At 40.3% G+C, this 72089-nt stretch overlaps 1 protein-coding gene across 2 annotated transcripts; it reads left to right on the forward strand.

The window, feature by feature from the left end:
* The first annotated feature begins 4731 nt into the window (after positions 1-4731).
* BOD1L1 (biorientation of chromosomes in cell division 1 like 1) lies at positions 4732-60649 on the forward strand. 2 transcript variants are annotated; one of them, XM_067530350.1, is made up of 27 exons: positions 4732-6404; positions 7124-7248; positions 8745-8935; positions 10724-11338; positions 11793-11942; positions 14127-14296; positions 15612-15729; positions 17026-17170; positions 20172-20247; positions 21816-28029; positions 29769-29836; positions 30831-30900; positions 35704-35744; positions 36990-37077; positions 39059-39129; positions 39346-39427; positions 40995-41068; positions 43371-43455; positions 44506-44579; positions 47651-47723; positions 47801-47835; positions 49910-49958; positions 52455-52489; positions 52601-52685; positions 53133-53283; positions 56868-57011; positions 59417-60649. In XM_067530350.1, the coding sequence occupies exons 1-27, from the start codon at positions 6204-6206 to the stop codon at positions 59523-59525; spliced, it is 9339 nt and encodes a 3112-aa protein (XP_067386451.1). In that variant the 5' UTR covers positions 4732-6203; the 3' UTR covers positions 59526-60649. The 2 variants fall into 2 exon arrangements, with proteins under 2 accessions (XP_067386451.1, XP_067386452.1); XM_067530351.1 differs by having other exon boundaries at positions 39346-39418.
* Positions 60650-72089: the final 11440 nt, after the last annotated feature.

Below are 72089 nucleotides of genomic sequence, written 5' to 3' on the forward strand. Positions count from 1 at the left end.
GAGGGACTATTACCCTCCCTGAATGGCCAGCAATGGCTGCCCATTCCTGTTGCAATAGGTCACGATTTTTGTAGTCCCAACTACTGCAATCACGGGACTCTGGAAATGTCAAATCTTTGTGGTTGCAGAGAAAAGTTTGAGAGGGAAGCATGCACTGGTGAAGCACTGCAATGGGTTACCTAGAGCAGTGGTGGAATCTCCATCCTTAGAGGTTTTTAAGGCCCAGCTTGACAGAGCCTTGGCTGGGATGATTCAGTTGGGGTTGGTCCTGCTTTGAGCAGGGGGTTGGACTAGCTGATCTTCTGAGGTCCCTTCCAACCCTAATCTTCTATGATTCTAGAGTTAGTCTCCACCCCTACCAGCCAGCATCCCCGCCACTCCTCAGGCAATAGGTAACACCCTCTCCCACATTTATTAGTCTCATGCTGGGGCTAAGGGGTGTAAAGTTACTAACTGCTACCATTACAGTTTTCTACAGTAGCAGTTATTAACATTTAGGTGTTTTTTGTTGCCCTGTCACAATTTGCTGCCTCTGCCTCTCTCATCCTCTGGTCCAAGGGTAGCAAATTGTGACAGATGGGGGTACACTTGTTACAATTTACTTCCTCTCCCCATCTCCTGATCCAGGAGGTAGCGAGTTGTGATGCTTGAGGGTGCTCCATCACAATTTCCTTCCATTGTGAAATTTCTATTTTAAATCTGAACACAAATAAAAAAAAAGATATCTTTGTAATTTGGAAAAGCATTCCTATGACGTTCTGGGGTGCAAGCCAGACCAGTGAGGGACTATGTCACCCTTGTCTTCCAACCTGGGGTGCCCCACAATGCCTTGCTGCTGTAGCTCCCAACTTGGGCTCCTCACAAACAGCCAAACAGCATGTAGGTTACACCCTGAGTAGCTGTGTATAGCCACAGCCCTGGTCCAGTAACTCTGACCCCCAGCAGCCTGTTAAACACCAGCCACACTTTGGCTTCCAGTAGCCTTGGTTAATACTTGCAGTGTGACCCCAACACACTCCCAGACCCAAATTTTCCCCAAAAAAGTGTGTTCTGCACTGTTCAGCCCTCTCCTGGACAAGCTCAGCTATTTTAGGTCTATTGCCCCTGTAAGTGTGCTACTTTAAATGGAGTACCCCACAGCCCAGTTTATCTACAACTCTGGATTAGTTTTGATTAAAGAATAAAACAAGTTTATTTAACTACAAAGAGATATGGTTGTGCTCACTTAAAATCTAAGGTATTAAAGTGAGAAATGGTTACAAGAGACACAAAGGTAAAACACTTCCTAGTGCTAAAACATAAACAAACTAGAGTTCAAGGTGAAGTCACTCACCACATGTTCCTAGTAACACTGCTGACCAAATGCTCAGGCCAAAGTCCAAAAGCTCTTTATTTCATCTACTTTGGTGAAATAGAGAAATGAATCGGGAGAGAGAACTTGGGGTGTTTTTCCCCTCACTTTTGTAGTTCAGTTACCCGTTGAAACGCCTTTTCCTGAGAGTTACCTTTAGATACATTCATTCCTGCTGTGAGGACGAAGACAAGGAGTCTCATGGTGAGACTGCATGCTGTTCACACTGCACTGAGCCGCCGGGAACCGTGTTCCCGTCAACTCAGCGCTAAGCTACTTGAGGGGGTGGACTTACTCAGTCGACTTCCTGATTGATTGAGCAGGTCTCACTGACCGCTCAATCGATCCTGAAAGATCGATCTGGCGGTGGCGATTTTGCTGCCGTCAGCGTAAACATAGCCTAGGTTTACTTGGTCCTGCCTCAGTACAGTGGGCTGGATTTGATGATTTTTCAGGGTCCACTTCCAGCCCTACGTTTCTATGACTATAATGTGGCCATAATGTGTAGCACACATGCTTACCTTCTTCAGCTCTCATAATATCAGCATTCTCCTTATTTTCAAAACATTTCTCAGTGTTGTCAGCAAAACGATCTGATAGCAGGCATGTTCGTGGGCTTGCATTGATAAGCCACTGATGCCAGAGTTGTCTTCAGCAGATATAATTATAACATTCCCCCTCCGCCGTGAACTCTGATTTTCTCAGCTATAAGGTGAGTAAATAGGGACTTACCTGCTGTGACATACCCAGGGTACAATCTAGAGTAATGAGTAGTTGTGCCAACCTTGCTCTCTAATATAGAGTGCCCTGGAGTGCTCTAATCTGGCTGCTGAAGCCTCCAGTCAGGATATCTCACAAACAGCCACCAGCATGTAAGTCACTCCCAGCTTGGTCTGTATGTATTTGCAGCCTCCCAGTCACACCAAGGCTCACCAGCCTAAATTATACTGCAGGATGACTCCAGAACACTTCCAGTCCCAGATTTCCCCCCAGAAATGTATGTCATGTATGTCCCCCCAGCCTTCTCCTGGACAATTTAAGCTTATAAAAAGTTCATCTTTTAATTAAGAAACATATTGAACCTGTGTTGTTACCCCAAATGGAGCTTCCCAAACACTTCAAATCAAACACACTGCATTAGATAAAACAAGTTTATTAACTACAAAGATTGATTTTAAGTGAGTACAATAATGAGGCATAAAAATCAGAAATGGTTACAAGAAAAACAAAAATAAAACATAATTAGTGCATAACTTAACAGACTAGGTTAAATTCAAAGCAAAATTTCTCTCACCACATGCTCTCAACAGTCTTATTGGCCAAACTTCTTAGGCCAAGCAAGACCCCTTTTGTTTAATTGCCACTTCCTATGTTCCTTCAGGTGCAGTGAATCGGAAAAAGACAGCAAGGAGGGGGTACATTGGGGTATCTGTCCCTTCTTTTTTATAGTCCTGTCTTCCCTTAGAGAAGCATTTTCAGATGGGAGCTTGGCGACAGGCAGACAGTGTAGATGGGAACTCCATGCTGTTTCTTTCCTAAGTAGATTTTTTTTTATCTCTGCCCCCTTTCCTGCCAAAGAAGGTAATAGGCTATTTACCTTGTTTATACCTGGCTGAGGCATCAGCTTGCTTTTTGTCTCTGAGGAACAATCTCCTGACTTGGAACATGTATTAGTAATACCACACCATGGAATCTTATAACGGTTGTCACACATATTTTACCAGGACAATAATGACCAGCAAATTATGAGTTTTGAAATGATATCTCATACGCATACCTTGTACAAAGATTATTACAATAGTGTGCAAGAATACAGAGCTACAGTCTGTCACACCTTCTAAGTGACTTGCCTACCATGAAAACATCCTATACAGCTTCAGAAACAATAGAGAGCATGTCTAGTAACTGCCACACCCTGTTTATGGATGTTTCTGTGCCAGGTGATCAGTCCCTACATTCTGTATATGTACTGACACACAACATCACAATTTTTTTTGTTGCTGCCTATCAGACGTCCTCACACCTTTGTGGACATCACAATAATGGACTAATTAACAATACCATTGTAATGTAAGCAAGGTGTAGACACAACAAATGGCCACTTCACTTCTGAATGAAAGCATCTACACAGGGGTTTAAGACAATGTAATTTATGCACCTTAACTTCACACCTTGAGAGGTTGTCTAGATTGCGTACCACTAAGTAAGGGAAGAGAATAAGGGGGGGCGGGGGAAGTATCTTAATTCCTTGAATTTAAAATGCTTGTAACTGATTTTCCATGACACCCACATAAATGGGGTGCTGCAGACATTCAGGCACAAATCTCTCTTTTGGCAAAGGAGCAGCATTAGCTGCATAATCAGCATCAGAGCTGTCAAGCAATGAATAATAATAGTTCATTTAACATCTCAGTCAGCAGTATATCTGGGTCCTCAGTGCTATGACAATGCGAGTATTTACTATGGGGTGATTAATATGCATTAGCTATCCCACTGTAAAAACACAGTAGACACATTTTAGTTTCACCAAAAGGCAAACTAGGTGAAGTCAGCATCATGCCCCACATCCAACCAATGCAAAGGAGAAACAGAACAATTCTTTTTTTTTTTTAATTTTCATTTGGCAGCACAGAGCTGTAAGTTTGTCAAAATGAAAATCACTGAAAATATGAAGCATATATAAAAAGCTATGAAATTAAAACATGCATAAATGTTGACATTTCTCCTGAATTATTTATGCAACAAATGAAGTAATAGAAGAGTAAAGTGTGTACGTCAGTGTTTCCAGGATGGCAAACTACTTACAGAAATAAGAGTTTTTAATAAGCTTCCAGTTACAAAGGAAGGGAGGAAAAAAAAATCACATCTTACTGGAAGTTCAAAACAGCACTGAATGTTTCAAGAATGTACACCTAGTTAGATATATAGATTCTTTGGGAGAGGGGACAGAAAAAGCATGAAGCATTCTAAAAGCTCAGAAACAAAAAGACAAATGAAAGGAACCAAAATGTTTTTATTTTAATTTCATTATTTTTGAGTACATAACTCCTGATTTTTGAATACTTGTGGTTGTATACCTATATTTAGAAAAAATTACAATAGAAATTTACCTTTGAGAAGGATTTCACAGAAGATACTATTGTGCCCTCAGGGTCAGAATTTTAAAGGTATTTAGGTGACGAGGGATTTTCATAAGAATCGAGACACTTTTAACCTTTAAAAATCTGGCCTGCAGTGACTATTTGGGAACCAAATTCTACACACAAGTGATGACACGTGACAAAGGAGGAGGGTGCTGAATTAAAAAGCAAAACAACAATTGACAACATCAATCTCCATTGGTGGATTAAAGGAAACTGAAATTTGACATCAACCGAGGAAATCAGTCAGCCGTGAAGTGATGTGATCCCAAAGAATAAACCGGTGTATACAAAAAACAGAAATAAAAACTAACGGCGCAACACAAACAGGCGGTGCTACACTAGAAACACTGAGGCGCGGCTGCTGAACGTACTAGCAACTATTCGTGTGTTTAGATGATCATTGCTACTAAAATACCCACTAAATCGGACAGTGCGATTCCCCTGCGAAGGAAGCTGCTACCCGTTCGGAGCGGCGCACTGTACAGGAAGGGGAATGAGGCCGGGCAGAGAGTCACAAACGGCCCGTTTTAGAAAGCGAAGCAGGTGAAGGAGTGAAACGCGATGGGCAGGATCGCAAGCGAAGGGGGCCGGCCGGCGGGCGTGGTCGTGAGAGAACGGCAGCGCGGACGAAGACGTGAAGTGCTACGGCGCTTTGTGCGGACAGAGAAACTGAGCCGGGCGCTTTCACCCGCGGGCCGCTCGCGTTTTTAGCGGGAGGGAGGGTCGGCCGTAGACGATTCCCCCGGAGCCCCTCGCCCTCGGCAGCTCACTGCAGGACATCCCAGCAGCAAGGGCGGAGCGCACACAGCCCGGGAGCCGGGACGGCCTGTCCTGATATAGGGGGAGCCCCTCCGCCCCCGTACCCCGCTCTCAACTCCAGCACCAACCCGCCTCCCCAGCCCTGCCTCCAGCTGTCCGGCCAGCCTATGCCGCCGTCACTTCCGGGGGCCCCGCCACACCCCTGCAACTCCGCCCGCCTCTCCGGGCCCCGGCGAATGAGCGGCCGGGCGCATGCGCACTCGGCGATCCCAAATCAGGGCAGATTCAGGGAGGGCAGCGCGGCGGCTTCAGCTGCCGTTACGGAGTATGCTCACTTCCGACCAGTCTTTTACCTCACCCGCCACCCGGCCCGGCAGCCGCCGCCGCCGCCTGTCGTTCTACGCTAGGGCCTGGCGCACGCGCGCGCGCGGGGGAAAGGGGAAGAGGTGCCAGCGGGGCTCCCGGCGACGGCCTCATCGTGGCAGGCAGGGGCGGGTGCTGCGTGGAAGTCCCGTTCCGGACCGCTCGCTCCGCCGGCTGCTAGAAGCGGCTGCGCATGGCAATGGGGCTTCACGAGGGCAGCGCGGGGCGCTGGGAAGGGAAGCCGGAGCCGGAGAGCCCGGATCGAACGTTCCTTCCGCGCCCTAGGAGCAGGGGTAAGGGCCCGGGCAGGCCCGCTCCTCCCCCGTGGTCCCCCTTAAAGGGCCAGTAGCAGGCTAGCAGCGCCCATTTCACTGTGTGAATCAGCGCCGCGCCGCACCCCCTGGCGCCGCTCCTGGTAGCTGCCCCCTCCCCTCTCGTTGTCTCTCGCTTCCTTCCTCCGTTCCCTTTCACTTCCGGGGTCAGAGTTCCACCGCGACTGCCGCTGCTGCTCGGTAACCAGTGGCTGCCTGGGACGAGGTGAGCGGAGCTGGGAGCCGCTCGCGTTTCCTGAAGGCCCCGCTCCACTTATGGCCAGTAACCCGCAGCCCCAGCCCCCTCCTCCGCCACCCCCTCCTCCGCCCCCACAGCAGCAGCCGCCGCTGCCCGGGGCCGCCGGAGGCGGCGGCGCGGTGGAGCCGGAGCTGGTGTCCGTGATCGTTAATCACCTGAAGAGCCAGGGGCTGTTCGACCAGTTCCGCCGCGATTGCCTGGCCGATGTGGACACCAAGGTGGGTGAGGGGCAGGGGGTGGGCAGGTCTGAGGCGGGGGTAAGGGGCACAGACCCGGCCCCGCTCTGCGGGCACATCCCCCTCCGCTGGCTGGTGCCGCCGGGGGCGGTGGATGGAGGCGCTGACTGTCTCGCCGCGACGCGCAGCAGGGTCCTCCTTGGTGAGCCGGGTGATTCCGGGAGGCGAGGCAGGGCTGGCCGGGGCGCGAAGCTGGCGGGGGCTCGCAGCGCTGCGGAGACTTGAGGGGCTAGAGCGTCCTGGGAATATCGCTTCCCGTGTGGAGCGGGCAGCGCAGCAGCAGCAGCTCAGAGCTTTGCCTCTTGCACTAGACCCTTGACGTGCTCGTTAGTGCTGATCGGGGTCCCTGCGTAAGGAATGAGCTCTCCAGTGTGCTCCCGGTGAAATCAGTTGTCAGTGACCGACCTGTGCACAAGATAGGGCCGTTTGTTTAGAGAGGCTGGACGCTGCTTTTAGGAGAACATGCTGTTTATGTAGGTTGTATGAATATGCTTCCAACAAGGGTCATAAACCTGTTCTAGGCCAATAGGTTTGGGTATATGGTCTTTGCCCATCAGAGGATGGCAGAATATGTCTTGGTATTTTTGTTGACTCTGCAGTTAAGATCTGGGGGGGGGTTAAGTTTCTCAGTCCTTGTCACTAGGAAAATGGGTTTCAACCAACTTTTTTTTTTAAATCTGATCTCACTTTTTTCTTTCTAGCCTGCTTATCAAAACCTGAGACAACGTGTTGACAACTTTGTTTCTAACCACCTGGCAACTCACACTTGGAGTCCTCACCTCAACAAGAATCAGCTGAGAAATAATATTAGGCAGCAGGTTCTCAAGTAAGTCACAAGTTGAGTTAATATTCTGCTGTTTAAAAAGATACTTTTCCCCCCAGTGATGGGTGAATGAAAACCTAGATAGACAAAGAAGTTCCACAATTTACTTCCCTGAGGAGAATATTTTCTTTGATTGAAGTGTTGGTATTGCATGGGTTATATTGGTCAGCGTCACTCACGTGATATGTTGTAATGCTGAATGTTTCCTATTTTGCCTCCCCACTTTGAAGATTTTTCTGCAACTAGAAAAATCTGGTTTTGTTGAAATTCTGGGGCTACAATCCTCACCTATAGGGATTCTAGTACTGCTGCCACCTGATAAATGGGTGATTCAGCAAATTACTATTTATGATTAGGTTTTATGGGTTAAAAATCTTGGGTATTAATAGGATTGTGTATATGATAATCCATTTATGTTGCAAGCACAAGTCGGTTACTCAGTCGTTTTCACAAAACAAAAATCCTTGCACAGGCTTGATTTCTATAGACAGCTAAAAGTTTTGTAAGACTGCTGGTAACAGATGTATCAAAATAATAGAATTTTAAGCATTTACACTGAGCACAATTTGTGCCATAAACACATTCACCTCATTGTGCTCTGCCTGGTATTACCAGATACACTAATGTCAGAAGCAGCTTCATGTCGCTCCAAACTAACATGCATAGATTAAGGGTCTCATCCTGTCAACTTTAGTGACAGATGAGAAATTTGAGAACAAATGTACTGGCTTTGTGAATAGTGAGCCTTTTACTTTCCTCCCAATTGCACCAGTTAGTTGTAGGAGTAAACAGCTGAGGATAGGGCAAAGACAAGTGTTTTGTAGTTAAGACTTAGATAACACCATAAATGGAGAGAAGATCTCAAATGAAGTGTAGTCAGAGACATCCTGTTCTGTTTTCTAGAGTGTGGTGGACAAGAGTTAGGCCATTAGGAAGCTAACAGATTCAATACTTAACCTTTCTACTAAATACAGGTAAATTAATTATCTGAACTGCACTGTTTAGTGGCAGTCACATTATGCCATACTGAGAAATCCTGACATTTGGAGTTATGAAGACAGTTGATACAATGCTGTCACATTCCAGGCTGCCCCTTCTGCATGGAATACCCTCCTCACCCTGATTAATAAGATAGGTACCCTCTCATCTAAGTCCGTCCCCGAACCAACTCTTATTGCAGTGCCTACAAGAAGTTAGCTAGTAATGACATGATAAAAGGGCTGCTGGTATAGTTTTTATTACTATCTTTCGTATACTGCAAGCTTTTTTGGGCAGGAACTGTTTCTTATGTGTGTCGATAGGACGTTTTGAGTACTACCTAGACATAAGTTAGCTAGGGATGTTCCTGAAGAAAGAGAAAAAGTGACTTTCAGAGAACTTGTGCTTTATTGGAACTTGTGTGTGTGGAAGGAACACACTTTAGATAAACCAGATCTGTTTAAGGTAACTTGTGGAAATATATTTCCTTATATTTAAGTATTAATATGATTTTGTTTCAGGTCTGGAATGCTGGAGTCTGGAATTGACAGAATTATTTCTCAGGTTGTGGATCCAAAGATCAACCACACATTCAGACCTCAGGTGGAAAAAGCTGTTCATGAGTTTTTAGCTACATTTAATCACAAAGAGGAAGCAAGCCCCAGTTCAGCCCCTAGTGAGGAAAAAGCAGATGTTTCCGTCACAGTACAAGGTATTTTGCCATTACTCTATGTTGTCTGTTTTCTATCTGGTTTTTTCCCCTTGGCAAGTGGTATTGATTATCACTAGTTCTGTTGTTAACACCAAACATTTGAAGTGTCTGCAAGATGAGCTCTGTGAAGAGCAGTCCAAAGTAATGATTTGTTGTTGCTGTGAGGGGTGGGGAGAAGAGGTAATTACTTATCACAGTTCCACTCTACTTGAAGTTACAGGGGAATCAGTCTGTCCTAAAAGTAAAGGTCTCAAAGTTAAATTCTGACTTTCACAATAGGATCATGTGGATATAGCTAGTAAAAAATGAGTAGCCAATTATTTACAAGAGATGTAACTGTCTTAATGCAGTTCTTTTGTTTAGAAAGATTTTGGGCATTTGCGTTGTCCTTAAGATACCTTAGTTCTGCCCCTTTTGCATATGTATTATAATAGCCTAATTATTCAATCTCCTATCCCACCTACCCCTCGGTTGTGTGTGTTTGTTACATCACTATTATATAGGCTCCAGGACCTTATTCTGTAGTCTATATCCTTCAATTTTTCCACCATTTGGTCTCATATCTTTAAGATCGGGCTGTCGTGCATTACTATATAAGTTGCTTACATATTTCCAGAGTGAATCTTACTTAGCTGTTTCCTATGCATATTTCAAATTTAACTTAATATAAAAGGATAAAGTCAGGCCACCTGACTGTTGACAATTTCTCACTCTATTTCAGGCTCAGAGCCTCTAAGTTATCCTTTTTGGGATCCACTTTTACACAGCAAACTAGTCTCAAACATAGTCATTCCTCCTGATCTTGTCACCAGGATTACATCCCATAAACACAGTCTGCTGTTTTCAGGTTTTTTATTACTTACTTGGTTATCCACAGTATGTACTTGTAAACTCACTCCTGCAGGAAACCCTACAGCTAAGTCTTCTTCCCACCATTGGTTTAACTAAGGGCTGTAACAAGCCTGGCTAATTACATCAGATCTCTCTTCATGAACCAGAGTATCTGCTTATATCCCAACTCTCTTCCTGTGAAAGGCCCATTACCGAGTCCTTTAAATTAGAAGGGTTGACAAACTAGCTGCAGCAGCTAGTACTAATTCAGTTAACCCTTTCTCAACCATTTTCAAAGTCAGGGCTAACAGGAGGACATGTTACGTAACACTGCCTGCCTGTTACATTATATACTTATTCGTGTCTGCAGTTTCTCCCAATAGTGTTCCCTATAAAAATTAGTTAGTATTCAATGTAATCCCTCTTCCAGATCATTAATAAAGATACTGGAGGAAGCAGGGCCCACATTGCTTCCTGCAGTATCCCACTGACCATTTCTGCAAACTTGGGGGCATATGTTGAATTTGGGCTGGTGAAGAAAATTTAAAAGTTGAAAGACCTCTATGGAGACTATATCCTGCTGGTTGCTTCCTCTGCTTATAAAGTGAGGGACCTGTTCTGCTGATCTCTGCAGCAGCAATATGGCACAGAGAGCAAAGTGTATCTCAGGTAACCACATCTCAAACAATTTAGGATAGTGACATCTTGTTGACGTGTAAGAATCAAATGCTGTGATTCAGAATGAGTAAAAACTCTCTACTAATTTGACTTCTTTTGAAAGATCAAGGTAAAAACATTTTCCCCTCTAACAGACTTCTGAGATTCATGTTTCATTTTAAAAGCCCTTCCCGTTCAAAAATAATAACTAGCTAAGGTAGAAATATATATTTCCTTTTAGCAGCGGTTATGGAAATCTTGGTTAGCTTAAACATTTTCTCTCTCATCTTATTCTTTAAGGCGTTTCTACTACTGCTCCTAGTGCTACTGTAGCTAGTGATGCCCTGTCCATTTTGGAAACAATAACTTCTCTTAACCAGGAAGCAAGTGCTGCCAGGGCTTCAACAGAGAATACAAATTCCAAGAATAGTGAAAGAACTTCAAAAAGACTCTCATCTCAACAGAGTGTTGATGGTACCACAGAGAGAGAGAGAAACTCAGAAGACTTGTCAGACCAAGAAAAACCCATTTGTGATTCTTCAGAAGGAAGTGAAACAGTTGCCAAGTGTGAAGATTTAAATGAACTCCTTTGCCCAAGTGAAGAAATCAAAAATGTAACAAAAGATGTTAACAATTTGATTCATCCAAGCAAAGAAATTCTACAGGAAAATGATGACCTGAAAAGTAAATTGACAGATAAAGGTGACAGGAAACCAGAGAGCACTGAAAAAGGAGAAAGAAAAAAAGAGAAAAAAGATAAGAATGACAAGAAGTTTGACCATTCAAAGAAGACTGATGATGTCCAAAAAGCAAAAGAAGAGAAGCAAGTGAAAGAGAGAGAGGCAGAATCAGTAAAACAGTGGGCTCCTGAGAAAAACAACAGTAAACACAAGATAACAGAAGGTGCAAAAGAAGGTAAAGAAAAGGCAACTTAAAAAGTATTGTGGGAGGGAGGGAAATTTTGTTTTGGTGTGCGGCTTTTCAAGGGTGAATTTAGAAAGTGAAATGATATTGTGCCAACAATATTGGTAACTGTAGTCCTCTTTAACTAGTCAGTTACAGTGCTAGCTAGCTTTCTCCCATGAAGCCATCTTCTGAAAAGATGGACTTGTAAGAGAAGCCTAAATCTTGCTTGCTTTACTCAGACAACCTGAATAGCTCCATTGTAGTCAGTGGGATTATATTTACAGTTAAAGCAAACATTTGGTCTATAATTTGTAAGCCTTCCAAACTGTGTTCAGAAATAATGTATCATTCTGTGTATTGGAGTTTTTAAAATAACAGTTAATTAACTTTTCTTAGAAAAAATGAGATAAAGACATTGATTTGATAGGTTGCATGATATTTAACTTTCTTTTCTGTTTTTAAGAACATACTTTGGAGGATTCAGATGTGGATGTTCTCAGTGATATCACTGTTAGCTCTGTTCATACTAGTGACCTCTCTTCCTTTGAAGAAGAAAGTGAAGAGGAAGCTGTAGTTTCTGATAGCACTGAAGAAGGAGAGATCACATCAGACGGTAAAATAATACATTTGTTAGCAGTATTGTGGCAGGAAATACACCAGCCAGTTTGAATACATAGTATCATGCAGTCTGATTTATTCTGAAGTATATTTTATCATATATGTGTAGTGTGATGATAGAGCAAGAGAATATTTCTTTTTGGGGGATAGAAATGTTTTTGCTCTTAGTAAATAATAGTAAAATAGATCATTTGATATTTTAAAATAAGAAAAAATATACATATTTCAGTATTTTAAAATAATTGTACTTTCGTGTAGTATTTCAGGATGTGGTGATGACACTTCATACAAATGCCTTCTGCTTTGTTTGCTGATTTTTATTTTTTCCTTTTATGTGAAGTTAGGGTAAGAGTATGTCTACGCTGCATGCCTCTTGCAGCAGCATGGAGACCACATACATGGGTTGCTCCCCTTAAGTATGGATATAAATAGCAGTGTAGATGGTGAGGCACAAGTTAGGTGAGTAGAGTAAAGATATGCCTGAAGGGTGTGGGTATGAACCTGAGTACATACCCTACAAGACTGTCTACTTGCTCAAGCCCCTGTTTCCCTATCTACACTGCTATTTTTAGCAGTATAGTGTCCTGCTATCTCCTGACTGCCAGAGTCTTTCCCTGCCACAGGGAACTGCCTGAACCTTTTTTCTGCTGCAGGGGAAGACTCCACAATGGGAAAAAGTTCTGACAGGGTGGAAGAGCAGGGAAAAAAGCCTTTCCCTGCTGCTTTCCTCCAGCCAGAGCCTTTCATTGACCTGGGTAACTTCACACCACATTGTGGACTCAACCTGCTTTTCCTTGTAGGGTGTAGCTACACATGCACTATGTGGTACTGCCAGTGGTGTGTAGTGTCGACATAGCCCTAGACTGATATTCTGACTTGAGCCCAGGTGTGATGAGAACAGACCATTTGAGGTTCAGGGAGTTGTTACAGCCCTAAGGTTGCAGGAATGCCCCAAGGCTACATAATCGTGATGGAGAAGATAGGGATAGGTCCAGATTTAGGAGTAGTGGAAGTGGGGGTTCACATTTGCTGATCTCCTTTCTGTCCTCTCCTAGCCCTGAGCAGCTCTAAAACTTGTTGGTATATTGGGGCTTTAGGGAATATGGAGGCTTTTGAGTCAACAGAATTTTCTCATGGGTAGGATTGACTGCTTTGGAACTATTTCTATAGCTTCTGCATACCATGGGCTTGTCTTCACTGTCAAATTTAATTATTCCCAAAAATGAGTGGGAAGAATTAACTAACATTTTGATGTTTTTGACTGCAGTCAATGTAAACCATGACAAATTGTGTTCAGCATTGTCAGTTATGGCTAAATTTTGTAATGAACTCAAGCTCCAGTTTCGTAGATGTAGATATGCTGCATTGGTGAAACCCAAACACTGCACGTATGTTTACTGAATAAACCTGACAAATAAAATGATAGATTTGCTTGTGTTATTTCAACCAGAATAGTACTTCAGCATTAACTGATTCATAGATGAACTTAAGTTGCTTGTATAATTCCGGTACAGAAAAAAACCATGATTTGTAAATCCACAAATATTGTGCTGATTTTTTGTTATGTGAACGTTGCTTGATTTTTACAGATGAGACAGTCTCATCTGTATGTTTGGGCTTTACTAAAGGAGCATATCTGCATTCCCAAAATACACATGGGGCTTGTCTTCATCACAAAATGTATCCATAACTGACAATGCTGAACACAATTTGTCATGGTTTACGTTGACTGCACAGTCATAGACAACATCATGTTAGTTAACTCGATTCTTCCTAATCATTTTACATGATAAATCATTCTAAGTTATTATGTAATGTTGACTTTTAATCTTAAAGACATAATTGGCTAAAATTATATATAAAATGTCCTTAACGATGTTAAATGATACTTTTATAAAACCAAATGGAATGAATTTTTTAATCTAATTACTTCTCTCAGTTTGTGCAGTTTACTTAAATTTCGAATTTTTCTCTGGACAATGAGAATGGATTGATCACTTCTCATACTCTAGCAAAATTTGGTTGCAAACATTGAATTGGAAGCTTTTTTTTTTTTTTAAAAAAACTTCTTTTTTGAAAGGAAACATTTCTGTTGGTCTTAGATTTTATCATAGCTAATTTTTATAAAGTTTAAATTTTACCGTGTCGCTTTAATTTACCTCCATTTTTTTACTGATAGACGAAGAAGAGAGGAATAATCAGAGTAAAACAAAGCCACAGACTAATGATATTAGCGATGGAAAAGCCAAACCTGTCCGTCATGCATATGTTCACAAACCTTTTCTGTACTCCAAGTACTACAGTGATTCCGATGATGAACGGACTGTAGAGCAACGCCGTCAATCTATTGTAAGTTTGAATTCATTCACTATTAACATTTTAACTCCATCTGATTGTTTTCTCAGTATAAAAATTCCACCCTTTATTTAGTTGTTTTCTTCCTGGCAGCAGCTGATGCTTCCATAGACTGTTTCCAGCACCATGTAATCTGTCAGCATTTCATGGCAGTGATCCATTGACAGTAACTTGAGAACCACTGGAGAACTAGCCAGCTCCTCCTGTTGTACAACAAACTCCAGTTGATGATAGTAGCAGAGGAAGCACTGAGTGTGCAAAGTGTCTTCCCAACATCTCAGCAAAGGATGGGTTCTTCTTGGTTCATTGAGTAATTTGGTGAAGAATGAAGTGAAAGAGACTGCACAGACTGGGGGAAAGGGGGAGGGCAGCGAGTCTGGACCCAGCAAGCTGATGTACTATGGCAGTTGAGGGAAGATACCACCACCTATCAAGGCGGATTGTACATTTCTTTAATGTGACAAGAACTGGTACCTATTTGGTCTGAACCATTTTCTTTGCTCCTCCTTCCTGCAATGCATTTAGTGAGCTGCAGTAATTCCTGCTGTCTCTGATCAGCATGAGGGGGGAAGAGATGTTCAGGTGTACGTGCTGACTTAGGGCAAGTCTCATAGTCTCTGTGCCTCTTTCTCCATCTGTAGAATGAGGTAACACCTTCCCATCGACCAGCAAATCTGTTGAGTTTCTCATCCACTACCACCCTCCCCATCCCTTCCCCCATACCTATCCAGGATAGACTGGCTTGCTGAACTTTCATTTTATGCACCACAATAGTGCTGGGATAAACTGGGCTCTAGATGTGGCCATGTGATTCTTACGTACAACAGAGTTGAAGGAAGAAAGAAAACAGTTGTAAAGTTCTTTGAAAGTGAAGGTAGCCTTATCTAGTGGGCTGAAATTGGGGTTAGAAACCATGAACATCCTAGTTCCAATGCTCGTTGTGCCATGGACTCCATGTCTTGGACATATACTTTGACAAAGTCTGATAACTTCTGTGCCTGCCCATTCTCCCCTGTAGAATAGGGATAAAATCTTAAAGGGTGGAGAAGGGGTTAATACTATTTCACAGAAGTATTTTATGAAATTTACTTTAATTAAAGTTTGTATAGCACTTTGTAGACATACAGCACTATTCAAAAACTTATTGATCAATTATTTTTGCTCTTATACGGAAACTCTGAATTCTGCAGAATCATAGAAATTTACTTGTATAACATTCTGAGAGATTTTTTTGACAGAATTTTCATCACTCTTAATTTTGTTTAATGATACAGATATATCACCTTTTTCATTATTTTTCTGTCTTCAGGCCAGAGAAAAAGAAGAGAGACTCTTAAGGAGGCAGATAAATAGAGAGAGACTTGAAGAGAAGCGTAAACAGAAAGCTGCAGAGAAAACAAAGTCTCTGAAAAGTGGGAATCAGGAAGGTGATGATAAAATTACAAGTTAAACTTGGGTGTTTTAAACAAATAAGGTGAAACTCTGGCTCCACTCATAATGTTAAACTTAGTACTGCAGGAAGTAAAATATTATGCAAAATTCCATATATAACCTTTTCATGTTGTCCACAGTGACATTCCTAAAACATAACAAAAACCAGGATTAGTGATTCCCAAACTGTTTACAGTGTCACCTACAAAAATAATGTTTCTTTACACTGTAACTTAGTGGTTCTCAGACTATTTACCATTGTGGGCCACATATGCAGCTCTTGATGTGGTATGCGAGCCACATCACACAAAATATATGCTACCTGTACATCTTCAAAAAAAATAAAGTTTTCTATTTGTCATATGACAGCAACACACTTCAAATCAATATAGTACCTTTCATTTCAACACTGGCAAGTGTCTACCAAGAGCACTTTAAATTAGCAAAATAAGTCAAAACAGTAACTCTTAAAATTTAATTAATTTACTGTAATGGTGGCATGGCATGGTGTATTGCCACCCTTACTTCCGTGCTGCTGCTTGTGGCGAAGCCGGACTGAGCACCCAGAGAGCGTGGTTGTGGAGGCTGCCTGCAAAGAGGGGGATCCCTGTACAGTGTGGAGCATCCCCCCAGCTATGCACCCAGCCCCTCCACCCATGGACTGCTCTTCCCCAAGAAATGCCCCCCATCACCCAGTCCTCCTGAGACTGTCCCCCCAGCATCAAGACTGTCCAACACTGGGCTGGCAGTTGTGCCTGCCCTGCAGAGACAGAGTGCCCTGTGTAGTGCAGAATGGCCTGCCCAGAGACTGCCCCCCAGCATTCAACCTCCCCCCTCCTCCACATCCAGGGACTGTGGCCCAGTATTTAGACCCTCATCCAGGCATTGCCACCCATCCACCACCTACAGTCTGTCCCCCGCAGCCCCAGTTCCCTGCACTCCCCCCGTGGCCCTAGCTCCTTCCCCATTCAGGCATGGAGCTCAGCTGTACAGCCTGCCCTCTATCCACCTGCTGCTGTGGTCCGAGTTCCAGGGAGCCTGCTCTGCCTGGGTCACTGGACCCACGATCCTGCAGGATGGTTGCCAGTGCTGCTGGACCCAATCCTGTTTGCAGGGTGGACTGACACTGGCCCGGATCCTGTGACACCCCATTTTTGCACAGCCCCCGCCTGCCCTGCGCTAGTTAGGGTCCTGAGGATGTCACATGGGCCATGACATCAATCATATGTGCTGATTGGGTTGCAAGCAGGCCGCGGGTTGAGAACCACTGCTGTAACTGTTGTATGTTTTAGGTAAAAGTGGCCTGAACTTGGAAGAGTCTTCAACAAAAAGTTTTGAACTGAAAGTTACTGGTACCAGCATGAAGGATGTTCTTAAAGAACAGAAGTTTTTAGAAAAAAAAGTAGCCCTGAGTAGGAAAAGAAAAAGAGATTCAAGGTATTCCTTATATTTGTTGTTTTTTTTTTTTAAATTAGGTTAATACGTGCTTACTTTTGTGTATAAAAAATATTTTTCTTCACTTTTGCAGTCACTATAGACTCATAACAATTTCCCCTTAAAGCATGCAAAAATATTTGGGGGAAGTAAGCTTATAGTTTGAAACAACAAAATGTGATATTTCTAAAGGTATTTATTTATTTTAATTTATCATGAGGATTTTCCATTTAACTCCTATACTTCTAGTTTACTGTATTAATACACCCGGGGAGCCAGCTTTGCTATGTTACAATATAATTGAAGTGTGTATTCTGGATGCCTCTGATCACCTAAGTGTGTATTTTTGTGATCCTTATAATGTTGGACTTTCAGTCCCCAGCTCACCACCTGTCTTTCTCTTGGCTTCTCTCCCCAGTCCTCCAAGCCTGGTGGGCATGGGAAGAGTGAATTTATCACTGAACTATGCTGAAGTGAATTAACTGTCTTCCACTGTCAATTCAATTGATACTGCAACCAAACTAATTCCTTGTGAAAGGTTAAAGAAATGTACATAAACTTTCAGTTTAAAACATTCAATGAAAATGTGGACTTGAGGTTGAGAAATTCACCACTTGGAAATCATGAAGTGCAGAGTTAAGCCTGAGATTTGTATTTTAACTCTTTCCCCTTGGACTTATGCTTTACTAATAGTATTAATATAAATTATTTGTCAATTAATACAGTCATAGAATCATAGAAATGTAATGCTGGAAGGGATTTTAAGAGGTCATCTAATCCAGCCCTCTGTGCCGAAACAGGACCAAATATACCTAGACCAGTGTTTCTCAATTGGGGTTCCGTGGGAACACTGTTGGGGTTCCGCGGGAACACTGTTGGGGTTCCGCGAGCAGCTGTTCTCCGCGCCGCTGAGAGCAGCTGTTCTCCGCGCCGCCGAAAAAGGGAAGATGTCTCGGATTTTCCAGCGGAGGGTATCCAGTGTAAGTGTAATTTAAGTGAGAAATGCTGACCTTTGCTTATTTCGACATTTGAAGACTGTTAAGAGTTTGGGGGGTTCCGCAGTTATTTATGGAGTTCAAAAGGGTTCCGTGGTCAAATTTAATTGAGAAACACTGACCTAGACAATCCCTGACGAGTGTTTGTCTAATCTGGTTTTGAAAACCTCCAATGATGGGATTCCACAGCCTCCCTTAGAAGCCTATTCTAGAGCTTAACTACCCTTATAGTCTGAAAGTTTTTCCTAACCTAAATCTCCTTTGCTGCAGATTAAGGCCAACGCTTCTTGTCCTATCTTCAGTGGACATGGAGACTAATTGATCAGTTTTCTTTTTAACAGCCCTTAAACACATTTGAAGACTATCAGCAGTTCCCTCCTCACTCGTCTTTTCTAAGACTAAACATGCCCAGTTTTTTAACCTTTCCTCATGGGTCAGGTTTTCTAAATCTTTTATCATTTTTGTTGCTGTCCCCCCTGTGAACTCTCTAATCTGTACATATCTTTCTTAAAGTTTGGCACCCAGAACTGTACACACTACTCCAGTTGAGGCCTCACCAGTGCCAAGCAGAGTGGGATAACTACCTTCTGTGTCTTACATACAACACTTCTGTTTATAAACTGCGGTATATTAGCCTTTTCCACAACTGCATTACATTATTGGCTCATGTTCAATTTGTGATCCACTATAACCCCCAGATCCTTTGTAGCAGAGCCACTATCTAGCCAGTTATTCCCCATTTTGTAGTTGCGCATTGGTGTCATCTACAAATTTTATAAGACACTCTCCACTCCACTATCCAGATAATTAATTAAAATATTTAATGGTACTAGACTCAACACAGACCCATTCATGACCCCATTAGATATTTTCCCCTAGTTTGATAGAAAACCACTGATAACACTTTTTGAGTATGGTCTTTCAACCAGTTGTGTACCCGCCTTATAGTAAACGTATCTAGACCACATTTCCCTAGTTCATTTATGAAAATGTGATGTTGGACTGTGTCAAGAGCCTTACTAAAACCAAGATATATAATATCAGTTTCCCCCAGCCCACCCTCATCCACTAGACCAGTAACCTTGTCACAGAAAGAATTTAGGTTAATTTGGTATGGTTTGTTCTTGACTAATCTCTGCTGGCTATTCCGTATCACTCTATCCTCTAGCTGTTTACAAATTTATTGTTTTAGAATTTGTTCCAGTATCTTTCCAGGTATTGAAGTTAGGCTGACTGATACAGTTCCCCAGGTCCTCTTTGTTCCTCTTCTTTTAAAATAGGTACTTATGTTTGCCCTTCTCCTGTCCTCAGGGACCTCACCTGTCCTACATGAGTTCTCAAAGGTAATCGTTAAGAGTTCCGAGATTGCTTCAGCTAGTTCCGTAGGGTGTATTTCATTTGTCCCTGCTGACTTGAATGCATTTAACTTATGTCAATATTCTTTAACCTGTCCTTTCCCTATTTTAGCTTGCATTCCTTCCCCACAATACATGATGCAATGCAAATTGGAATGTGTTATGCATCCTTAAAAGAATATCAGAACAGTCTCCAGACTTGGCTTGATTTTTAAGTCTCAAGACATACATAAGAGACCGAGTTTGTGGAAGATCAATTCAGTATTTTCAAAGTTCTGTTCTGTAGAAAGCAATAGAGTAAGGATACAGAGAGGGAAGTTTGTTTTTGCCTGTGCAGTGCTTCTCTTTGCTCATCCAAGTTACAGAGGACATCTACTTATACTTAACAATACTAATACTTGTGCAGTACTTTATATTTCAAAGCATTGCACAGACATTAATTAATCTTCACAGCACATCTGTGAAGTTGGTAAGTATTGTCTCCATTTTGCGTTTAAAAAATAAAAGCTTACTGTGTGAAATGACTTGCCCAAGGTTATGCAGCGTTTTGTTAGATGCTTTAGTATGCAAAGTTTAAAAACTGATAGCTTGTGAGTTGATGAGTTGGACTAAATCATTACGACACTTTTCTGATGCTTTGACAATCTATTTTAGGCATGTTGAAGATAGTTGGAAAAAGAAATACGAGTATCCTGAAGAAGATTCCAAAGAAACACAAAAGACAAATGAGGTTTGTGTCATTGTTGTGGGGCTTGTGGACCCAGAAGGGGGTAAGGTGGGGAGCCTCGGGGTAGTGGGGTCTTGCAGTCTGAGTCCCTAACAGCTCCTAGGCTCCAAGTCTGTGACAGCCCTTGTAGCTGCGGGTGGCCCTTGTGGCCAGTGGAGCGGAAAGGGGGAAGGGCCACCACCAGGGGCAGGGGAAGGGTGGATGGATAGGGTGGCCTGGACCCTCCCTGCTCTACTGAGCCCCAGCCCAGGTCCCTACCATTGACTTTGGGTAGTCCAGCCAAAACATGCTGTCTCCTCAAGAGCTGTTAAGTAGCCATTTCCCCCCCCCCATCTACTTCCTGACACCTTCCTCTTGGTGTCCCCTGGGTCTCCAGCACCTGTGGTGGGCATAGCGGCCTGCAGGCTGGGCTGCCATGGGGTGGCTGCAGGGCCTTCTGGCTCCCAGGCTGGAGCCTCGAACATGGTTCCTCCGTGCTCGGTGTCCCACCCTGAGTGAGCTGGGCTGCTCCCCTTTGTACTGCTCTCCTTTATACTCCAGTTGGAGCATGCCCACCAGGGGTGGAGGGTGTAGCTTCTATTGCCAGGAATATTGGTTTAACTCCTTCATCTCCAGGGCGGGGCAAGTAAACCCCATCACAGTCATAGATCAACTATTAAACTTTATTTTAAATTTCATATCAAAACGTCTTTGTTTTACTATACAGAAATTATCAAATGCCTCTGTTCTGTTCATTTTTAATTGCAAAAATGTTTAATCTAGTAGTATAGAAATTTAGTATAAACAGATAATTTATGAATTATTTTTCCTTGTCATTCTCTCTTGGTTTAGTTTTCTAACCTTGTTATTTTAGTAATACTGCTTTGTGGCTTTTTAGAACAGCCAGTGTAGAAAACCTTTGTAGCCTTACAATAAGGAGGAGGAGTTACGGAGGTTTTATTATCTCTGTATTTGACATTGATGGAATACTGTGTCCAGCTCTGGCATCCATCCTTCAAGAAGGATGTTGAAAAATTGGAGAGGGTTCGAAGAAGTGCTACGAGAATTATTAAATGTTTAGTAAATGTGCCTTATAGTGAGAGGCTCAAAAAGTTTCATATCTTTGGCTTATCAAAGAGAGGGTTAAAGAATGATTTGGTCGATTTATACATGGGGAACAGAAATTTGATAACAGAGGGCTCTACATTGTAGTAGAAAGATATAACGAGATCTAGAGGCTGGAAATTGAAGCTTGACAAATTCAAACTTGAAATAAGGTGCAATTTTTTTAATAGTGAGAGTGATTAACCATTGGAACCACTTACCAAAGGTTGTGATAGATTCTTCATCACTAGAAACTTTTAAATCAAGATTGGATTTTTTTTTAAAGATAAGATTTAATTCATACAGGAGTTAATTCAGGGAGGCCTGCTGATTTTGATTATTATTCCATATTTGTACCTTTTGGGAGGGAAAAACTAATTTTGGATTCTTACAAGTAATATGATGTAACTTATTATGTCAAAGACCTAAATTAAGCTAAATGGATTCCTCATTGTAGTGTGAATGTATTAAATTTTGTTTTGTTCTAGACCTGTGAAAAAATGTTTTCAAAGGAGCTGAAGCATAATCATGGGAAAAGTGAAGTGACTAAGCCTGTTAGAAGAGTTTCAGAATCAGTACATTTAGTTGAGGAAAGCAAAAATGATCCTAAAGTGGAAAGAGAACATAAGAGAAAAACATCTACCTCTCTTCAAATAGAAGGAACACAGCAGGACACTGAAACAAGGGATCTCAAAAAGCAGCTGGACAGAGCAGAGATTAGTACTGATGAACTTCAGAAACAGAAATGTGTCTTTAAAAATGAAAAACATCTTAAAAAAGATGATACAGAAATTCAAAATTTGAGAAGTATTCCTAAGAAAGAAGTGAAATCATACAAAGATAAAAATGAAAAAGAAAGAACTCTTTCTGAAGATAAATTGTTAGTAAAACATAAATATAAAGGAGACAGTGTACATAAAGCCAGTGATGATACTGACCCTCATTCTTTTGAGAAAAGTTTGAAAGGAGAGGATAGTGTTCAAAAAAATAATCAACCAACAAAGGTTCCATCAGATGATAAATTTGAAAGAAAAAGTAAACACAGAAGTGAAAGGAAATTATCAACAACTAGCAAAGATGGAAAAAGTGTTTCTGAACACACTTTAAAAAATGAAGAAATCTTACGTAAAGAAAATAACAAAAAAGACAGACACATTTCAACAGAAAAATCAAAAGCAGAATACAAGTCCAAAAGATCATCAAGTGATTCTAGGCCACAGAAGGATTTTCAGGGTACTTCAAAACAACTTGTTTCTTCATCACAGAGAAAGAGTGAAAGCCATTCAGAAGATAAACATGAAGTAGAATCAGCTAATTCAGATAGTAATTTAAGGCAAGAAGATAGTATTCACAAAGATAGACGAAGATCAAAGAGCTTTTTAGAAGACAAATTTTTGTTAAAGTCTAAATCTAAGAGTCACAGTAAACAATCCAAAGCAATTGAAACAGAATTACAAGAAAGTTTTACAAAACACGAGACTGGTCAGAAATCAGACAAAGATAAGAATATGGAAGAGAATGAGACAGATAAGCAACGCAAATCCAAAAATGAAGATAAAGATTTTGAAGAAAACATTGTTGATTTTGAATTAGATAGTGGGAGGCACTCAACTTATAGTTCACAAAAAGACTCTAGTCACAGATTTAAGTTACAAGCAGGAGAAAAAGTAGCTGTAAAAGAGAAATATAAGAGTGATAAAGATTTGAGTTATTCCAAATTAGAAAGGAAGCTGTCAGTAGAAGGTCACAAAAGCAGAAACTTAAAGCATAGCAATAAGGAAATGAAGAAGAAGGAAGAGAGTAATAAACTGGAGGACAAAGATATTAAAGAAATGGATGGTAGCCATGAAAAAGTGCAAGGGGCTATGATTATTGATAAAAAGTCAAGTAAGAAATTGTCTTGTGAAAATAGAAAAGGAAGCTTGTCAGTCCATGAAATGACAATGGAAGAGGAAAAATTAGCAACTGATGTTTTTGTAACCAGCCATATTCTAGTCTCTCAAAGACCAACCAGAACTAGTGATGACTCATTACATTCTGAACAAGAAGAACCAATGGAAGTTGATACAGAACAGACATATGCAAATATGCATACATGTAAAATTGAAGAAAAAAGCAGTAGTAATTCACTACAAGACATGGACTTTGAAAATACTGCAAAAGAAAATATGTACCTTCATAGTTCAAAAAATGAATTAAGAAACAGGTTGGTGGATTTCAAAGCACATGTATCAGAGTTTACAGCTCCAGCTGACAGAAATTCTGAACAAACCATTGAACATGAAAAAATTCTTACTAAAGGAGTTAATGCCGTAGATATTATGTCCAAACAAGCTTCTGAGGAGCAAGGACCCATTAAACAGGGGGCTTTTCAAATGAATATTGTGTATGAAACAAGTGGTAGAATTTTACTTAATGCCCCTGTTGAGGAGCAGACTTCAGAAGATGCCAGAAAACCAAATAGTATAGTCAATCCTATTGAAGAAAGTGTTTCTTTAGCAAGTCATTCATCCAGACAGGATGCTTCCCATAAAAAGTCAATGGATACATATTTCTCAGACTTCACAGACACTTTACCTACTGTAGCTAAAGAGGAATCTCATACGTTAGATAAGATTTGTTTAAATAAAGACTCAGTTATTTTAGGAAATACTGCAACAGAAACTGCCTACCTGGAACAACATGGTAGCCCTGTGCTAGATTGTGTTATGAAAGAAGGTGAAATCACCACGAGAGACACTGTAGAAAAAGATGGTGAGACTCAACTAATAGGTGAACAAGCCGCAGGAGAGAACTTGGGTGACATAAGTATACAAGAAGGTTATGATCAAGTAACTGTATTAGATAGTGTGCAAGGAAGAAGTGAGTATAAAGTAACTGATGGAATAGAAGGCAAAAGTTTGATGACTGACCAAGCTGCAGATCATGGAGGTGTAAGCACAAAAAAATCTGTCTTAATGAACCTGGAAAAAAAAGAAAGAGATGATAACTTAAATACAGGTCCCACTGTTAAAGAAGAAAGGAGAATCATGGTGGATGTTGTTAAAAAGAGTGAAATACATGATATGGGTGCCACAGTAGAATCTTCATTGGCGCTAGTGCCGATGAATGTTATAGGAGTTCCAGAAGAAATAACCAAAGACTCTTTTATAGTTAGTGGAGCAGAAGACAGTGATGGCATAATAGCTGACACTGAAGATAAAAATGAAAGCAATGCAGTGGGCACCAGTGCAGGAAGTGGTGATCATATGTTGTACAACAGGCTAGAAACAATTGAGGCCAGTGCAATAGGAACTAGCACAGAGAAAATGATTGAGGGCATTGTAATGGCCACCAGTACAGGAGAAGGGAAAGGTAAGGGTACTGCAATACATTCTGAAAAGGAAAGTGATGCCACAACTACTTTTTCAGAAGAAGAAAGTGAGGTTACTTTAGTCTGCACAAGCATAGAAGCAGATGAAGGTTTCACGACAAACATATGGGCAAAGAGTAACAAAGGTGTCAGTTTCAGCACAGAAGCAGTTGGTGAGTGTACTGTTGCAGCAGCTGAAGAAAGTGGTGGTGTTGTCACAGAAGGATTTGCAGAAACTGAAAGTTTCCTTACTAGTACAAAGGAAGGAGAAAGTAGTGAGTGCACTATGATTTATACAGAAGAAAATGGTAAAGATTTAGTCAATACAGGAAGAATAGAAATTGAGGACAATGTGAATAGTGCTGGGACAGAAGAAAAAGATGATGCTGTAACTAGTGCAGGCTCAGAAGAAAAATGCAAGACTTCAACTTGTGGACATACATGCAAATTTGAAGGTTCTGTTACCTGTATAGGTGAAGTTGAAAGTGATGGTGCTGTAACCAGTGCAGGCATAGAAGCAGGTGAAGGATCCATGAGCAGCAACAATTCAGATGATTTCCAGAGCAATATAATTAGAGCTGGCCAGTTAAAAGAAAGTGAGGGTGCTGTGACTTGTACAGGTGCTGAAGAAAGAGGTCATAGCTTCATAATTTGCTCAGTGACTGGTGCAGACGTACAAGAAGAAAGTGCTGTAACTGGTGCATGTGTTGAAATGGTCATGGACAACAATGCTGTGACTGGAACAAGTGCTGACAAAGGTGAAGATACTGTAAATGGTGAAAGTGCTGTGACCAGCACAGGCATAACGGCAGAAGATGATGCTGAGAATGCAGCAGTCTGCACAGGATTGGAAGATAGCAATGAAGGATTTGCAGTTTGCTTAGATGTGGAAAAATATGAAAGTGCAATGGACAGCACAGGAGCAAAAGAAGAAGCTACTATCACTATGATCAACATAGGGCCTTGCGATGATGAAGGCTTTGTGACTAGCACAGGTGCAAAAGAAGAGGATGAAGAAGGTGAGGGTATTGTGACTAGTACAGGAAGAGGAAATGAAGAAATAGAGCATGCTTCAACCTGTACGGGAATAGATGAGAGTGCACTCGTTTGTATAGGTGCAGAAGGTGAAAATTCCATTATCTGCATAGTTGCAGAACAAGTAGAAGCTGAGTCAGATATGGCTGCCTCAAATATAGATAAAGGTGAAGTTGACAGCAATACAGGTGCAAAAAAAGAAACTAATGTTGGCATAATCTGCAAAAGTGCAAAAGGGATAGTTGAGAGCAGCGTGACAAGTGCAAGCGTAGCAGATGAAGGCACTGTGATCCCAAATACAGAAAAAGATGAGGTAGCCTTGATCTCTATAGATGTTGAAGAGTATGAGGGTCCAATGACTAGTGCAATGACAGAGAAAGGTAAGGGTCAGTTTGCTGCCGAAGAGAAGGATGACAATATTGCCTGTGGAAGTCATGGCAGAGAATGTGAGGGTCCCATAACTAGTGCAATCACAAAGGAAGATGAGAGTCCTCCTGCTTCTACTGACAAAGAAGAAAAAGCTAAAGGTGATGTGATCTCTACCAGTTCAGTAGAAGAAGGTGATGCTCCCATACCATGTTTAGCCACAGAAGTTGAAGAAGGTTCCCTTACTGCTGCAAGAACATATGAAAATGGTGTAAGCACTAAAGTCTTCATAGACAATGAAGAATTTGAGGCTCCCATGCCTAGTACTGCCACAGAATTCAAAGAGAATACACACACTGCCAGCAGTCAACAAGCAAAAGACGAGTGTACTGTGATTTCCACAAGTATTGTGGAAGAATTTGAGGCTCCCATGTCCAGTGCAGCTATGGAATATGATAGAACAGAAGAAGTGAATGAGAATGCTATGTTTTGTATAGACATGGAAATATATGAGGTTCCCATGGCCAGTGCATCCAATGCTGGAGATGATGAAAATCATCCAACTGCTAGTAGCAAAGAAGAAAAAGACGAGTGCACTATGATTTCCACAAGTATAATGGAAGAACAAGTGATTCTCATGTCCAGTGAAGCTGCAGAAGATAGGATTCAACATGTTGCTGCAGGCACAGAAGCAAAAAGTGACACTGCCATGATCTCTACAAGTATGGAATATTTTGAGACTCCTATGCCCAGTGCAACCACACAAGATGAGGGTAAACTCACTGCTTCAGGATCAGAAGGAAGACAGGAGGTTGCCATGATCACCAGACATATGAAAGAAGAATGTGAGATAGTTCTGATCAGTGCAGCCACACAAGCTGAGAGTCAACTCATTGCAGCAGAAATAGAAGAAAAAGATGAGGGTTCCATTATCTCCCCAAATGCAGCAGACGATTGTAAGGTAGTTGAGACCAGTGCAGCCAGAGATGAGCAGTGTGTGCTAACTGCTCTAAACCCAGAAGGAAAAAGTGGTGGTTCTATGATTTTTGTTAGAAAGGTGGTAGAATGTGGGACTCCAACGCTAAGAGTTGCCAGCAGCAATGAAGATCAACACATTGCTTCAAGTATGGAAGATAAAGAGGAAGGTGCTGTGATCACTGTAAGTACAATGGAAGAATGTGACAGTCTTTTTACCTTCGCAGTCATAGAGGAAAGTCAGCTCATTGCTGCAAACACAGAAGTAAAAGATGAAAATGATGTCATCTTTAATAGTACCAAAGAAATTGAATGCATCCTGTCATCTACAGGCCCAGAAAAAAGTGATAATTCTGTGCATGTGGGTGGTAGAGAAGGAGATGAAAGCAAATATAGGGGAGAAAAGGAAATTCATGAGGATGCAGTGATGGGAGAATCAATAGTAGCTAAGACCACAGTAGGCATTGAAGCTGCAGAAACAGCTGAGACTACAGTGAACCCCATGAGTGTGGGTGAAGCCCTCTGTGTGGAGATTAGTACAGACTCTACAGCCATTGTTAGCCCTTCTACAGAGATGGGTGCAGGGAATGAGAGAGCTGAAGAGTATATTCAGTATGTGGAAGTTACATCAGAACCTTTCATTCCTTCAGAAGAAGCAAAGAGGAATGATGATTGTAAAAATATAGACTATAAAGTTAATACTAGCTTATTATTAGAAAATGACTTTTCTGAAACAAGGACTTCACCTGCTGGGGCACAAACTCTTCCATTAGTTACTGAACGTGAGAGCAAGTTGACTGTAAATACCAATCAGGATGAAATAACTGTAGAAGCAAAACTGGGAGAAAAAAATGACTTCCCTGTGTCGCATATGGATAAACAATTTGAGAATGATGGAAAAAGGAACACTGTTGAAGTAGATGATGACCGTGGAATTGAAGTTTCTTTTCAACAAAAGACTGACTTCAATTCAGGTAAGGTTTTCTCTTTTTCTCTCACCCCCACACCCTCTGATTTATAAACTGCATGTACCTAAAATACTTTCCGTTCCTGAAGCTATGTACAGTAGAACCTCAGAGTTACAAACAGCAGAGTTACAAATTGACCAGTCAACCACACACCTCTTTGGAACTGGAAGTACGCAATCAGGTAGCAGCAGACCCCGCCCCCAAAAAAAGGCAAATACAGTACAATACAGTGTTAAACATAAACTACTAAAAAAAAAAGGGGGGGGGGGGGGGAGCAGCATTTTTCTTCTGTATAGTAGAGTTTCAAAGCTGTATTAAGTTAATGTTCACAATACGACTGCTCAAATATTTACCTTTCAATATGGGGTTACAGATGTTATAAATGAGATTAATGCATGTAGCAACTGACAAGCATTCAATGAAGTCTAAACACATTTTTATAATTCTAGTATCTCTTTTAACAATGCTAACACACATGTGAGCCATGTATATGTCCGTGTTCAATTGAGACATGAAGACTTTGACGTGAACTGACACCTGGTCTGCAAGCATCACAATTACTTCATTGCAAACTCAGAAGAAGTTGGGCTGTAAAAGAAAGAAAGCTCTTATTTTCGTTAATAGCAAAGGAAACAGAAAACATTGGTCAAGTACTTTTATAAATGCTTTCTTGTTCTCTCTAAGGTTTTCTCACTAATAAAGATAGAAAAAATACATTCAATGTTGTAAGACAAATTTAGTTTCCAGAAAATATGCCAAATTGACAAACCTGAAGACTGAAGTTCCATATGTATAGAATAGGGACAAGCATGGGCCATGACAATGCAAACTTCCACTCACTGCCCTGCAAATCTTCCTTAATCCTGTCTTCTCAGGGGAATACTGGGTAGTTCAGTCTTCATACTTTATTCAGTTCTTGTTCTCCCCTAAAACAGCCTTCATGGGTGCCAGTCATACTAATTTTATATTGTGGACTGCAACCACTGAGTCACTTCACATAGATCATCAAGCAGCCTTCAGATGGTAATGATGTTTGGTTAATAAGATTTTCAAATATGAGTTCCTAAAGACTTCAGAATCCATATTTATATATCTAATTAAGTGGCCTGATTTTCAGAGATGCTGAGGTGGGGTGAGGGAGGAAAAAAAACCTTCAGTATCTTGCAAAAGGACAAGCATTGCATTAATTAGAGCTACTGAATGTGCCTCAGTGAAAATCAGGTCATTTATTTGGGTGCCTAATTATAGATTTAAACTCTTAACTTTAGGCAATGTTTTGGGTTGTTTTTTTGTTTGTTTGTTTTTTTTAAATCTTGATTTATGTTCCTTAGTACAACTCATGAGCTATCCAGTGATTCATAGTTTTAATGGTCTATTTAGCTTTTAACATAATGAAGTCTGTTGATATTACTAACAGTATTTTAAAATAAAATGTTCAATATTTCCCATAATCTTCTAAATCAAACATCAGAATTAAGCTGTGAAAAACCCAAGATCCAATGTTCTCCACCACAACTCTTCCATCAAAACAGTAAAAAAAATATTTTTGTGCGGGACAGATTCATTTCAAAATGATTTACTACCAAGGATTTTAAAGAGAATGAATTAACTAAATTCATTTACTCACTAGGGTAGCTACATCAGATGCATCGATTTTTATATGACGTTCCTGGGGAACAGCAGTCATATTGGCGGTACTATACAACTGTAATAAAATAATTTTAAATCTACTTACATTTCATCAGGCAATGAAGATACTTTACCAAACTTGGCTGAAGAACTGGAACTGAAAACGAACTTGAAAACTGAAGAGGTATTTCTAGTACTCCGAAAATAAAGATAACATTCTCTCCTGTGTAATTGTGCATGATCTTAAGTTGAAAATTTCTTTATATATTTATTATTATTTAAATTGAATATGTATGCATATAGAACTAAATTTGAATCTTGCAAGCTTTTTAAGGAACATTCTCCAATTATTTTGCTGTAGCTTTTCAAAGGACTGATATTTAAATCGCACACCTGCACCTTTTAGATTATTCAGAGTAGGATCTATTGCTTGTTCCAATGGTGTACTTCCCCTTTCAAATGGCTATATAATGTCCCAATCTCTGCTTTTTTCTAGGGTTGGAGTTGTATTGTAAATATGTTTATTGTGATAAATAGTTCTTCTGAAAATACTTAAGCATGCATAAATTTTATAATCCTTAATATCCATTAGTTAGGTATTTTGAAATAATGAACAGATGCTTCTAATGTTCGCTTTCTCTGCTTCGTTTTCTTTTCTTTTTTTGTGTGCGTTGAGCTGCAAAATCACTCGTCGCAAGAGAAATCCAGGGAAGTCTGGAAAAATTGACTTAGTCTAAGGAAGATACTTTTACTGCTGCAACAGCTACATACTCTGGTGATAACTACTTTAGAAGAGTTTAGAGATAAATCTAGATTAGTGGTGTATACTCTGAAGGTACTTCAGGGAGAGTAGTCCCTAGAACCTACATCTGGAGTTCAAGTGATTTATTTCTCCTGAGATTTCCACATTACAATAATCCATTGTTTCTGTGGCAGATTTAATAGTTAAGTAGAACTAATGGTGCTGTGCTTTTGGGTGATGATACTGCTAAACCTCACTACTAAACTAATATGCTGTATCAAAATTTGATTGAAAATCTGTTTAAAATCTTGTAATTCAAAGATCCCTTGATAGTACTTCGCTAAGGATATACAGTGATACCTGTTACTATGGATGTAAGATTTTTTTTTCCCCCATAGACCTGAATTATTTTTTTCTTTTTTTATTCTGCTTTTAGCCACAGAAGTCTAGAAGCCCAACAAGGGAAGAACCACATGAGGAACCCCATATTGAAGAGTATCCAAAAGGTAGATTTATTTTGTTTTGTTTCAGTACCTCTGTTTGGCAGTGGTGCAATCACTATTGAAATACTTTGTCCAGTTTTCAGGTCCACAATTCAAGAAAGGTATTGACAAATAGGAGAGGGTCAGAGAAGAGCCACGAGAATGATTAAAGAATTGGAAAACATGCCTTGTAGTGATAGACTCAGGAAACTCCATGTGTTTAGCTTTAACAAAAAGAAGGTTAAGGGGTGATTTGATTAGTGTACCAGTACCTACATTGGGAACAAAAATTTGACAATGAGCCCTTCAGTCTAGCAGACAAAAGTATTATAAGATCCAATGGCTGGAAGTTGAAGCTAGATAAATTCAGACTGGAAATAAGGTGTAAATTTTTAATGTTTAGGATATTTGGTCTTTGGAATAATTTACTAGGGATTGCGGTGGATTCTCCATCTCTGGAAATTTAACAACAAAAAAAAAACTACTCAATCTTAATTTAAAAGATATATGCCCCACTTCAAACAGGAATTAATTCAGGGAAGTCCTATGGCCTGTGTTCTGCAGCTGGACAAAGGAGATGAGTGATCATTTCTGTCCTTAGTTATATATCTATGAATGTTTATAATGATAGTGGTTTACATTTTCATATTTTGTGAGTTTGAGTACTATCTACTAATTCCTACACAGATCAAATGTTTTAACTGAGACTATGCATCTAGGGCTTGAACCAAAGGCCACTGCAGCCCCTTTGAAGTCTTTCAGGGGCTTTGGATCAGGGTCAGAAAAACTAGTCATCCTAAAACTGCCTTATGTCATCTTGACCCCTTGCTTTAGAAATGATATCCAAGGAAAAACAGTTTAAATTAATAAATAAAATTTTAAAAGAGTAATATTAATGGGGTGGAGCGTTAAAAGGCCCCAAGCTCTGGCCTGTGCTGAAGTCAAGTGATCAAGGGTCACGTGTCACTGCAGTACCTCCTATAAGCTGGGCTGCATGGGCTGTCCACTAGCTGGAAGAGACATGTAAGGAGCAGAGAACCCTGCTGATCAGGTGAGGAATGATTTGAACCTGGAAGGGCCAAGTAAACTTCCTTTAACTCGAATGGTTCAATAGAGCAGACCTCAAGAGGAGGAGTTAATGAAAACTCCTGAGTGTGAATTAATTGGGGAGTTAGAGGGAGAAAACAGCCTGTGATGACTGTATTGCCATACTAAGTGGTGGCCAGTTCTGAGCCACACTCTTCAATGTGATACAATAAATATGTCGGGTTAGGGATTGGAAACATATTGTAACATGGCAAAAGTGGCGTGTCTTATGAATTTGTACTGAATGGAAATAACTTTTGTAAAAGATTAAATCAGAGCATCAAAGTGTATCAGAACCATCTAATACATTTGAAATTTGCTTCATAAATCCTCAGACTGTACAGATGATACTATTAATTGCTTGAGGCAGCAATCTGAAAGGTAGTTTCTCTTGATCTCATTTCCACCCCCTTATTTTCTATGTTGTCCTCTATGAAAGATTCCTAATTGCAAGCAGATTACAAACTGTTAATGTTCTCATAATGTTCTTAGTATTCAGGTAAAATACAGGAACCTTCCCATAGGGATGTAGGACTAAATTTAGAATGCCCACGTTTCTAGCTTCAAACAGGTCCTTTGCAGAGATGGCAATAGTAATTGAATTTCTATTATGGCTGAATCACAAAGTCTTGTTAGTACTGGCTTCAGAGGAAGATTTCATTTGTCTTCCCTGCTAGCCAGAAGATAGCAAGTCCATGTCTATCTACCATAGTTAGAAGAGCATTTATAAGTTGAATGATGGGAAAATTGTATTTTCTCGAGTTAAAAGTTGAGTTATTTTTAGGACTCTGTGACCTGTTAGAAATCTATTCCACTCCAAATGTTTCTGCACTCACTTAATTCTTTCTCCAAGCATTATTTTCAAATATTTATTGTAGTTCTGTTATGCCTATAAGGCTGAAAAAGAACAGTACTGCTAACAGTGTTTTTATATTTTTCCCATCTCTTTGATGGAGTTTGAGCTCCAGGTCATTTTGTAAGGACATTTGCCACATGGCTTAGAAATGGAGATCATCTTCAAATATTGCAACAGATAACAGAACTAGGCTGAATTACAAAAGATAACAGGTATAACACTGTAGGTGTGCATAGCACTGTCCAAAGAAATTAAAGACGCAGTCTCTTCTCCAAAGAAGTGTATAGTTGAAGGCCTAGATCCGTAAAGTGGCTGGGTGTACAGTTACTCACTCGCAGGTTGATTTTGAAGTCAGCTGGACTTCTGTACAAGAATAATAGTTCACCAAATATAGCTCCTAGGCAGGATTAGGACTCGGGTGAGCTAGGAGATGATGTGATATAGGGATGGATAACCTTGACCAGGAGGCCGAGGTAGGTTTACCTAGAATAGAATATGGGGGTTTTAAGTCAATTCTAAATGTAGATATTAAATTTTATATCTATCTATATCTGTTTTTGTGGTCTTCCACTGCTTTTTTTTAAAAAAAAAGCCCTTCCTCAAAAACAGAATAAAAGTAGCCATAATAAATGTGTATGAGGCCTAAGGGGTCCCAATCCTGCCACACACTTTGCAAGGGCATACCGACTACAGCTGTGCGGATCCCCATCAAGGTCAGTGAGACTCCTCACAGGCCAGAAGTCTGCCTCCATGGAGCCCATTACAAGGGTTGGGACCTTGATTCCTAATTTCCTCCTTTCTTGTATACAGTATACTTATTTTAAAAAAACAGCATCAGCCTTCATGTGACATTTGATCTGTTCAGGAAAAGTTTTTATCTGGTGATCCCAAATTTGGAAAAAAAAATTATTTTGAAAATAAAATGTTTTTTAATAAATGGTCAAGAGAGAAATGGAACACTTCGCAAGTGTGTACGCAAGTCTGATTATGTGGTGCTGGTTAATAAAAAAAAATATTTTAATATAATAAATAATAATGTGCAATTGTCATATTGAAGCTTTTGACCAGTGCTTTATGGAGACTGTCATGTCTACCACTCTAGATTATTAAATGGCAAGGTCACTGTGTACACTGAGTGATTGCCACTCATACAGTGCTTAAATATTTTGTAGACCCGTAAAGTTCTAAATGACAGGATCTGCAAATTTCTGCTGAATTTATATGTATTTATATTATATTTATATATAATATTTATAACATTAGTTATAGATGTAATTTTAGATTTATTCTTCAGGGGATCAAATTCACACAGGTTTAAAGATGTAAAAGCTTTTGCTTAAAAAATGCATGTAAGGAGGTAGGCACTGCTCAAATATGCATTTATACAAAAGGTTTTTAAACTGTGAATATTGGCTTGCAGGGTATGATCTTCAGAGCAGAGAGTCCAAAATGGACCAGTTTTTCTTTTCTTTTTTTTTTTTTTTACTGATCTCAGGAGATCCTGGTAATTTGTCCTTTGAGATTGCCATACTTTTTCACGTGCGCTTCAAAGCACTTAAAGTTACTTAGTCATCCAGACACACAGTACTTAGTTTAAAATGTGTGTACTGAACTGGCTAAAGTAATCTTTCATAATGTAAAATGTTTCACAAAAGAATCCCTTTGTTGTGTAAATCATGTTAGATATGACACACATTCAAGATTTTAATGCTTTCTTGTTCTGGGTAGAGATTTTTTAAAATAATCTCTTCGCTGTGTTTGGTATAGTTCAACATACGTAAAAGGAAGTTGTTTAAAAGACAAATGTGTATTCTGTCACTGTTGAGTATGAACAGCAGACACAGTAGTTTAGTAGTCCAAGATTCCAAGGAATGTAAACATATCATTGCTGTTTGAGTGGCTAGGATCTAACTCTTCAATTGACAGTGCTTTTAAAAATTGAAAGATACCGTTTTACAAGCTAAGGGCGTAACAATAAAAAGTTTAAATGTGTAGAGTACTTTTAAACAGATAAACAATATTGCCATCACAGATCATTTAAACTATGCTGCATACTGGATCTTGTATCCTAAATGTAGGCTAGAAAACGTAAATTGCTTGGAATTTTTTTGTTGTTTAAAAGCTTTAGTATAAAAATATGAAATCAATGTTTAAAGGACTAGATTTCCAAAAGTGCCCAGCACTTGCAGATGGGAACAGCTTTCAAAAAGGTTTCAGCTGTCATTTAGACATCTGTACAAAATGGCCAGATTTTCAAAAGTGCTCAAGACCCCCCCAGCAGCTCCTACAGTTCTCAAGTATTGTTTTCCCTGTCAAAGGAAGCAGGGAGGGTCAGTGACTTGAACAAGAGCACAGTGAGCTTTATCAGATCCAGAATTAGACCTCTAGCCTTCCTGGCTTCTAGTCTTGTGTGCTGACTGCTAAACCATGCTTTTCTCTCTTTAGTATATTACAGAAGTGACATACATGGATCTTATTGCTGGAATCGTATGAGCTTAGATTCCCCTGCTGAGCCTGATGCTCCAGCATGTGTCCTGTACTATCTCATGATTCAGCATCAAGCTTTGTGATTTTAAATATATGGCATGAAATCCTGACCCCATTGAAGCATTACACCCATTGATTTCAGAAGGGCCAGGATTTCACCCATGAATATCTAAATTATCTGTAGCCATAAAACACTTAATGATTCTAAACTACCCTGCCCTTTAGAAATCAAAATAATATTTTTCTCTTTTTAAAAAAAACAAAAACAAAAAACATTGCATTAGGTGGTATGTTAGCTTCACATACTCTGGAACCTTTGCATACATCATGAGGAGCCACTAAGCTTCTGCTGGGCTTTTTAATTTCCATAACATCAGCATTCTGTTTTATTTTAATAGATTTGCCACTGAAGAATGCTCTGAAGAAAGACTCTATCGATGTAAGATCTTGTTACATTTACTTTGTTTTACATTTTGGATTTACACTGAACAGTCTCTGAAGGAGAAGTAGAGAGGCAGGGTGGGTGAGACCTTTTATTGGACCAGCTTCAACAGAAGTTCAGTTTCACCCAGCTTGTGTCTCTGATGTCCTGGGAACAACATGGCTACAACAATACTGCATACCACAGTTTAAAGGGAAATGTTATTTCTAGTATATACAAGGTCTATGTATAATGAGGTTATACAGCTGTGCAAATTGATGCATAATTATCTTTTTTTAAATTTGCCATAAATTGTGCTTAGAGTATCTCAGCTTCTTCTTACTTGCCTTCGCCATCCAGAACTTAGTTCTTATCTCTGAACCTGTCATCTCAGCCTCATAAGTGTTGAGAGCACTGTGGATGCGAGCGCATTGAGCTTTTCAGGGAAGAGATTTTGTTATATTACTCTGGTCTATGACCATTTCAAGTCCAGTGTTGACAGACTGAAATGAGAAAACCTCAAGTGGCGGAATAGAAGGGAAAAATGGGGATGATCATTGAAACTTTGACAAGGGCAGGCTTTCTGATAATATTATCTGTTGTGATCCTACAAGGATTGTAGGGATGATAAATATAATAGGGTTTGGTTGAAAATGTCACATGGTACTAAAAGCACATACTTTATAACAAAAGCTCCTAATCCAGATACCAAAGTAATTTAATAAAGTATGAAAATTCATAATTTATAATGTAATGTATTTGAAATTTTGGGACTCTTTAAACATTTACCTGTCTGAGCTATTAATAAAGAGTGATTCTTTCTGTAAGAATTATTTCCCAGTCCTGTATTATGACATCGATTTACTGCATTTCTGTCCCACTAAAACTGCAATTTTATAAATTTAGCTTCTGCACATAGCTCATTAATGCAAATTAGTATGCAGTCCATCATATTACATCCTTTTCAAAGTGCATAAAATATGTTTAATTGAAGCTTAAAGAAAAGCTGTCATTATGCATTAAAATATGCTAAGTAGATAATTATAACAGAGCTGGTCTTCCATAATGTTGCTGTTCTATGGTAGTATTGGTATTAGGGCTCTGAGAACAAACTTGTTTGTATGTTCATTCAGTTCTTTCCTTCTAGTGCATATTATACTTTGAAAGTAGCAATTGGGGAAAACTTTCTCCTCTTCAGCCTTCATAACTTTAATGAATAAAAAGAAGTATAAAATTAACTTTGCAGTTGTAATTTACACTTAGGTGGAAAACTCTGACACACAAAGAGTTGAAGAGTTTAGCTGCAAAGAAAGGACATCAAAATCTTCAGTAACTACAGATAAAGAAACAGGTAAATAAGTATATTCTTACTTGTGTATACTGTACACTAGAGCTGGTCAGAAAAACATTGACAGAACCATTTTCTGTTGGAAAATGTAGTTCCGTGAGAATCTAAATGCTTCTTGAAAACGTCAGTATTAACAAAATTTCCTTTTAAAGAAAAAAGGGTGTGTGGAGGGGAGGGAGGAGTTTCAATCTTTGGCACAACATTTTTTCCTTTCAAAATGACTTGTTGCTACATATTTTTATTTTGTATTATATATTATCATTTAAGTTAAAGTTGAAACAAAAAGTTTCAACTGACCAAAACCAAATTTTTTATGGAATTTTCTTTAATGGAGAATTTCAAAATTTTGGGGTTTGTTGTTGTTTAGAAATACAAATCTTGAAATCCTCCTCAAAATGGAATTTCTGTTCTCTACACAGCTCTGCTGTGTACACATGTAGCTAAACAAAAAGTGAAGTCCTATGCTAAATGTGCTTGTGAAATATATTTCCCTTACTGATTGTTTCACTATGGAATTACTAAGCCTAACATGCTATCTAAAACTTTTTTGGGGGGAGGGGGAGATAATACCTCTGTGTAAATTCTCTTTTGATCGAACTTAGTTTTGATTTTGATCACTTTGACGTTATTTTTAATTTTTGGCTTTGGTATACACCAGCAAAGGGTGATTGTATGATGCTGCTTGGGACTGATATTTCAGACTAATATACACTATTTGTTTATTTCTTTATAACTTTCAACACTGAGATGTATGAGACTGGCTCAAAAATCACAGTCCTACCCTCATTTCTCTTCAGAGATGTTACTGAATTATCTGATCAGATAGTTTAATTGTTTTTACTCTTGGATATTTTGAATCTGAAAGTGTTAGGCCTAAATTTTCAGAAAGTTTAGTCATGCAGTTACCGTGATTCCATAGTGAAGCTGGGTAATTCTTTGCATTTACAGAACTTTTATAAATGCAAATCCTCCAAAATAAAGAGGATCAGTAGAACAGCAGAAAAGCTAAGAAGATTTTACAACTCTTATTTTCATTCCCATATACTACATTGAACATTTTTCTCATAATTGGCCCACAGGTGATTAGGATTCCCTGCACACCCAAATATCTCAGTGTAACCACCTTCCCAACCCCCTTTTTTGTTTCGCTCCTTTCCACGAGACTTTAGGTGCTACTAGTCATCATTAACCTTTGGTCAGAGAAATTAAACTTGACTTCACATCCCTTCAAAGCCCTCTTGAAGGCAAAGCTGCTGTTGGGTTATCAAGTCTAACTTTTGCAGTACAATGGCAGCCTGTAATGAAAAAATCACACACAAGAGTATTGTACAACTGATGTTAGTTTAACCACAAATGAACAAACACGCTTTTTTTGACATAAGAATTAATTTTTGCGTACTTGTACTCTTTTACAAAATACAGAGTAAAAATATACAGGTGAAAGAAGACTGAACACCAGAAAAAAACCTTTCCTCCAGATTTTCCTTACTGCTAGAATAGAAATACAAAAATAAGTCCAGATGTACCCTTTATTTTAATTCTTGTGTGTGAATGTTAGTGATCATAAAAGATGCCCTGCTGATGTCCCCGGAGAGTGAAGTCCTCTATATGTTCACAGAACAGGTAGAGTAAATGCAACTGCAGTGCAAACTTCTTCACAGTACCTCACAACCCTGACTTGGAGTAATTACCGTTAGCAGGATAGTTCATTAGACCAGTCTCCTGGGACTGCCAAGAGGTGTGCTGTGTCGATTGGGTATTGAACTGAGGGAAATCAATCACAGTGTAACTTCAGAATGGAGATTTAAATATTTAATTCTGCTCTACACAGTCCATCTTCCAGGGAATATGCAACATATAGTGCATAAACACTCTTCAGAACTGCACTTACTACCCACTTTTCTCTGAGCATTTTATATCCAACACATGTAGTGTATACTAATGACTTGATAATTTATATAATTTATATATTTGGGTGTTTCAGCACAGGAAACTTCAAATACCATGGATATGACAGAAGCAGAAAAAATCCAGATTGAAGTAAAAGCTCAAGAGGTAAGCATGCTTGTTTATATTCAGCCTTTACAAACTGAAGCAAAACATATATCACCATCTTACTTCAAGACCTTGGGTTTCCTGACCCAACATTCTAAATGGAACATAAAGTTGGCACATATAGAGGTACTTTTGAACTGCCTGTGCCTGGGAACAGGAGTGCCTCTTCAGTTCTCTCGTGGTAAATCTTAACACACTCCCACTTTTTAATTACAGATAGAAATACCTAATCAGGAAAAAGTAAGCAGCATGCCAAGAATGGAAAAAAACAAGTCACCTACTCGAGAAGGTGAATCAGGTAGCTGCAACAACTGCAGACACATTCATATTTATCTTCTTAAATTTTGAGGGGTTTTTTAATACTTGTGTGTTCAAATTTGTGTATATAACCATGGCTCAAGGGCCAGTCTAGTAACTTAATGATAGTGCTCTGCAGTGCCATGCATAAGGCTTAGGTTTGAGTTCCAGTCCTAATCTCTACCTTTAAAGGCTGCAGATGCTATCAGGATTTGATTGCAAGAAATTTGTGGGAATACCTGGCATTGATCATCGATGAATTGTCTGATTAGGGAGTAGCACAGGCAGGTTAGAGATGCCTGATCCCTCCAGTTGCAGGAGCGGAGACCCTGGCCAGGACTTTGTTCTGTCTGGCCAGGACTGCAGCTTTCCCTGCATCTTGTACCTGCAGGGATTGGGTGCCACTGGCCCTGAGGCCGTGCAGAGAGCCATTGTCATGCAGCTCTATTGTTATGGTCTGTCTCACTCCCGTGACAGCAGGACCACAGAGGGGCTTCCTATGCTGCTGCAGAAGCTATTCAGCAGCAGGGTAGCCTCCCCTGGAGCTGGGGGCTCATTTTCCTCCCTGCAGTCCCAGCCAGGGTCTCTGCTTTATTATATAAACTTCCCCATTATCCAAATCCCTTTCTTGTCCCTCAGCATGAGATACATGGAGGACAAGGAAGGGATTCAGATAACGCAGAGGTTTGGATAATAGGGTTTCAAATAAACAGAAGTATACTGTACATTTTGGTGTTATGAGTGGATGGCACATAGGAGAGTACCACTGCCTTTTTCTTCCCAATCTGACCAGTGGAGCTGAAAGACCAGAGGGGTGGAACAGAGCCAAGGGAGGTATCGCATCCTCATCAAAGGGGATCCACTCCCATAGAGTCCAGCAAGGAATCCCAAGTTCCATCAAGGCAGAACCGAGTCCAGCACTACCTATAGATGTAGGTGAATTGTACTAAGAGGGAGCCAACTCCTGCAAGCCTGAGGTTGCCAGCAGAATACACATGATCATATTTTGAACATCACAAAATGTACTGCGAGTGGTGTTTCATTTTGACATCTGAAGTAGGTGGAGCTTAGCTTGTGGGTAAAGCTTGGGAGAATATCACTTTTTTCCCCCCAGTTCAAGCCCTGATGGAGGAAGAACAACAAATGAATTTGTTGAAATGATTAATTATAAATACATTCAATCCAAACATATATAGAGTGTAAAATAGTACTGCTATTTCATCTAATTGGAGTGCAGTTGAGGTCCAGATTTAATTTAGTGTCCACATCTATGAAATTGAGGTAGTTTGTTATACTTTTTTAAAAGCCTGTGATGAGTAATATAAAGCTGAAAGTCTCCTTTCATTGTTTCATGTATTTGCTCCTTCAAAGAGAAAGGGCTTGATTTTTTTTTTCCCCCTCTGACTTACATTTTTGTAAATCAGGGGCAACTTGACTGAAATCAGTGGAATTACGCTGATGCCAAATAGGTGTAAATGAGAAGAGGGTCAGGCCCTGAGAAGCATAGACGGCTATCTCTCTGGAAATAGACAGGAGCATTTCAATTAAATTTTTAACTTGTTTTGCAGATGATTATCCAATTACTCAGGACTTAAGAAAAGGAAACAGACAGAGTCAGTGCTCTAGAATAAAAGATGTCAAGGTATTTTTATCCATTTTCACTGGTATAGTCAAAAATATATTGAGAGAATGTTGGTGTCTGAGGTTATATGGATAGATAGATGCAGATATGTTTTGATTTTTGTGGAGATTGATTTTGGGGTGATTTTCATAATAACAATAATTGTAAATTCTTACAATAGTATTTTAATGGTTAAATGTTACAGTGAAAAGATTCAAACTGTTCAAGTCTCAATTTTGAATTCCTCCAAAATTAAGAGGCTGCTAAGTGTCACACATCAGATGTGACATTCACACATTTGGCAGCTCTTTGCATCTTCCTTCATTTTAGTATAATCTGCCTGAAGCAGAATCTTGTACATCTGGCTAGGCATTAGGCATGCAGCTCCAGTTCCCTCTCAACCTTTGTGGGCTGCTGCTACCAGAGATTATGCCTCCATTCTCTCTGCTCTCCCTGTTGGTGCCCTGCCAGTTTGGATCTCTGGAATTGGGGGGAGGGGAAGAAGAGGATGAGGCTGGTGCTAGATATTGTAGGCAGAGACATGAGGAAATGAGGGAGAAGGGCGGAATGGGGGAATACAGACAGGGCAACAAAAGGAAGCAAAAAAGGTGGGTTAGAATGAGGATCAGAGACAGAGGTTGGTCAGGAGCTAAAAATGAGCAGGATACAAAGCCTGAAAGAGGATTGGGGCAGAATTGTGGAATTGTGGACTGGAGAGGGACACTCCAGGCTCATTGCCCCCCAAAATGTCCCCTAAAATCTTCCCCCTACACAGCAACTCTCCCAGGATGTGCCAGTCTCTTCTACAGTCCCAGCCACAGTCCAGGCTATCTCAACCTCTCCCCCTGAAGAAACCCCCTCTCTAAACTCTCCCTCTAACACCCCATTTTCTCTTGGTTGCCCAAATCCCCTGCTTTTGAGGTTTAATGGGAATAGGCTCCTGTCTCCCTTGCATCTCACTAGCTATTTTTCATCACCAAGAAATCATGGAATCCTAGGATTGGAAGGGAGCTCAAGAGGTCATCTAGTCCGGTTCCTTGCACTTCTGGCAGAACTAAGTATTCTTGACCATCCCTGACAGGTGTTTGTCTAACCTGCTCTTAAATCTCCAGTGATGTAGATTTCACCATCTCCCTAGTCAATGTATTCCAGTGCTCAAATCCTTGATGATTAGGAAGTTTTTCCTAATGTCCAAACTAACCCGTCCTGCCTGCAATTTAAACCCTTTGATTCTTGTCCTAGCCTCAGAGGTGGTTAGGGAGAACAATTTTTCTCTCTCCTCCTTGTAAAAACATTGTATGTACTTCAAAACTGTTATCATGTCTCCTCTCAGTCTTCTCTTCTCCAGACTAAACAAACCCAATTTTTTCAATCTTCCCTCTTAAATCATGTTTTCTAGACCTTTACTCATTTTTGTTGATCTTCTCTGGACTCTCTTTAATTTCTTCACATCTTTCCTGAAATTGGCACCCATAACTGGACACACTACTCCAGTTGAGGCCTATTCAACGTGGAGTAAAGCAGAAGAATTACTTCTTGTGTCTTGCTTACAACACTGCTGCTAATACTTCCCAGAATTATGTTTGCCTTTTTTGCAACAATGTGACACTTTTGGTCTATATTTATGACCCCCAAATCCCTTTCTGCAATACTCTTTCATAGGCATCATTTCCCATTTTTTATGTATGCAACTGATTGTTCCTTCCTAAGTGGAGTACTTTGCATTTGTCCTTATTGAATTTCATCCTATTTACGTCAGTCTGTTTCTCCAGTTTGTCCAGATCATTTTGAATTTTAATCCTATCCTCCAAAGTGGTTGCAACCCCTCCCAGCTTGGTATAGTCCACGCATTTTATAAGTGTTCTCTCTATGCCATTATTTAAATTATTGATGAAGATATTGAACAGAACAGAATGTCACACTCACAGCAGAACAACACCTGGTTAATGTGAAATTAGTGTAACTCAGTAAGGAATATACCAGGTTATTTTTTCTCTCCCTGCATCTGATGGAAAAATAGCCATCATCTTAGTGTGTCTGAGTATATTCTCTTTGGCCAGATTGCCTCACTACTTGGTACCAGCATTTAACAGATGCTATGTCTTAGTTTAAAAAGTGTGTGTGGGTGTGTGTGGTATTTTTAGTGTTCTGTCCCCCCTTGATTTTAGTGAAAGATGAGTGCTCAGCACTAAAGTTTTAACGGGATTATAGTCATGAAAAATAAAAATATTATTTTACATTTGTATTTTTAGAGTAGTTGGCAGTGACCTTATAGCTGTAATAAGATATTTTTTCCTTTTTTTTTTTTTTCAAAATAATTAAGGAAGTGACCTCTGAAGATATAGCTGAGATATCCAAAGAAATCATTAGGAAACACACACCTCTTTCAAATGTTGTAGAAGAAAAAGGTAATATAAATATAAATTCAGGGCAATTTACTGAAACAGTACACAATGTTATATTTTTTAATTAGATTACATCTCTGAGATAAAATGAGAATATTTATTTCATAATGAAATATTTGCTTATCATCTCCATGCTGCATGTAGTAGCTATTGAAAAACATGTTGTGATTGACTTCTGAAATTCCCAAAAAGTTAATTCAAGGCCTCTTGTACTGATGAAAGGCCAGTACAGAGAAGGAGCCAAGGAGCCAGCCACTGCTTCTATTCCATTGGGTGGGTGGCCTGGAGTCAGAAAATGGACAGTTTGCCAGAGAGGTGGCAGGGTCAGGGTACTTCACCAGTGAGGCTCTGTGCAGCTCTGGCCATAAACTAAAGCTGCCCTCCCTTGACAGAACCACACCCTGCCCTCCCAGAGAGGAACAGTACAGCTGCCTGTAGGAGCAAAGTGTATAAGTTGCACTGACTGTGGGTGACAGCCCTATTAATGAATTTATCCATAGTAGTAAAAGAAAAGAATGAGATACTGTCCTATGAATTAATGTTGGCTTTGACTTCCTAATCAACCTTCCTTTGCAAAATGTCCATACGCTAACACATGGCTGACCTGTTTAATGGTTTCAACTCTCAATATCAACAAACCTGCTGATATATCTGAGTTTTAACCACCTATTCGGCTTGCCTCCTTAACTTTCTATTTGGTGGGTGTGGGGGGAAAATAATAGTACTATCAGTAAATGACTTGACCTTGGTGTCCTTGTTGTAATATTATGGGTCATCCTCTCAAACTTTCTATTACCTTAAAATCCAAAAGCCAGTACAATAACTCCCACTTGTCTAATGAAGCAACCTAAACAACGTAATACAGCAAAAAAATTAAGACAAATACTATGTGATTTACTAATATTTTTACAGAAGTTTAATTTATAATCCCCTCCCCCAGACATATAAAGTAGTTTTGAGACAGTACAGAGATTGTCACCAATACTTTTTGTTAATTTTCTGAAGCAAAAATATGCAATGAAGTTGTGTCTTTGAACTTTGTATTTTGTGCAGATGATTTTACCAGCAAGCAGGATACTTGTGAAAAAGCAAAGCAGAGTCTGGAGTCTAAATTAAGTTCTGTAGAGGCAAGTAGTCTTATCCATCTTAATTCATTGCCATTTGAAAGTTTAGTGTTAAGACAAAATTATGGTTTGTCTTATCCTTTTTGATTGCAGCAATAAAAATAAAATAAATAAAATATTGACTTCACCACAACCATAAAAGAAAACTGATTTGATCACCTGGAGCATTGTAAAGTGACTAATTAAATAGCCACGTCATAATGTCCATTCCAGAATATAACCATAAATAATTCTGTCATCAACCAGAATTAAATACAGGAGAGAAGTCATGACTTGTAAGTTTTTTAAAAGAGAGTAATCTAAAGAGAGACATGGTATGTGCTGGTGCTATATGTGTAACAAATTGCATTTAACCTGCGACTTTGACCTCTTCATTTGCACTCTCCCAATTAATCCAAAGCTCTCAAGACTACTCTTAAAATCCAAAATTGCCATAGTTTTTTGGGGGGGGGTTAAACATAACCTGGCATAACAATTTCCTTACTCCCCAGACTCCAGCCTTATAAAGGTTGAATTTCTCTGTCCAAACTACACTGGCCTGAAATATACGCAATAGTAAGTTCTGGACCAGTGGTGGGTTTGAGATGAAATCTCATGACTTTCAAAACTATTAACAGTAATTGTTGCTGTATGCTGTTAAAAGCTGATAACTGCCCCTTTCCAATGATATAAGGACTCTATTTCTAGCCCAGGTATCAGAGCACAAAATCTTGACACAGCAATATATGGAAAAGCTATACTAGGCAATTTTCAGAAATTTAACTATATTTGTGTTTTTTTCCCCTTCAGAGATATGTACAGTTGACTTTATTTTAATTAAGGCAGCAGCCTGGCTTTACAAACAGAGGGATGTGAAAAATAGTACCACTAATGATTTTGTAAATAGTAAAATAACTTTTGTCTATAAAGTATGTGGCTTAGAAATGTAAGTTAATTTACTGTGCATGAAAGGTGCATTGACTGACTGTCCTGGAGACCACATTCACTATCTAGACACAGCACATGTAGTCACAGTGCAAACTTATCCTATCACACTGGTATTGTATCGAAACCCAAAATTGGAAGAAGCATCTCTAAGGCTACGTCTACACTATGAGCCAGAAGTGTGATTTCCAGCTTGTGTGCACATATTTGTGGTAGCCTGATAAGAGCACGAGTATAAATGTGGCTGCAGTAGCATGGGCAGTGGTTACGCTGCTATTAAACCTGTGCAAGTATGCATACAGAAGCTGGGTATCACACCTCTAGCTCAATGGTTCCCAACCTTTTTTAGGTGGTTCCCAACCTTTTTGAGCCCCACCAGTTAACGCTAGGTAAAAAACGTACCCTGCGCCCACCACTGGCCACAAACACACAACTCCTATAAACACACACAATGGTAATTATAACATGAAATTACATCATAATAACAAATTGCTCTTACCTGAGTAAGAAGCTAAGCCTTCCCTGGTGCAGCTGTCACCACATGCTCCATGTGGCCCTGCCTCTTCGCATCCTCATGGATTGAGAGTAGTGGAGGCAGTTGGCTGGGGCTGCTCTGCTCCAGCTCGGTGCTGGGGGAGGGAGGTACTCCTCTGCTCCTGCCAGTGTGGAGCTTGGGGCTGCTGCTCTTTCAGTGGGTAGGCGAGGCTGCTTCTTCGCTCTGGCCGGATACCTGGTCAGCCAGCGTGGGGCTCCCGGCTGGCCTGGCGCTGCGCCTAGCCCATGTGGGGCTAAATGACCTCACTATTCCTGAAGTCTCATGGATCCCCTGTAATCTTTGGTGCCTAGCTGTGGATCTCCCGCCATGCATGCGAGCCGTAGCTGGGCAGCTCTTGCCCGCGGGGAGTTGCATGTGCAGGGGGAGCTGTGCTGAGCTCTGCGCCTCCCCGCAAGCAAGAGCAGCTGGACTGCTTTGGCTTATTGGGAGCTGATCCCAGCTGTGGCTTCCCTCCGCCTCCCTGTGCTGGGCTCCATGCCTCCCCATGAGAGCTTCCCAGCTGCTCTGGCTCACAGGGAGTTGAGCCCAGCTGCAGCTTTCTCTCCCTCCTCCCCTGTCCCTCCCTCTCTCCCTTCCCCTCCCCATGCCTCCCTGCCCAGCTGCTCTCTTGCTCATGGGGAGCCAAGCCCAGCTGCCACCTGCCCCTCCCCCCAGTTTAAACAGTAATCAGCTGTTTAACAGCTGATTAACGTTCAAATGTTGAGGCTTTTACCTCCCTAGTCTGTACTCTAGGTAACTTGCTAAAAGGAGAAGTAAGGAAACTGCAGTGTGGGCTTAAGCTTGGGCTGCATTAGCAAGTCAGTACCCAGAAAGGTCAAGTGGGTTTGTGCAGCTTGCACTGAAGCCTGCACTGCAGCATCCTCTTTTTTCCTTTTAACGAGCCAGCTAGACTATCGCTAGCACAGGTACATTTACACAAGCTTCCATTCACACCCTCAGGTGTCATGTAGACGTTCCCTAGAACTGAGAGGGAAGTAGGTTTCCTTGCTCATTCATGGCTTGATCCAAAGTCCACTGAAATCAGAGGAAAGACCTTTGGCTTCAGTGAGCTTTGGATCAGGCCTTCAATCTTTGGTCTCCCTCATGGAACTAGCTGTGAGGATGCCAGTTATGGTGGGTGTTTTTGTGCTCTGGACATCTATCCAATAAAAATTAGACTGAGAACCACTGACTTATTTCTTAGAGGCTACCATATACAGCTATCAGATGATGATTTTTGTTATTTACAACCTGGGCTAGATTCAGGAAAATGACCTGGAAGTAAACGATTCCATTTGAGATTGGATAGACCCCAGCCAGTGCTGTAAGTTACATCTGCAGTAATTCTTACTCAAGACATATGTCTTTAAATAATAGAAATAAAAATCTTATTTTGATAATCTGAATATTTCAGCTGTTTGACTGCAGACTTTTTTGGCTATTATGATTTGAAGGCTGTTCTGGATGTCATTGGAAAGATACTTTTTACTAGAGAAGGTCTCAGATTTCACGTAAGACTGTGATACCATGATAGTATGGTTATTCTTAATATACCCATTGTTTGAAGAATATCTGCACTAATTTAAAATCTGACCTGTTTCTCCCCTGTTTTTAGGAAAATCAACCTGTAATAGTTAAGCGGAAAAGAGGAAGGCCTCGTAAATACCCTCTTGAAGCGGTACAGAGTAGTAAGTACCTTGTGATATCTTCATTGGAAAATATGAAAATGTTAGTGATTTTTCTGAATCTTCTTTTTTCCTTTCAGGGGTGGATTCAGATGTTGACATAAACATTGGGAATGTAAGTTTCTGAATCTTTTATTTGGGTACACACATTTTGGTCATTTAAAACTATATTTTTTCTATGTAACTTATCTTATAAAATAAATAAATAAATATATAAAGTAGAAATTAATGGTTGAGTATATTAGGAAAATATAATCCAATTTAGTAATTAATTTCTCTAAGTAAAAAGATATTCTAAACTATTGGACTTAATAGTAATGTCCAACAATCTAGTAGTACCTTTTTTAACCCAGCATTATAGTTGTAGATTCTCTTTCAAAAATTGTAGCAGCAATGAAAATACCAAACTTTTTACAGTTAATTTTATACACCGACTCAAATACTGATCAGAGATATTTGTATACTGTTATAACACATGGTGGGATCATTTTGGCATAAGTATCAAGGAAAGAGGGAAAAGACTTAGACAGTTTTGCCTCCTTTCCTACCTCATTTGTTCCAACAGTGAGCACAATGCATCAAAGTACTAAGTGCTTAATATATTGAAAGAGATGATCTAGTAAATAATCTGGTTATGTGATCCCTATATTATGTGGGGAGTTTCAGTATGGGGGATTTCATTTTGTAGTTAAGCTAGTAGGCCTAGTCAGATTTGTGTGAATAATAAATTAAGAGCTCTTTACGTAACCCTATAACTTCCAAGAGTCTTTGCTGTCTGTTTTATGAATATTCTAACACATGCAAAGTACAACAGTTGCAAAAGAAGACACCTGTTCTGTTGAATGTATTTTTGCTCTGTATAATCAGATCAAATTACAGTGCAGTGTGATGCTGGATCAGAACTTTTACCCCCAAGTACAGCTGATTGGAAATTTTCTGACTCAGCATTTTTCCATAGGTAAATGCCAATTCATGATAATTGAAATAGTCCACAGGAGTCAGGCAGCCTGAGGAGCTAGTTGGCCCAGGAGCCATGGGAAACCCAGATCCCAATCTTCCTGGATCCTCAGCAGTCCACCGAGCAAGCTTCTGCGGAGCCTGGAAGCTTGAAAATTCCACTTCAAGTTTTGATGCTCTCTGCTCAGCCAAGGTTTCCAGGCTACCAACTCTCCTCCAGCCTGCCTGGTGGAATTGTTTCAAAATTATTGAAACAGTTTTTCAATCAAGCATTTTTTTAATTTGTTTTGCAGAGCATCTTTAATTTTTGTTCTAAATCAGAAAGAAAAGTCATTTGGAAATCCTCGTGAAACAGAATGATTTGTTCTTCATCCAGCTCTGATCCTGAGTTCAACCTTTTATTGTTAATTGACCATTTCTAACAGTCCCTTTATAAGTGAATGTCCTGCATATCTGTGTGGCGATTCATATTGGCAGATTTATCAATCAACATAGATTGGGTCCAGAAGGAGCTGGGTCTACCCTCCACCAGAAATAATGTCACTGTAACATGAAGCCTTAGTTGTTGGGGATAAACAAGGGGGGATTGCTTCTGATCCATTAATGCTACTGGGGATAAATGCACAGTTCAAAGGGAACTTTAGACTCCTTAGTGCAGACTCTTAAATCCAGTGGTGAAAGCAACTGTTTTTCTATTCTCATCGTATCAGATTGTAGTTCTGCACAGTTTTTTCTCCATCTGGAATGAATCCTAAATTGTGGCTGTAGTGATTTTTGTGAGTTTCTTTAATAGTGTAGATTTACATAAAATTACCACACTACACCTTCCTTTCCTGCATATAATTACATATAGTTAAATTGCCTTTGGTATGCAAAGTTAGTTTTCAGAAACTTCTTTGATGGAGGCTTTTTCAGTAAAAGTTACAGCAGTAGCATTCCAAGGTGTGAAATACATGTTAGTTTCAGTAATTGAGGTAATCTCATTTGTCCATACACTAATTTGACAAATAAATTGTTCCAAACTCTCTTGTCCAATCATGCATAGAATGAATGCAGACCAGTATCACTACAAGAAATTAGATACAAAATGTTCTGCATGTTACATTTATCTGTGGTTTCCAGTTTTGGAAACATGTTTTTATATCAAGGGAAGTAAATCTTAGTGCTTGCTAATCCATTGCTAGGCTTATCTAGTTCTATTTTAAGAGATGTTTGGGACTTTTTAATTTTAGGTTCAGGAATCTCCAACCCTTGCTGGTAGAGGAAAGATTTCTCAAACAGGTAAGCAAATAAATCATCCATCTGCCTTAGCAGCTCAACAGGGAAGAGAAGGGAGAGATGTATAAAGGCTTACTTTCCGAAAAATTCTAAAGTGTCCTTCCTAAGCTTTGCCCTCTGCATTCAGCAGTCTCTCCTCTCTCTATAGACTCTAAGTAAATGAACTGGTAGAAACATGATGTCCATCCTGAGAAAGAGTTTCATATAAAATAGAAAGATAGCAACTAGGTTATTCTCTTTTGATCCTGGTAGGACTTACTTAAACAGTGCTGCTCCTGGCTTTAGGTAAGCAATAATACATGACAGAATGTGCAGTTATGCTGTATGAACATACATCAAGTGCATTGGAGGCACAGGCCAGAACTTCATAGAAATAGTGGGTGCTATAGTAAAACTGTCTCAACTGCTAGTGATCAGTTCCCATTTTTGCTTCCATTTCTTTCCATGAATCAGATATCAAAAGTGCAAATATTAATGTGTAAGGGGGTTAAAATACAAATAGAAAAAAAAATCCTTTACCCTAACTTTGCTCATTTAAATTCATTTTCTGTGGAAATGGGATCAAAAGACAGACCGAGGGAGATGTACAAGGCAACAATGACACAGTAGTGGTTAGCATGATAGGCTGTGGTCTCAGCAAACCATTTGCCTGACCACTGTGAAGATTTTTATAGGTTTTTTTTTTTGTTTGTTTGTTTGTTTTTACAACTGCACATACCCCAAGTAGCATTTTCAAATATATATAACTATTAAATCAAAAACAGTTTTTTCAAACCTAACCAAGGCATTAAACTTCAGTGAAGCTAGTTCCGTGCTAAGTTTGAAATTTCAAAGTCTAGCCATTTTGAGCTATCTGTGGGGGGGTTCGTTGAGGGGGAAAACTGTGTTCAGAATAGGAAATAGGGTTTTGGGGTTTCTGTATAACATGAGAGAGAGAAACAATTGATTCAAATTTCCCTCAACCTTTCGAAAAATAATCTTTGGGCAAAAATTTAAGCATGAAAAATGTCACAAGAATTTTTCAGAAGGTTATATGCTCGTGGCAGTGGGTTTATAACTGAAACTTCTGCACCAATTGCTGTAGTGATTGTTCCTGGATTGCCTTTTTTATTATTATTATACAGGTTGATGGTAGAACTTGTTTATATACTTTTATTCGAGCTTTGTAGCAAAGCTCCAGTATCCATATTTTTAAGAAAGGTTAGCTGTCTTGTGGGATACTTTTTAACACAAATCTGTGTTTTCTAAGAGATTTCACAAAATATACTGAAATTATAATGTATTCATAGTTTAACACAGCTAAATGAATGAACTCTGTTCACATTTTATCATTCATTTGTTAATTAGAAGGTTTATTTTGCATTAAATACTTGGTTCTTCCAATATATCAATCTCCTACATTTTTGTTCCATATCTATATTAAATATAATTATGCAGGTTTTTTAATTTTAATAATAAATTTCATTCACTCACAATTCAAGCTTTTTCATGACTTAACTCCAACTCACTTAAATGTGTGTTTATAGTTTTAGAATGTGTCTCTGATCATGTGAACTAATAATTTGGATAGATAAGTGTTCCTTCTACATATGCTATGATAGATAAGCAGATGGACTAATAGGATAATCAAGCTTTGTCCAGACAAATTGACTGTGTCAAGGCTTGGTAGTGGGATTTTTCTCATGCCTTGCAGACAGCAAAGATAGGCAGTAGTTCTGTAGGGAGGATGGGGGAAAGACACAAGAAATTGTTTTTGTCTTGAACTTCCTTCTTTCTGTTATGAGGGATTTCTGTCTCCACCATGATGCAGATCTGGCAAAATTCCCTGCCATGGAGGGAGTAGATTTTGTTTCAACATAGAGTTGAGCAAGCCAATGGTAGAGGTGGTAAGCGTCCACTACAGTGACTGCACATACGCAGTTTCCCGTACAGGCCTAGGAGCTGCTTCTAGGACAGTTTGCATGATGGAGATTGTATATGTATTTTTGAAATATGCAGCACAGTCCTTCAGAAGTATTAAATGAAGGAGCCACTCTACCATTATGTGATTTGATTTATTTATTTGATTTATGCAAGAGTTGCAGTTAGGCCCTAAAACTCTATACTTTTCTGTTGCTGCCATCTTCATCTCTTAGATAGCAATTGAAATATTTAAATAACTTTTGCTTTTTCATTAAAATAGAAGGGCATTTACTACTGATATCAATCAATAAATGCAGTAAATATAGTGGCATAAAAAACCTTAATTTTAAAGACTGGAATATTTTTAATGAATAGACAATCTCTTTTTTTTAAAAAACAAAAATCGCTTTAATTTGCAATTAGTTGGCATCTCTGAAGAGAGCCTTTAAATAAGTTTCAGATTTCTCCTGGTGGTGATTATAGAAAGCCAACAAACTGAGTTTGGAAACTTCCTTTTTAAAGAGCTTAGTTAATAAAGGGATTTGAAGTTCAGTTTTACATTTGTGTAGAGTTCTTACACTGTTTCTTCTTCTTTAGCCAAAGACACATCTAATAATGAAGAAACAGCAAATGTAAGTGCAAGCATTTTTACTGAAAGCCTGTAAGCAGTATATACTGAAAAATGGCCCGCTCTCTCAAATTTCATTAGTGTTTTCTTGTTGGCTTTCATTTCATTACATCAGGAGGATGAAGCAGGTAAAGCAGAGATGATTGTGCGTCGAAGAGGAAGAAAGCCCAGATGTTCTTTGATTCCATCAGAAGAAGTTGGTAAGACATGAAATTGTGCTGCTCTTACCAGTATGAAGAGTTTACTGTGCCTACGTGTGCATGAAATTATAACAAGTTCAGCTTTATGATGTTTTCCTTTCATTGGGAAAAAAATCATTGGGTTACAGCTAGTGTAAATATTATGTAATTATGTGTAAATTGCTGTAATCCCATGTCATTATTGGTACATCCCAGATGCTTCTGTAAATCCCCATGAATTTTGTATGAATTCTGGCTGTGAACTGCAAAAGTAAACTATTGCAAATGTGTTTGAGAGATTAAGTCAAACAAGTGTGAATTAAAAGTGTTGACGGATGAAGGAAACGGAAAATTACTTACTCTACTCACAAGTCCCATTTTAAATGCCTTTTCTAAACTAAGTGTCTATATCCTTTTGGAGGGCCTTTTGTGAAATTATAGCACATACATAAAATTTTTCATGGACAGAAACACTGGAGCCAGAAAGAAAACGTCGGAAGTTGGCATCTGCTGCTGAAGAGGAAATGCAAGAACAGGAGGAGGAGGAGGAAGATGATGATGATGATGAAACACATTCTAGAGCCACAACTAGATCAGCCACGAGATTAGAGGCTCAGAGGTAAAATTCAGCTGGCTGGTATTTTAAAAAGACATTGCCAACAATTTTATATAAGACACACAAAGTTGACTAACCTCTCTTTTTAAGAAAAAGAAAAATAGTCCCCGATATTGAAAAATCTGTCAGCCCTGCAAAACAGGACAGTAACACTACTGTTAAGAATCCCAGCTGTCCAACAGGTTGACATAGAAATTGCAGTTCCAAGATTGTCTCTATTTTTACACATCCTTTGTCACCATAGTTGTGCCAGCATAGCCCCCTAGAATAGACACAGCCTACACTGACAGAGTTTTTTCTGTTGGTGTAGGATCACCTGCCCTAACAACATTAGTTATGTTAACTGAAGCACTTCCATCCGCATAGTTATATCTACACTGGCAATTCACACCCTGACCAATGTAGCTATGCTGATATAATTTTTAAGTGTAGACCAAGCACAAAATAATGGCTTTCTTTGCCATTAAACTCTAGTATTTTGTGCCATCCCTCCACTTGTCCTGGAAACTCACACACTTTTCAGTTCTCACAGGAATGAAACAGACAGAGGGAGAATGATGGGAATAGTAAAGCATGTTTATCAGTAACTATAACAAATACGTCGTTGGGTTGCCTGTGTAAAGAGCTGAGATTTTAATACTTTAAAGTTTATCTTTTTTGGAACAACATTTAGTCATGTGTTTGCACACATGGGGAATTACCCCTTGAGTATTGTACTTCATATCATAAAGTGAGCGCTAGTATCATATAGAATCATAGAATCATAGAATCATAGAATATTAGAGTTGGAAGGGACCTCAGGAGGTCATCTAGTCCAACCCCCTGCTCAAAGCAGGACTAACCTCTGCTATATCATCCCAACCAGGGCTTTGTCAAGCCGCAGCTTAAAAACCTCTAAGGATGGAGATTCCACCACCTCCCTAGGTAACCCATTCCAGTGCTTCACCACCCTCCTAGTAAAAAACTTTTTCCTAATGTCCAACCTAGACCTCCCCCTGCAACTTGAGACCGTTGCTCCTTGTTCTGTCATCTGCCACCACCGAGAACAGCCTAGCCCCATCCTCCCTAGAACCCCCTTTCAGGTAGTTAAAGGCCGCTATCAAATCCCCCCTCACTCTTCTCTTTTGCAGACTAAACAAGCCCAGTTCCCTCAGCCTCTCCTCATAAGTCCTGTGCTCCAGCCCCCTAATCATTTTTGTTGCCCTCCGCTGGACTCTCTCCAACTTGTCCACATCCTTTTTGTATTGGGGGGCCCAAAACTGGACACAATATTCTAAATGCGGCCTCACCAATGCCGAATAGAGGGGAATAATCACTTCCCGTGACCTGCTAGCAATGCCCCTCCTAATGCAGCCCAATATGCCATTGGCCTTCTTGACAACCAGGGCACACTGCTGACTCATATCCAGCTTTTTATCCACTGTTACCCCCAGGTCCTTTTCTGCAGAGCTGCTGCCCAGTTCGTCGGTCCCCAGTCTATAGCTGTGCATGGGATTCTTTCTTCCTAAGTGGAGGACTCTGCACTTGTCCTTGTTGAACCTCATTAGATTTCTTTTGGCCCAATCCTCCAGTTTGTTTAGGTCACTCTGTATCCTATCCCTACCCTCCAGGGTATCTACCACTCCCCCCAGCTTAGTGTCGTCCGCAAACTTGCTGAGGGTGCAATATACCCCATCCTCCAGATCATTAATAAAGATGTTGAACAAAACCGGCCCCAGGACCGACCCCTGGGGAACTCCGCTTGTGACCGGTTGCCAGCTAGACATGGAGCCATTGATCACTACTCGTTGAGCCCTATGCTCTAGCCAGTTCACTATCCATTTTATAGTCCATTCATCCAACCCATACTTCTTTAACTTGCTGATAAGAATACTGTGAGAAACCGTATCAAAAGCTTTGCTAAAGTCAAGGTATATCACATCCACCGCCTTCCCCACATCCACAGAACCAGTCACCTCATCATAGAAAGCAATCAGGTTGGTCAGGCATGACTTTCCCTTGGTGAATCCGTGTTGACTGTTCCTGATCACCTTCCTCTCTTCCAAGTGCCTTAAAATGGATTCCTTAAGGACCTGCTCCATGATCTTTCCAGGGATTGAGGTGAGGCTGACCGGTCTGTAGTTCCCCGGATCCTCTTTCCTCCCTTTTTTGAAGATGGGCACTATATTTGCTTTTTTCCAGTCGTCAGGGACCTCCCCCTGTTGCCACGAGCTTTCAAAGATAATAGCCAATGGCTCTGAAATCACCTCAGCCAACTCCCTCAGCACCCTCGGGTGCATTGCATCCGGCCCCATGGACTTATGAATGTCCAATCCTTCTAAATAGTCTTGAACCTGTTCCTTCAGCACTGCGGGATGTTTGCCTCCTTCCCATTCTGTGCCACCCAGTACAGCAGTCTGGGTGCTGATCTTGTCTGTGAAGACAGAGGCAAAAAAGGCATTGAGTACCTCAGCTTTCTCCACATCCTCCGTCACTAGGTCGCCTCCCTCTTTCTTTAAGGGGCCTACACTTTCCCGAATCTTCCTCTTGTTGGCAACATGCCTGTAGAAACCCTTTTTGTTCCCCTTCACGTCCCTTGCTAGCTGCAACTCCAATTGTGCTTTGGCCTTCCTCATTTCATTCCTGCACGTTCGAGCAGTGTTTATATAATCCTCCCTAGTCATCTGACCAAGCTTCCACTTCTTGTAAGCTTCTTTTTTGCGTTTAAGTTCGCCAAGGACATCTTTGTTAAGCCAAGCTGGACGCCTACCATATTTGCTATTCTTTCTGCACATCGGGATGGTTTGCTCTTGTGCCCTCAATAAGGTTTCTTTAAAATACAGCCAGCTCTCTATACAGCAGTTATAGATGTACTGAAGTTGGCATTAATTTAGTCCTCTCTCAAATTGTCATGGTATCTAGTGACATTTTTCTTAAAGAAGTCAAACTCTGAACCACAGTGCCAGGATTTTTTCTATCATGTGCTGTCCTATTACTCAATTGTAGTTAAGTTAAGAAAATGCAGTAGGGAAGAGAATTATTGTATTTGATAGAAACTATCGAGAAATTACATGTTCACCGTAAAATTTAAAGCCCTACCCTTTCTACCGGAGGACAGCTAGATATGTGCTGACAAATGCTTCACGTGCATAATGACTGCATCCCATCTGTTTGATAAATCTGGAATTACTGATAGGGAATTGGCTGTAACCAGTTTGCTACATATATATCTTTATTGAGGTGACCAATATTAAGGATGATGTACACTGTAGAAAACTAGGACTAAATTCTGTAACATAAATGAGTGTGCCAGTGTTGTCCATTAAAAATCAGTCTTTTATTTAGTTTTCATTTTAAAATTATTTATATTGTCAGTACATAATTTAATAGTAAAGATAAGCACAATAAAATAAAGTATAAACCTCAATTCTTCTCTACTCCCAAACTTGCAGATATCATTTTGCATTAACAGTCTTGATCTACTTGTTGCAAATACCATGCAGTTTTTTAACTTCCTGTACTTATTATGTATGCATGTTGAAGATGATTTGATTATTTTGCTGTATTAATTCATAATTTTTATTAAAAGTTTTCTGTTCATGTTTCAGGAAGCAGCCAAGCAAGCCAGCCACCCGTGCTGCTTCTAAAGGCAACAGCCCAAGTTCAGTTTCCCCTAGAAAACACCAAAATTTAGCAGCAAAAAAGAGGTCGCCTAGTGAGGCAAAAGTTAGCAAGTCTCCTCCATTGGTACAGTAAGTATGAAAATGGAAGCATCTTTTACTGTTTGTTTTGGATGTCATTACATTGATCCTTTATTCTGTTTATATAACTTACTATATTGATGAACTGAAGAGCAAAATGAAAAATGGTTTTGCCCTTCTCTGATATCCCAAGGAGTTTTCCACATTTGTTTACGGGTTTTTTCTGCGTAATCTTTTACATTTGAAATATCAGGTCTTTATTTCCCATTCTGTGCTGGAAGATCTTGGAGAGCACTTGGGAGAACCCGAACAACAATTCACACAAGGCTTTAATCTGAGCTTCAATTCTTTCTGGAATGGTGGGGCAACGAGAGCTGCAATTCAGGTTACAGCAGCATGTGACATGATTATTCAGATTCTCCAAAGATATCCCCTCTTTCTGTCAGATGATCTTGGGAAGTGAGCCTCTGAGATTCCTAACATTTCAAGTTTTAAATAAAATAGCAGTGGGAGAGGAGAGACAGAAAGCATTAATTCTTTTCGTTTTTAAGTTTGAGACCATCTTTATGTATCCTAAGGAAGCAATAATGGGCACAAATAGTTGTTTACCTCTACAGAGGCCCGTATTTGACTAGTATTCTTCCAGTGTGTGGCACTGGGAGCGCACACACTGCTTAAATAACTTGCAGCAGTAGTGGCAAGTACATTTGACAGACTAACAAGCCTTGTGGATGGGGGGAAGCCATAGATGTGGTATATCTTGACTTTATTTATTTGATACTGTCTTGCATGACCTTCTTATAAACAAACTAGGGAAATACAATCTAGATGGAGCTGCTATAAGGTGGTTGGGAAACCATTCCCAGAGAGACGTTATCAGTGGTTTACAGTCAAGCTGGAAAGGCATTTGAGTGGGGTCCCAGAGGCATCAGTTCTGAGTCCAGTTCTGTTCAATTTATCATCAGTGATTTAGATAATGGCATAGAGTGTACACTTCTAAAGTTTGTACTTGATACCAAGCTGGGAGGGGTTGCAAATGCTTTGGAGGATAGGATTAAAATTCAGAATGATCTGGACAAACTGGAGAAATGGTCTGAAGCAAATAGGATGAAATTCAATAAGGACAAATGCAAAGCACTCCACTTAGGAAGGAACAATCAGTTGCATATATACAAAATGGGAAATGGTTGCCTAGGAAGGAGTACTGTGGACAGGGATCTGTGGGTCATAGTGGATAACAAGCTAAATATGAGTCAACAGTGTCACACAGTTGCAAAAAAGAGCAAACATTCTGGGATGTATTAGCAGAAGTGTTGTAAGCAAGACATAAGTAGTAATTCTTCGCGCTGATTATGGCTCAACTGGAGTACTGTGTCCAGTTCTGGGTGCAACATTTCAGGAAAGATGTGGACAAATTGGAGACAGTCCAGAGAAGAGCAGCAAAAATAATTAAAGGTCTAGAAGACGACCTGTGAGGGAAGATTGAAAAAGTTGGGTTTGTTTAGTCTGGAAAAGAGAGGGGACATAACCTTTTATGTACTTGAAAGCTGTTGTTAGAAGAAGGGGGAAGAAAAATTGTTCTCCTTAACCCCTGAAGCTAAGACAAGAAGCAAGGAGCTTAAATTGCTGCAAGGATGGTTTAGGTTGGACATTAAGAAAAACTTCCTGTCAGGGTAGTTAAGCACTGGAAAAAATTGCCTAGGGGGGTTGTGGAATCTTCATCATTAGAGATTTTTAAGAGCAGGTTAGACAAACACCTGTCAGGGATGGTCTATAATACTTAGTCCTGCCATAAGTGCAGGGGACTGGATTAGATGACCTCTAGAGGTCCCTTTCAGTTCTATGATTCTGTGATATTGTATACTGAGTGTTAGAGGCTGCATTTCAGTTTACATTAATTACTTTGTGAAGACCAGTAATTTGGGCCATGGTCATGTGTGTTTACGGCTAGGACATGGTTGGCCTACACATGGGTGCACAAAGCGAATGGTGGTAAGGGTGCATGATGCTTTCCCATTATGTCCTTTCCTGCACAAGAGAGACTAGCCAGAGTAGCTGTTCTTTCCCTCTCTTGAGTGAGGGAACTTGAACCCTGCATGTGTCCTTCAGGACACAAGTCACCCCCCTCGTCCCCAAAAAAAGTGGGGAAGAGAAAGGGCCCCGGTCCCATTCTCTACTTTCTCTGCACCAGCCAAAAGAGCTTGCTGGCTATTGAGGGTGAGTGTATATAGCATCCTTCTACGATGTGGTGCAGTGGGCATGGTCCCATTACATGCTGTGCAACTGAGGGAGGTGGTGTGCTCTGGGGAGTTGTGAGACATAGTGCCTCTTGGCATTTCCCCCAAGGCTGGGGCAGCTACAGAAGTGTGTCTCTAAGCAAAAGGGTGCCTAAAACTGTGAAAATATAAATTATTATAAAAATTTTAGGCATTATTAATAATTGTTATATTTTTTAGGTTAAAGATGCAGCCTAGCAAGCGTAAAAGGGAAGCCAGTCCACCAGTGGTACGCAGAAAAGGCCAGCTGAAAGTGGACGAAACGCCATTAAAGAAAACAAAGCGATAATCGTTACCATCTGATCATGCTCATGAAAAAGTTGAAAGAAAAGAGAGAGGTCTTTGCTTCTATGTTTTGTTTAGTTGTGTTAAAGCAAAGGGATTTGCATGTGCTTGTTTGTGAGCTCTAAGTTAATAGAGGCGGAGCTTAAGTTACATTTTAAACAGCTTCATAAACTATTGTTTATACAGAATGTTATACAGATTAAAAATAAGTTTACTTTGTATTTGAATAAAAACAAAGTAGTTATATATTTTAACACTGACTCAGAAAGTTGGGGTTTCCCAATGTGACATCCGAATACAGATGCTTCCAATCCACCAGGCACCAAGGGCCTACTAATATTCTTTGTATATAAACTTGTAAAAATAGGTTGTATTTTACTCTGTGTATGAATCTAATCAATGATGAACACTTTATTTATTGTATGGAGAGGACTGGTCTGTAAACTTTAGTATATACCTTAGGTTTTATTAATGATATTTTAAATTCTTTGCAGCCATCAGTAGGAATCTTTTTTTTTCAGGGCTGTCTAAAACCTGAAGTTCTCTGAAATATAATCAGACAGTTGATAAGGTATTCTGTCGCATGTATTAAAGTAGATTAGCATAGCAAAGGGGACTCTCTTCTTTTTCCGTTCACATCCATAACAACATATGAAATACGCAATGTCAATTTTTCAGATAAACTGTTCATCTCTGAATTTAATACCAACCTCAAATAAGTAAATAGTTTAGGTTTACTCAGACCATTTCAGCCAAAACTACTTTGAAAAACAACAGACTCTTATTTTACAACTTAACTGTTCTTTCAGTATTTGTCTTTTTCAATGAAGAGGGACCCATAGAAGTGATATTTAACTTCAAATAACTACGGAGCTTCAGCATTTTATGTTACATTTTATACACAGGTATTAAAAAATTAGAACTTGGTATTATTGCCAGAATCTTTTTTTAATGTATATTAACTCCCATAAGAGCAAATGTTCAAGTTAAGTTTTACATAAAGTTAAGCTTTTCTTATGATCAAATTTGTCTCTTGCAATGATGTGATGAGTTGCCAAATAATCTGAGATTATTTTAAAATATTTTGTTCATGTTCTCCTGTTTTATAATTAAAATCAGCATTCTGTGTTGTTTTTTTTTTTTTTTTTTTTTGGGGGGGGGGGGGGAAGGGTTATTTTGACTCGTTATTGTAAGGTGCATATTTCTGTCACATATTCTACTTGGTTTCTTACTGAGATTTTATATATAAATTATAAAATGTTTCCCAAAACCTGAGTTGCAATACTTGTTATATGTTTAAATGTCTTAATTGTCACTGTATTTGTTTGTATTGTATTTACAAATTTACTTGGGGGCGGGGGAGGTGTTACTCACATAAGTAATGGTTTACATAATTAGTCCTTCTATAAAGCCTCTGTATCATGCTATCTAGGTATCATATATTTACTACAAAAATAGTGTGGACAACTCATTAAATGAATCCATGTCCTGAAATTAAAGTACTTAAGCATGTGCTTAGCTTTCAGCATGTGTTTAAGTGCTTTGCTGACTAGAAGTGGACTGCAGAATGAGGGCCATAGTGCCCTAAAGATTGATGGAGTCATGCTCTGGCAAAGCAACACAGGAAGCATTGGACATACACAAGTCCATGGGGCCAGATGCAATGCATCCAAGGGTGCTGAGGGAGTTGGCCGACGTGATTTCAGAGCCGTCTTTGAAAGCTCGTGGCAATTGGGGGAAGTCCCTGATGATTGGAAAAAGGCAAAAATAGTGCCCATTTTCAATAAAGGGAAGAAAGAGGATCCAGGGAACTACAGACTGGTCGGCCCTCACCTCAATCCCTGGAAAAATCATGGAGCAGGTCCTTAAGGAATCCATTTTAAGACACTTGGAAGAGAGGAAGGTGATCAGGAACAGTCAACATGGATTCACCAAGGACAAGTCATGCCTGACCAACCTGATTGCCTTGTATGAAGAGATGACTGGCTCTGTGGATGTGGGGAAAGCGATGGACATGATATACCTTGACTTCAGCAAAATTTTTGATACAGTCTTCCACAGTATTTTTATCAGGAAGTTAAAGTAGGGGTTGGATGAAGGGACTATAAAATGGACAGAGAGCTGGCTAGATCATTGGACTCAACGGGTAGTGATCAACAGCTCCATGTCTAGCTGGCAGCCGGTAACAAGCGGAGTGCCCCAGGGGTCGGTCCTGGAGCCGGTTTTGTTCAACATCTTCATTAATGATCTGGAGGATGGGGTAGATTGCACCCTCGGCAAGTTTGCAGATGACACTAAGCTAGGGGGAGTGGTAGATACCCTGGAAGGTAGGGATAGGATACAAAGTGACCGAGACAAAGTGGAGGATTGGGCCAAAAGAAATCTGATGAAGTTCAACAAGGACAAGTGCAGAGTCCTCCACTTAGGATGGAAGAATCCCATGCACCAGCTACAGACTGGGGACCGATGGGCTAGGCAGCAGTTCTGCAGAAAAGGACCTGTGGATTACAGTGGATAAGAAGCTGGATATGAGTCAGCAGTGTGCCCTGGTTGCCAAGAAGGTTAATAGCATATTGGGCTGCATTAATAGGAGTATTGCCAGTAGATCGAGGGAAGTGATTATTCCCCTCTATTCGGCAGTGGTGAGGCTGCATTTGGAGTATTGTGTCCAGTTTTGGGCTCCTCACTACAAAAAGGATGTGGACAAGTTGAGTCCAGCAACAAAAGGCAACAAAAATGATTAGGGGGCTGGAGCACAAGACGTATGAGGAGAGGCTGAGGGAACTAGGCTTGTTTAGTCTGCAAAAGAGAAGTATGAGGGGGGATTTGATAGCAGCCTTTAACTACCTGAAAGGGGGTTCCAGGGAGGATGGAGCTAAGCTGTTCTCAATGGTAGTAGATGACAGAACAAGGAGCAATGGTCTCAAGTTGCAGTGGGGGAGGTCTAAGTTGGATATTAGGAAAAACCTTTTCACTAGGAGAGTGGTGAAGCACTGGAATGGGTTACCTAGGGATGTGGTGGAATCTCCATCTTTAGAGGCTTTTAAGCTGCGGCTTGACAAAGCCCTGGCTGGGATGATTTAGCTGAGTTTAGTCCTGCTCTCAGCAGAGGGTTGGATTAGGTGACCTCCTGAGGTCCCTTTCACCTCTAATCTTCTATGATTCTAAGCAAGTTCGAAAGACAAGACTACTGTGCACCAGTTCTGGAAAGATGAGTGCCTAGTGGGACTGAAGGGAATTTGCTATACCCACCCCTCCAGTTGCCTGTTTTCATCATCATCATCCACACTCCACCCCCATGCCCTTGAAAGTCCCTGCTTTGCCACCCACTCATCCACTTCCCCACCCTCCGACTCCCTGCTTCCTTCCCATCACTAAGTCCACTTCCCGACCCCCAACACTGCCTGCTGGGTCCCAGCTTCTTACTCCAACACTACCCCGGTCCTCTCCAGATCCCTGCAATTTCACTTTTCCTTCCTCCCTCCCCTCCTGTCCCCATCACTGCTGCACCATCCCTCCAGTCCCTGGTTCTGCCTTCCACACCCATTCTTGCCCCTTCCAGGTCCCCACTTCCCCTCATATACCATCCCTGGAGCGCCCTCTTATTTCTGTTATAGTCCAGGCAACTGCCAATGTCCCAACTCAGCAAGTTAAGCTGTTGCGTGAGACATGTGAAAGCCGCAGCAATAGGTGATTGAGAAATTCCTGTCTGCAACACCAGGTAGTACCAATTTTCCTGTGAATGAGGCTTTTCTGGTGTTCTGATTTGGACCAAAATTAATAGACTTGTGCCCGTTGATGCCTGGGATATCTACCTGCTCCAGACCAATTCATTAGTCGCTGTCCTGAGTCCAGGATATTGTATGGCATGCTGTCTTCCTTCCAACACATTGCCTCAGCTGCATTGACTTCAGTGGAGTAATGCCCACTTACACCATAAGGACTGAATTTGGCTAGTACCTTTGAATTCTCATCCTATCAGACAGTAAGTCTCCACTTTGGAGTTTTTTTTTCAGTGCAGATGTCTTTAAGTGAACATAGGAATGACCATACTTCATCAGTTCAATGGTCAATCTAGTCCAGAATCCTGTCTTGTGACAGTGGTTGGTGCCAGCTGCTTCAGTGGGAGTGAACAGAATAGGGCGATTTATTGACTGATCCACCCCATCATCCAGTTCCAGTTTATAGCAGTGGGCAGTTTAGGGAAACCCAGAGCATGGGGTTGCATTCCTGACATCTTAGCTAAAAGCCATTGATGGAGCTATCCTCCCTGAATTTATCTAATTCTTTGAACCCCAGTTATGCTTTTGGCCTTCAAACCATCCCCAGGCAACGAGTCTTGTGGTTTGACTGTGCATTGCGTGAAGTACTTAGGTTTGTTTAAACCTGTTGCATAGTAATTTCATTGGGTGACACACTCCTTCCCAAGTTCTTGTTACATGAAGGGGTAAATAACCCTTCCTTATTCACTTTCTCTACACCATTCATGATTTTATGGACCTCTATCATATCTCCCTTCACCCATCTCTTTTTGAAGCTGACCAGTCCCAGTCTTTTTAATCTCTCATATGGAAGCTGGTCCAAACACCTAATCATTTTTGTTGCCCTTCTCTGCACCTTTGCCAATTCTAATAAATCTTTTTTGAGATAGGACTACCAAAACTGCACACAGTATTCAAGATGTAGGCATACCATGGATTTATAAAGAGGCAATCTGATATATTCTCTCTCATCATCCTATCCCTTTCCTAATGGTTTCCAACATTCTGTTAGCTTTTTTGACTATTGCTACCCATGAGGACTCCAAGATCTTTCTTGAGTGGTAACAACTAATTTAGATCCCATCATTTTCTCTGTAGAGTTGGGATTATGTTTTCCAATGTGCATTACTTTGCATTTATCAAGACTGAATTTTATCTGCTATTTTGTTGCCCACTTTTGAGCAGTCCCTTTGTAACTTTTTGAAGTCTGATTTGGCCTTAACTATTTTGAGTAATTTTGTATCATCTGCAAACGTTGCCACGTCACTATTTACCACTTTTTCCCAGATCAGTTATGAATATGTTGAACAGCACAGGTCCCACTACAGATCCTTGGGGAACCTCACTCTTTACCCCTCCCCATTGTGACAACTGACTATTTACTCCTATCCTTTGTTTCCTGTCTTTTAACCAGTTACTGATCCATGAGAGGACCTTCCGTCTTATCTTGACTCCTTACTTTGCTTAAGAGCCTTTGGTAAGGGACATTCTCAAAGGCTTTCTGAAAGTCTAAGTACACCATATCCATTGGATCACCCTTGTCAACATTTGTTGATGTGTTCAAAGCATTTCTAATAGATTAGTAAAGCATCATTTCACTTTACAAAAGTCTTGTTGACTCTTCCCCAACATATCATGTTCATCTATGTGTCTCATAATTCTGTTCTATACTATAGCTTCAACCAATTTGCCTGGTACTGAAGTTAGACATACAAGCCTGTAATTGCCAGCATTGCCTTTGGAACCTTTTTTAAAAATCGGTGTCACATTCGCTATCTACCAGTCATCTGGTACAGAAGCTAATTTAAGCAATAGGATGCATACCACCGTTAGTAGTTCTGCAATTTCATCTTTGAGTTCCTTCAGAAATCTTGGCTGAATACCATCTGGTCCTGGTGACTTATTACTGTTTAATTTAGCAATTTGTTCCAAAACCTCCTCTACTGACACCTCACTCTGGGATAGTTTCTCAGATTTGTCACCTAAAAAGAATGTCTCAGGTGTGGATATCTCTCTGTCCTCTGCAGAGAAAACCAATGCAAAGAATTCACTTAGCTTCTCTGCAATGGTGTTGTCTTCTTTGAGTGCTCCTGTAGCACCTTGATCATCCAGTGGCCCCGCTGATTGGTAGGCTTCCTGCTTCTGATATATTTTTAAACAGTTGCTGTTTAGTTTTTGTGTCTTCTGCTAATTGCTCTCTGCTTTCTTTTTTGGCCTGCCTAATTATACTTTTTACATTTGACTTGCCAGAATTTATGCTCCTTTCTATTTTCCTCAGTAAGATTTGGCTTCCAGTTTTAAAAAGATGTCTTTTTTTGTCTGTTACCGACTCTTTTACTCTGTTGTTAGGCCATGGTGGCATATTTTTTGATCCTCTTACTGCTTTTTTTTTTATCTGGAGTATGCATTTAGTTTGAGCCTCTATTATGGTTATTTTTAAATGTTTCCATGCAGTTTTCAGGCATTTCATTCTTGTGACTGTTCCTTTTAATTTCCATTTAACTAGCCTCCTCATTTTTTGTGTAGTTCCCCTTTTGGAAGTTAAATGCTATTCTGATGGGTTTCTTTGGTATTTTCCCCCCTACAAGGGTGTTAAACTTAATTACATTGTAGTCGCTATTACCAAACGGCTCAATTATATTCACCTCTTGGACAAGATGCTGAGCTCCACGTAGGACTGAATCAAGAATTGCCTCTCTGCTTGTGGGTTCCAGACTATCTGTTCCAAGAAGCAGTCATTTTATGGTGTCTTTTCTACATTCCATCCTGAGGTGACATGTAATCACAGCAAGTGCTTATGCAGCTTCCATATTTCTGCTCTGTGCATCCATTCTAAGTTCTCCACAGATTGCTTGGTCATTGTTTTAGGGGTGGACTTATTTTCATTGATTCTACACTGGCTACTTAGGTTTCAGACAACTGCCTTAATGACTTAACCCCTCAGGCCTGTTTACAATTCTTCAGCTATTTTGCCAGTTTATAGTTTACATTCACAGGAAATGTCCCCATCAGCTAACCTGACTTTCTGCAGATCTTGGCAACTCCTTGACATCTTAGGGCTTGTCTTCACTTACCTCGGAGATTCGGCGGCAGTCGACCAGAGTTACGCAAACTACACAAAAAACTTGTGTAACTCCCGTCAACTTCTGAGCTTCTGTTCTGCACGCCATCTTCACTGCACTGCGCCACTTAAGAAGGTGGTCTTAATACCTTGATTTCTGGATTGACTGAGTGGGTCTTCACTGACTGCCCAGTCGATCCAGATAAGTCGATCTGATGGCGGCGAATTTGCTGCCGTCAGTGAAGACATAGCCTGAGTGCTTCCTCTGACAGATCCATGGTGTCCTTATTGCATCCATTCACTTGACACTTCATCCACTCCTATAATATTCTGATCTGTGCCCATTTCTAGCCACACACAGATTCAGACAGGTAATTAACCCTTGGAACAACTTAACTATGGATGAGATGGATTTTCCATCACTTTAAGTCTTTTAAATCAAAAGTAGGAGTAAAATTTTCAAAAGCTTCTAAGTGATTTTGCAGCCTAAGTCCCTTTTTCAAAAGTGATTTAGACACTTAGGAGCCAATCATTCTTTGGGCTTAGGTGCTTCTGAAAATTTTACATTAGATGTCTTTCTAAAAGGTGAGCTATAGCTCAGTGTTTCTCAACCTTTTCAGGTTGGCACCCCTTTATTCGGGCAAAATTTTTGTGATCCCCTTAGTTACTATAAGTGTAAGTAAGAAGAGTAACGATGATAAGTCTATATAATGGGTGGTATGTGTTGTGAGATGCTGACAGCAAATACTTGATCTTGAAGGGTAGAGATGGGGGGGGAGGGATTCAGGGAGGAAGAATTTATTTGCTTTAGATTGTAATACACATTTTCAACATCTCAAAATCCATCAACTGAGAAATATTGCTCTAGCTCAATCAGAGGTTGGGGCTCGATGCAGGAATTACTGGGTGAAATTTTATGGCTTATGTTATGTGGGAAGTCAGACTAGATGATCATAATGGCCCCTAGTAGCCTTAAAATCTAAGAATCTATTAGACATAGTAAATCCCACTCCCTGCCCACAGAGTTTATAATTTACCAGACAAGTTGTAATAGGTGAATGTGACAAACAACTGCCAGTATGGGGAGTGGGAAAGAGGGTAACAAAAATAACTAGGATGTGCTAAATTCTTAGCCAATCAGGGGCAGTGATCATATTTCACTTCCAGCCTCTCTGTTATCAGAGTGCATGCATATGTACTTACTGTGATTACATGTGCTGTTGTCATTCCACAAATTTGACTCTTACAAGTGAACTGAAATACTTCACTTAAATAATACATTAATAAAAAATCTGTTTGAGAGCCCAAATCTCCAACACACTCCATATACATTAAAACATATGTAACCCTTCTGCCAGATAAGGTCGACAGCAGTATCTAAGTGTTCCTCTTAACAGTACAAAACACAAGTGGCTTTAGCCAACACCACCCTGGGTGCCTATAAGAGACAATACTTCTCCACTCCCAAGCACCAAGTCTGTGTATTACAAAAAAGAACTTTGATTAAAAGGGAAAGAGAACCTAGCATGAATTTGGGAAAACACCACAACCACAATTCAGAAGCTTGTAATCACAAACAAACACTCACCACACAGTACAGTGGGCAGTGTCCTTTGTCTCAATTTCCTACCTTGTGGTGTGAAAGTCCAACAAAGAAATGGCCCTTAAACATGCCACTTCCCTTTCTCTCCACTGCACCTTAATCACAGTTGGCTGTCCTGGGTCAGTGAAGACCCAGAGTTTAGAGGTGCATTTCACATGAGTTCACCTCCCACCCCTGAAAAGGGGAGTGTCAAGCAATGCCACCAATGCTGCTACCACTTCTGCAACTGACTCGCTGCTGCTCTCTCTGCTGCCCCATGCCACTTGCTGGCACTGTTATCTTGGTGGCTGCTCACTGCCACCGATGTTACCTCTGCTGCTGCTCAGCTTTGCTGCTGTTATCACTGCCACTTCTGAAATACTGTGCTCTGAGGTTCCACCATTTAGCCCAGTTCTTAGTGCTTTCAGAGGGTAGTGAGGAACCTCTCTGCTGCTGATGATGCCTTTTCACTGCAACACCGTCCCCACACCCTGTCTTTAGCTCAGAGACGTGCTCATCAGTGACTTTAACTCTAGTAATTACTAAACAGAAACAAGGATGCTTAGTAGAGTCCAATCTGTTTTAGCTTTAAACAGGAAAAGGAAGGGTCAAATAGTATCTCCAACGCTTCAGACAGAATCCACACCCTCTGACAGAAACATCTGCTCCCCCTCAATCCGGACTTGGTAAGTACAGTTCTGCTGCCCTTTAGTCATACAATAAGGATAACAATATTTCATTACCCCTGCACTCAATAACTAAAATGAATTGTAACCCAAACCCAGCCAAAACTGATCGTTTTGGCAAAGCTGCCCTTTGTGCTGGACACCTAGGCAGAGTAGGTGTGCCCATGTAAACATAGTCTGCTCTTTTCTCCCAGTTCATCACTATAAGTCAGAGGAGAGTGCATTCAGACTCTGCTTACACATACATCACAAATTAATACATTTTCAGTGTGGTACTGTAGGGCTTTTTACCAACCACGAGCCAGCTTCAGAGCTATGTGCTCCCCTTGTAAAAGCTGATGATATCATTAGAGTCCTGAGGAGCTGCGGCTTCTAATGCACTAAAGCACAGCGTTTATACAAGACTCCAGCTAAACCAAGTACAAAGTGCGGCTCTTACCTGGTATACCCAGCAGTCGGGATGGGGGCCAAACTGAATTAGAATCACATTTGTAGATTTTCGAACACTTGGTTTCAACACAGTTTAGCCCCTTCCACACTGACTGGCCACAGCATAGGAGGAACTGGTTTAACTGGAACCATAGTAAATACAATTTCCAAAAACAATGTCAAAGCCAGCATATCACAGCCTGGGCCCATCACCAATCAGTAAGTGGAACTTCAGCTCCTCTCCTGCTTGAGGTCTCAGGGATTTAATCAAGCATAGCAGCGGAAGGGCAAATGTATTGCTTTCATTGTCAGTTGAGTAACTTAACTCTTTAATTACGGTTCAGTGCTTAAAGACCTGCCTCTGTTTCTCTAGATTTTTATTGTGACTGTCACATACGTTATGCAATAATTTCTCTTCAAATGTCAAAGTTTATTAAAGTGAATGAATAAGAAGAAATACAGGAAAGGGAAAATAGTTAACAATCACAGTCATAATAATCTGTCACCATTTCCAATGTGTAAGCTTACAAATGTCAAAATTAAATAGTTGTTTCTTGTTCAAAGCCCAAAGCAAGCAGAGATCTGGAATGTGGTTTTCTTTTGAGACAATGATAGTCTCACTCTATTCTTTTAATATAAACATAAGCTAAGAATTGCTTAATAACAGATTGCTTGTTCAGCTCTATTCTGCCAGGATTTTTCAGACTAAGTAAACAGGTAACGTAAGGCCATCTTTAAAAAAATATCCATTAAAGTGGTGATAAAACGTCTTTCAACTGAATTTGAACTTAGCACTCTCTTTTGTCCCATGTCTTGTATACTTATGAAACATTCTTTATTAAGGCGGAATCAAATGAGGATCTTGCATTCATGGACACTGTGGAGAAGAGCCAGTTCCCTTCCTGAATCACAGCCAATGTTGGAATGGAGAGGCAAGGACCTACAGAGAAAGCAGAAGAGAGGGGCCTCTGAGGGTGGTCTAGCAGTGGTGGTTCACCACAGCCATTAGGGCCTAGACAAGGGATTTGGAAGCACTACTACTTCATGCTCTTTTCTCTGGTAGGCCCAGTTGCCTCCCTGTTTGGCTTGCGTCATGCCCTATCCTTTTGCTGTTTGCTGCTGCTTGTGCTTGAATTTAGTGTGGTCGGATAGGGTTGTTTAAGATCCTATTCAGTAATACATAACATGGTAGCACACTGCAGAAAATTCAAACACAGGGGAAAACAGAAGACAGCCAGAGCCAGCCCTCATTCCCACACAAATCCAGTTCCTGTACCTGCTGCGGACCCATCTCCAGTAGTGGGCCCCCTAGATTTGTCTGTGGAAACAAGGTATATTGGGCAATGGGTGCCTTGCCAGCCAGGAATTAGACCCACTGGTCAATGGGATCTGTGGTTACTCTGCCAGTGCTTGGAGGGGTTCTGGAATTTAAAGGGGTTCCAGAGATTTTCCTTGTAATCCTGGAGACCACTCTAAAGCTAATCTTGGCAGCCCTGCTCACGGCAGCTGGAATCCCTGACATGGTAGGAAGTGAAGGCCTTAAGGACTGCTGAACTGAAGGTGAGAATCTTCCCAGGCACTAGGTGAAGTGGATTGAAATAGTCAAGTGAAAAAATGTACATTCCAGAGCAACTAAACTGGAGGCTACAGACCTGTGTAGTTTAAATAGTGTTCTTTAATGCTTGCTCTTATGTAGAAATGAAGGGACGCTATTATTTGAAAAGAGACATTACTTACCTTACAGTAACGAGTCATCAAGGTTCCTTTGTCCAAACTGATCCTACTGTATGTATGTGTGTTTCTCAAGCCTGGATCCTTTAACCACCAATGTCCATTAAGTAACCTGTAGAACTAGCTTTAGCATTTATTTTATTTAACATTAATGCAAGGAACCTACAGGCCTGCATCCTGTAAGACACTGGCTTCAGCAGTTGGCATAAGGCTTGAGGCCTATGTACTTTGGCAAAGATAATGGCCTAATAGTCACCCTTAAGTTTTGGAGAACTGGGAATAGAGTGGCTAAGAGAGAAGTTTGTCCATAACAACACCAGCCAACCACAACAACATGAGCTAATACCCGCTTTTGGATATTTTATGATGGGAACATCTGCAGATGTCTGACCATAAGAGTGCCATGGCAATGAGTTGACATATATGATAATACGTTCAAATCATTACTATACTAGCCTATTGAAGAAGTGCACCCCAGCACTAGTTGGGTGAGGCAATACAAATAAGGAAGAGGGGAGAAACTCCTACTGAATATGCATTAGACATAGTGGCGTCAGTGTAACATATAACATAAAAGTTGTGTCCCAGCCTATGGGCAGTAAGAGAGAGAGATGTAGCCCTTGGGAGGTACCAGGATGATGGCCACTGGTGATGATGAGGAAGGTTATGGTGATGAGGAAGATAGTGGCTAACATTTCAGGTTGTTCAGCAAAGGATGGTGTGAGTATATGGATGTTCAGATGTACAGTCTGTATTATCTCTATCTACCTTGCTGGGTTAGAGTGTTTGTGACTTTGCTAAATGTATTATTAATCTACTACAGATACAGAAGGGTTCCTAAAGTGTGAATGTTGCAACTGTGCACATTTGGATTCCCAGCTAAACATTCATTTTAATCATACTGGGTCTGATCTTGAGACAAGAACCCGTCAAATCTCAGGATGATAACTGGGAATTCTTAAGTAATCAATATAATTAATATATGATTCATAGATCAGGTTACAACTGTGTCTGCACTCCTTTCATCTCCTACAGCAAGAGTATAAAGGACAGAGCAAACCTAACCACCACTCAGTTCCTTCACTAGTACAGAAAATCCAGGTAAAGACTCCATATAGTTGGGGAAGGAAGGCAGGTCTGGGAGCCAGGTGGACAAAGGCATCTTTCAGAACTCCAGTTACTATGAGGTAAGTAGCCTCTCTTTCTTCTTTGAGAACTTGTCTGCATTTACCCTGTGAAATATTCTGCATTTACTCCTTGTTGGGAGCAGAACACTGGACATTTCATGTTCACATTGGTAGCAAACAAGTCTATTGAG

Source organism: Emydura macquarii, unplaced genomic scaffold, assembly GCF_026122565.2.
Source record: "Emydura macquarii macquarii isolate MOO-44397 ecotype Brisbane River unplaced genomic scaffold, CSIRO-AGI_Emac_v2 contig_3062, whole genome shotgun sequence".
Classification (NCBI taxonomy): domain Eukaryota; kingdom Metazoa; phylum Chordata; order Testudines; family Chelidae; genus Emydura; species Emydura macquarii.

Coding starts and splice junctions, on each gene's coding strand:
- BOD1L1 (XM_067530350.1), top strand. CDS start 6,204: ATGGCCAGTAACCCGCAGCCCCAGCCCCCTCCTCCGCCACCCCCTCCT. Junction 6,405..7,123: donor TGGCCGATGTGGACACCAAG/GTGGGTGAGGGG, acceptor TTTTCTTTCTAG/CCTGCTTATCAAAACCTGAG. Junction 52,686..53,132: donor GATTCCATCAGAAGAAGTTG/GTAAGACATGAA, acceptor TTTCATGGACAG/AAACACTGGAGCCAGAAAGA.